Source organism: Mercenaria mercenaria, chromosome 12 (assembly GCF_021730395.1).
Source record: "Mercenaria mercenaria strain notata chromosome 12, MADL_Memer_1, whole genome shotgun sequence".
Taxonomy (NCBI): Eukaryota; Metazoa; Mollusca; class Bivalvia; order Venerida; family Veneridae; genus Mercenaria; species Mercenaria mercenaria.
The window spans coordinates 15,879,517-15,951,605 of record NC_069372.1 but is presented as its reverse complement, the minus strand read 5'-3'; the positions used below and the strand labels follow the sequence as shown (position 1 = coordinate 15,951,605).

General features: G+C 34.9%; 1 protein-coding gene across 1 annotated transcript; it reads right to left on the bottom strand.

The window, feature by feature from the left end:
- Positions 1-60,001: 60,001 nt before the first annotated feature.
- Positions 60,002-64,853, bottom strand: LOC123534146 (stromelysin-3-like). Its single transcript, XM_053518825.1, has 4 exons — positions 64,819-64,853; positions 61,352-61,494; positions 60,667-60,815; positions 60,002-60,380 (listed from the first exon to the last, which is right to left on the bottom strand). Exons 2-4 carry the CDS (start codon positions 61,436-61,438, stop codon positions 60,296-60,298), a joined length of 321 nt encoding a protein of 106 aa, XP_053374800.1. The 5' UTR covers positions 61,439-61,494; positions 64,819-64,853; the 3' UTR covers positions 60,002-60,295.
- Positions 64,854-72,089: the final 7,236 nt, after the last annotated feature.

Genomic DNA, 72,089 nt, shown 5'->3' with positions numbered 1-72,089 from the left:
ATAAAAATAGAAGTGCAATAAAAATACTTCAGTGCTTGTAGATACAGTTCAAACGATAACGAGTTGCGGAATTTGCGACAATGTTAACAAGGTTACCTAGTAGTACTACGTAGTACTCGTAGTATCTACGAGATATAGTTTGCTTGTCTCGCAAGTTCAAATTTCATATTTTTTAGTTTCAGAATGTAGATTTAGAAAAAATATTTTCATTCGTCATTGTTACATTTTGATAAAGACTATGATTATACGAAAAGAAAAACAAAATGAGAATCCTTTGCTTGCTAACCTTAAGTTTCAACATACACAAGTGTTATGACCGAGAAATTATTACAACAGGGCTACCGTTATCATAAGCTACGGAAAGCTTTCAGTAAATTTTACTTCAGATCGTCGGAACTGTCAGAAAAATACAAACTAACCAAAAAACACTTTTAAAACTTGGACTTACACACCAAGAATACTATGGAGATGTAGTGTATGAAATTCGGAAAATTAAACATAGTCCTTATTTTAATCAAATACTTGTAAAATGGGTTAAAAGTTTGTCAAAAGAGGATACGATGCGAAAATCGTGAATCACAGTGTATGTTTAGTGACTGACCCTCTACAGTTAATCGCTACGCTTTCCTGTTTGATGGTGCGATGACTAATAAAGTCTAATAGCAAAAGTGGAACTCCACAGGTCGCTCAACACGACAAAAACGAAAATGTTGCAGTACTAATAACACGACCTAAAAGTCGTGCTGAACGATCTGAGAAGATCGTAATTAACAGCCCTGATTGAATGGGGAGACTCCATGATGCTTTTCTCCTAAATCCTACATACAACGGACGGAGGGAGTTAAATTTTGTGTTGCAGCTTTCTTAGTCGTGCCCTTAAAAGTTAGGCTCTTGGTGCTCTGACTTCAGACAAGTTGTTGAGTACATTGGTGTAATTATACCTTAGATTTACCTTAATTTTATGTTTTACTTAATTAATCTGGTATTTTTGCGCTAATGTTAGAGCCCTTCTCAGCGGGGATTTTATTTACATTGTATTGTCTAACTTGTTAAAAATAGGACAAATACGAGGCTTGCATGCCCTAAACGCGTTTAACCCCCCCCCCCCACCAGTTTCCTTTATATAGGTTACTGACCGTTCCAAGGTGGTGCCCCTATTTTCAACTGTTTTTCTGCCTGTCTTGTATTGTCTGTTGCGTATGTTTTCATGTTTGTTTGTTTTTTCCTCTTCATCACTCCCCCTATCGGCCCTTCCTTTCCCCTTGCATTTGCTCTCCTTTTTGCATCCCCTCCCCATTTACTTTGAGTTAGTTTCCGTGGTTCCCCTTTATTTAGGCAGCCGGAGTCCTAAGGCGGTTCACGATTGTTTTTCCTGCTTATAGGGGCGCGTTTGTGTGCTTGTGAGTCTAAAGCGGTGCCCTACTGTGTTCTTTTATCTTACTTGTCTGTTTTCTATGTTAGTTGGGTGTGGTTGTGTGTTTATCTTTGGTACATGAATGTCTGCGCTATTGCGGTTTACGTTGTACTGTAACTGTGATAAATGAACGTAGCATTCCCTTTGAATATTCATCCTTGTTCTACTTTCCCCTTCATCTTCCTCCCAATCCCCAACGCTTTTTTACCCCTTACCACTTCCACCCCATCTAACTATATTTGGCATAAATTTATATGTACTTGATAGATTTTTGAAGTAAATCGTCTATGATATTTTCCATTACAGCTTCTTTTTGTTGTGGGCCTACTATGCAAATGCGTGGCTCTGAGGCTGTGTTTTTGGTCCTCCAGCTTCCGAGAAATCTACCCTTACCTTTTGTCTTTCATTATAAACTTTACATGTAGAAGCACACTCTAAAATTAATTATTTCGTATAAATAATGAAGAAGTTTAAGACGTTTACCTCACTTGTTGAGACCAGCAAATGAAAGGCAGTTGCCTGGAGGCTCGGAAATGGTAAAATGATTTCGGTTTTATGTTGAATAAAATGTTAATCCTAAGCGAAAAAGATATTAAATTCTATAATCGTGACACTGGCGTTTCAATCCTGTAGAGTATCACCCACACATTTTACAAGTAGCTTTAAATCAAGCCAAAGCATTATCAATGCGTCTGAAATTAGCATTCATGTAAAAAAAACACTTGACTACACAAGTCCCTTATCTATAAGATTTAGGGTAATAACATTCTTCAAGTTTACTTTCCGGTTTTAATTACGCCACAGGATGTAAGCTAACTGTTATATTCTTCTTGTCGATTAGACTCGCATTAATTAACCATTTCCGTGTTTTAATTAAGTCACATGATTTGAGACCTCAGAACGGATGCTACCTGTGTTTTTTTCCTATTGGTTTAGTTCATTTTCATTAATTTTATTATTCATCGCTTTGTTCATTTGAATATCATTTTCTAAACAAGGCTATGTCCATTTAAAATGAAGACATCAGGTTGCATTTAAATTATTATCTCCTTTTATCATAACTGTTATTTGTCACAACAGCAGGTATATGCAAATTAGAGTTAAATACAAAGATAAATACCGTTTACAAATGACTTTCAATTTTTATTTAACTTTTCTCTTTACTAATTATAAATTATAAGCTTCCGAAGTTAAAGATATAAAATTCACATTTTTGGATGATGGTATATTATGACAATTTGAATCGACAGATAAATTTGTATGTTAAACATAAAAACAAAGATTCGAAAAATTGCAAGAAAATATTGCGATCTCTAGAACAAGATCATTCAAACAGGTTTGGAGATTTTATGTTCGTTACCTAATTTTACAGATAATTTATAATAAAGTCAAGTTACTGTTATACAAATTAAACTCATATTTAAAAAATCACTGTTTTAAAGTTAGCAAAAATTAATATTACGACGTTTTTCTTATTATCATTTAATTAAATATTCTTCAATTCTACGCCACTCCTATATTTCTGTAAAGTAGAGCTAAAACTGTGAAAATCTTTTATTTGAATGTGAAATGTTTGTTTTAAATTTGTTCCAGAAGAAAGATGCTTTTACAAAGAGTATTAATTGTGGCTGCATTTTGCTCAGTAGCAAAGGCGTTTATGTTTCAAACCAGAGACGAAATGGAACGGCGAATTCATTCAGATGGAGCAAAGCACATAAACAGTAGTGAAATAAATTCTACAGAAAATGCAGTTAAAGAACATGATAATAATGAAATAAAACAAATACAACTTACGCATGCAGATCATGAAAATCAGACGGCAGCTGACAAAATACTTAAAAGAAATTTAACTGGAATGTCATCTTCAGCAGTACACCTCTTCCGCTGAAGAACGCTTTTTGAAAAGACGAGTAATGCAACAAAGAACATAACCACTGAGATGGGAAATAAAAATATGGAGAATAAAAGTCAAGCGCAAGTTGATCAAGACATGATTTCTTTGAAAAGCTCAGAATTTGATATACAACAATTAACTAAAATAGGTGCAAGTTCCGACAGGCAAACAAGTGAAATGAATATCTCAGAAGTATTACAGAACATTTCCAAACGATCTACAACAGCTTGTTTCTTAAGCGAACGTTCTACCTGTCCTTGGTATTATGATGACAACAATGACGCTGTTTGTGTTCACAATACTCCTGATGGATGTGACCCACTTCACTGTCTATTACGATGTGATCTTCTTCATTATGGTAATCGTCCAGTCGCCTGTGTATCTGTCAGGCCATGCAGCATACAAGCTGGAGTTCAAACAAGCTCTTTGTGTCATTGAACAGATTCAACTAATACCATCTATCATAAAACTTGATAAGGACGTTAAGGCAAGCAGCAGATACAGAAATAATATTTACTCGGAAACCTTAAACAACTTAGCTTCCATCTTAATTCGTGCAGCTAATTGTACTAATTTTCTGTAATATAATTATACACTAAGAAATGTCATATCATTCTGAATATGTTTCTGAATATGTTATTTTTCAGATTAATCAAACCTGCTTATTACTTTGGTATTAACCAACATATAAAAGGGTGATAGATATTTTCATCTGTGATATTTGGGTTGAGATTTGCAGAATTTGATTAAATTATTTCTATAGAACATCTGTTTTTCTGTGTATTAATGTTCATCTAGCCGCCATATTTCAGTCCGTTTGTCTTAAACATTATTAATTGATCGTACGTATATAGCTTTTCCCTGTAGACTCTTTGTAGCCTTTTAATTTTGCCACTTTAATGATATTAAAACACAAGGATATATAACTAGTATGAAAGGCCAGTTCAAAGATCACAACCCCTTTTAAACACGAACCGTGAGTAGTGGATATATGAACGGTTACATGTTTGACTTAAACACGAAAATACATATAAAAAGTAACAGACTAAAAGGTTAAAATGAACATTTCTCTTAGTCAAGATTTTTATTATTTTGCTTGGTTGTATATTTTGTATCAAAAGGATTTTCCTATATATTTTCTTTAAATCTGTCTATACTGTTTAAATACATACATAGATTACGCCATATCACTTAACGAGGCTCTGTGGAATTTGTGACTATATGAATTAGCAATATAAAGAAAAATAGTAGAAGCTGATCACGGAAGTTCATTTTTATTTCAATGGCATATTTTCAAGGAATAGATTTAGATCTAGATTCTTAATAGTCAATCGTCATTAACTCGAATGTGAAGGTCTTTTATCATGCAGAAACCTTTTGCGTCGCTAACAAGTCACCTTAACCCGTCAACATCTAATAGGTTCATAACCTTATATTTCGCATGTAAAGCACATTTTAAAGTTACAAATGTCATAAATAATGCATAATTCATAATACAGAAAAATTCGACGAATGCAACATCTGGAATGTGGTTTATTCCCTGCTATAGTTAGATGAAATAGACCCACCTGAGTGTTCGTGTGCAGCAACATAGACACGGAAGTGGTTGGTAATTATGGTGTGATGTTTGATAACCATTTATCATTTAGCAGAAAAGTAAATGGGGGATTTTTGTTGTTTTTTGTGAATGTTGAATATATCTCTACTGGAAGTGAGCCAATCTCTGTATTTTAAAATGGATACTTGGAGTTGAGAAATATTTCATATTCACGAAAGGCTAACAACTGTCTTTTAATTTTATGCTCATATATATAAAAAAAAAAGTAAAGAACTAAACGAAAACTATGTCAGTCAGTGTGTGTGAATTGGATAACAGATCACTGATGAAATACCATATTATCATTTTGCACAAACTTCACATGGGGTTATTGCAAATAACGTGATAGATTTTTTAAATAAAATTTATTTATTGGACTTTTTTGCAATATGTGGCATACAATGTAAAGGTAAAATATCTACCTTTGCAGATGCGCAAAAATAACTGTTGTTATTATTTAATCTATATTTGTAATTTCTCTAAACAAAGTCAAGTGAATAATTATAAAACGCCAGTTGTCCTCCGGTGACGTCATGACATTTGGACAACATTACAACGTGACGTCATACATAATTTAAAACACTGAACAAAAAGATGAACTGCTACAAATGTTTGGAATCGATAACTTTTTCCTCAATCAACTTTACAGAAATTGAACACCCATCTATCCCATGATATGTATGATGTTGTAACAGAAAAAATTTGTTTATTCTGTTTACAAATTCGCAATTTAGCTATAAAATGACATATTCATCTGTAAACTTTAGGGTAATTACTTTCTTCAAACCTACTTTCTAGTTCTTTTTTGTTTTTATTTGACTTCAATGTTTCTATCTGTAGATTACATTAATTGTTTATCCCTATGTCTATATCAAATATCATTCTGCAGACAAATTTGTGTCCAGTTTTAACGAAAAGATCAGGCTTTATTTGTATCCTTATCTCCTGATATCTCAACCGATGTTTGTTACAACAGCAGGGTATATGCAGATTATGGTTTAATATGAAGATGATTATTGTTTACAAACGGTTTAAAATTCTACTAAATGTTTCTCATTTCTAATTATACTTCATACAGCTTCCGATTTTGTTTTGTTTGTTTGTTTTGGGTTTAACGCCGTTTTTCAACAGTATTTCAGTCATGTAACGGCGGGCAGTTAACCTAACCAGTAAGATTTCATCTGTCTATGATATTTTGCAAGTTCGTGGTTCCAAAAGGGTTTCAGAAATGGCTTGAAGCGTTTACGCGGAAGAGATTGTCTAACACTACTCAACACTTTCTCTGTGAACTTAGAGTATATAGTGTCCAGATCGTCTCTCTCTGGGCAGCACACTTCAAGATTTACAACCTCACTATCAGATAGCAATAAAGACTGGTAATACATTATATCGTCATCAGTTACCTTTTTCCAATTTACATTGTACATATCACATGTAGGTTCAACAGAAAAGTCTACATATTTATGGAATGACGCTATAATAGGTCTATGTCTTGAGACATTCAAACTGTCATCATCTACAATTTCACAATATCTCATCAAATCTAGTATTTCTACCGGTGCACAAATATAATCAATTAAAGACCTATACTTATTGTCGTAAGATACAAATGTGTGATCAGCACTAATACACGACGATAACGTGTTGACTGCCTTTAAGTTACAATCTGACAGAAAATTAATGAAATATAAATCACGTCAATTTAACGCATTATGCTGAAACCTAGCATTAAAATCGCCCATGAAAAGAGTTATCCCGCTTCCAGAATACATATTATATAAATCATACAATTTGTCAACATATTCTGTAAAAACACTAGTTGAATAGTTTATACAAGGGAAATATACTTGAAATATAAATATGTATTGCGCTGGAGAAATTTGTAGCTGTATACCAATAATCCGGTCATCATCAATACATAGAGGTAAAACATAATTATCATATTTTTAAGCCACATTATAGCAACGCCCCCTTTACCTATTTTTCTCTTGCTGAAAACCGTTAAGTCTGTATCGCATACAACATGGTAATTATTGCACGGCCCATCAGGGTCGGGCATATAGAGGTGGTTTTAGAATGTGCAATGGGTTCGGATTTGACAATTTTTTCCCTTCGAGTAATATTTCTGTTAAATTTTCGTTTGACACTCAGAAAGTGAATATTCTAACGTGTAATCGCAACAATAATGGAATTAATATTATTTAATTTTGTTCCTTCTGGTTTATATTTTGCAATATTTGCAGAATTTGCAATATATTGAATCGGATTTGATCAATTTCAGCCTTTCAAGTTATCCGCTCGCGCATGCGCAGTAAAATTATGTCATTCTTGCTGTACAGTCAGTGTAACGTCTTTTTTTAATAAAATATATTGTAGTGGATTTTGTCAAGAACAAGGTAAGTTGGTACCAAAATATTGTTTTTGATAACAATGCATTTTGAGTGCCAATTCACATGCGTTGATCTAAATTTTAGAATACTGACAGTAAACCAAACTCTTAACGAGTCACCCGAAGTGATGACCTACTTACACTATCAATAGAAAACATAAATAAATAGCATGCTTTAGAAGACTTTTTGCTTAGTTACGCATTTTAATAGGTTTATAGAGGTGAGTTGCAGTCTAAGTATCATTTTTTAATGTGTATAAATGTGAAGTTTTTGAAGACGGAATAGTGTAAACAATAGGCCACGTGATTTTTGGCGCGATTTTTACTACACATACATGTACATATGCTACTTTTGGCAGGTGGCGCTGTGTAAGGTTTTTCCGATTATTAAATGAAGGTATTTATAAACATATCCCAATGTCTGAAACAGTTATACTGAAAAATTAGGCATTTTAATTTATCAATTTGAGACCGCGTCAGAACTTTTGACTCGGTTTCTTGGAGAGAATTTTCTTGTACCCCTATATATCCTTAGTTTTTAACAACTGCCCTGACCTCCCAGTTATGATCAGAAATTAATTGTTGAATGTTGGGAGTATTTCCATACATGTAGATACGGATTTATAGGGAGATTACGCACCCACTCGATGAAAAATGAAAATGTAATTTTAGTCCCTTTCAAATACACTTGGGCGCTTTCACTTTGAAAAACAACTTGGGTGCTTTAAATTGAAAAACAGTGTAGGTATCATTTCCAATCTGCACACTTTCCTGTCTTAAAAATCATATAGCATTTAAGATACCCTGTATGACTACAATTTAGGTATACATGTACTGTAAGTTTCCAGTAACATGCTAAAGAAAAATAGGTAGGTAGCTGGTCAGTAATTTAAAAAAAAAAAAATTCTGGATTTTATAATTTATTATCAAGTGGGACCTTTCAGAAACTATTTTTGTGTACAAAAGTATGAATAAGGGAGTTATTCCTTTAGAGCTTCAGTAACAGGGATATAAACTAGCTATTTTTATTTAGGGGCCCAGACTGTCCAAAATAAATGTTTAACATTAGGTATATGGGCATTTTCTCCAACAATTTAGGGTCCCAGCCCAAAATCTAGGAACCATGTGCTACTGGGCCCCTGCTAGGGGTATAACAATATGCGAGTCTCACGATACAATATGTATCGTGATACAGATGCAACGATAGGGTACATATCGCGATATGAATTGAGTATCGTAAGCATTTATGTGACAAAATAAAAATTAATCAATGTCTCTACTCTTGGAATGATACATTTCTTTAGTTACTATCTTTAACACTGATTGAATGTAAGATATCATGCAATATTTCTAGTTTTCACTTATCGTTTCTGTATTGTGAAACAGACCTATGATTCGACACGCGTATCGCCAAACTGACGTATCATGATAAAATGAATTTCGAAATAACAGGCCTATGATACGATATGATACGATATGCGTATCGCCAAACTGATGTATCATGATAAAATGAATTCTGATGTATTGTTACACCCTTAGCCCCTGCTGATTTTTCCTTGAGTAAGTTGATTTTTACATCACTGACTATGTTTAAAAAATATAACAAGAGCTGTCTCCATAGGATGACACATGCCCCCGATGGCACTTTGAATGAATAGTTATGGCCGATGTTAGAGTTAAGGACCTTTGACCTACGGACCTGGGTCTTGCACGCAACACATCGTCTTACTGTGGTACACATTCATGCCAAGTTATTTAAAAATCCATCCATCGATGACGAAGATATGGACTGGACACGCCCATCAATGCACTATCCTTTAACGTCTTAGTGTGACCTTGACCTTTGAGCTACGGACCTGGGTCTTGCGCATGACACGTCGTCTTACTGTGGTACACATTCATGCCAAGTTATTTGAAAATCCATCCATAGATGACAAAGATATGGACCAGACACGCCCATCAATGCACTATCCTTTAACGTCTAAGTGTGACCTTGACCTTTGAGCTATTGCGCGCGACACGTCGTCTTACTGTGGTACACATTCATGCCAAGTTATTTGAAAATCCATCCATCGATGACGAAGATATGGACCGGACACGCCCATCAATGCACTGTCCTTTAACGTCTAAGTGTGACCTTGACCTTTGAGCTACGGACCTGGGTCTTGCGCATGACACGTCCTCTTACTCTGGTACACATTCATGCCAAGTTATTTGAAAATCCATCCATCGATGACAAAGATATGGACCGGACACGAAAATTGCGGACAGACTGACAGACCGACAGACGGTTCAAAAACTATATGCCTCCCTTCGGGGGCATACAAAGTGCAGTTTTTCAACTTTCTGTTAAAACATTAAATTAAAAAAGAACTTCTCCGAGGCAATGAAAAAGAATTAGGGTCCGGAATTAAGGGTATGTCAGGATACCGGAAACAAATTTTTTTCTAACCTAATTTGTATTTATTTGTGACAAAGCTTGTTTTAAATACATGTATTAAAAGAGGATTTTAATTAATATTTTTGAGAGAATTTCAGCAGGCTCAATAGAAAAAAGGTGGTAAATCAGCTTATTCATACAGAGTTGACTTGGTAGAAAACTTGAATGATTACCATTACCATTTTTTCACATTTTCATGCTCTCTTTCAGCTTTAAAAACCGCAAATCAAACATTTATCAAGTGATATTGCTAGGATATTGTAGTTCCACTGGCCAGATAGCTCAATTGGCAGAGCAACCCAAAATTGAGGAAATTACGTATGGTAATTTGTGTTTTGGGGAGGTTCCAGGTTCGAATCCTGGTCTGGCTGTGCAAACTGTCGCGTTGTGAAGTTATTATAGAAGATCTACAGGTAAAATATAAAAATGCATTTTATTTACTTATACTGCTGTAATACTGTATTTATTTATTCCCCACTAATTTGTTTACTACTACTCTTGGGGTTTTGTTTAGCTCTTGTGATCACTCGATGTCTGGCGTCTGTCGTCGGTCAACATTTAGCTTGTGTATGCAATAGAGGCTTTATTTTTCAACTGATCTTCATGAAATTTTGTCAGAATGATAATCTTGATGAAATCTAGGCCGAGTTCGAAAATGGTTTTTCTGGGGTCAAAAACTAGGACACTATGTCAAATCAAAGAAAAGCCTTGTGTATGCGATAGAGGCTGTATTTTTCAATTGATCTTCATAAAATTATGTCAGAATGATTGCATTGATGAAATCTAGGTCGAGTTTGAATATGGGTCATCTGGGGCCAAAATGTAGGTCATAGGTCAAATCAAAGAAAAACCTTGTGTATGCGATAGAGACAGTATTTTTCAATTGATCTTCATGAAATTTGGTCAGAATTATTGCCTTGATAAAATCTAGGTCAAGTTTGAATATGGGTCAAACACTTTGTTTTTAGCTCGACTATACGAAGTATAAGGAGAGCTATCCTAATCGCCCCGGTGTCGGCCTTGGCGTCTTTTTGCGTCCCCACCTTGGTTAAAGTTTTTTACACTTTCTCTTTTTATGCCCCCCTTCAAAGGAGGGCTATATTGTTTTGCAGATGTCTGTCAGTCAGTAGGTCAGTCGGTCGGTCAGAATGTAGACCAATCCGTTTCCAGATGATTACTCAACTAGGATCATGAAAGTTGATTATAGGGAGGTTGGTCATCACCAGCAGATGACCCCTATTAATTTTGAGGTCTGTATGTCAAAGGTCAAGGACATAGTGACCCTGAACAGTTAAAAGGTTTCCGGATGATAACTCGATAACACTTGGGCTAAGGATCATGGAAGTTGATAGAGGTTGGTCATGACCAGCAGTTGACCCCTATTGATTTTGAGGTCAGTATGTTAAAGGTCAAAGTCACAGTGACCCTGCACAGTTAAACAGTTTCCGGATGATAACTCAAGAACACTTAAGCCTAGGGTCATGAAAGTTTATAGGGAGGTTGGTCATGACCAGCAGATGACCCCTATTGATTTTGAGGTCAGTATGTCAACTTTAGGTCAAGGACACTGTGACCAGGAACAGTAAAATGGTTTCCGGGCAATAACTCAAGAACGCTTGGCCTAAATTAATGTCAGGAAAATTAATAGTGAGGTTGGTTATGACCAGCAGATGACCTCTATTGATTTTGAAGTCATTAGGTCAAAGTTCAAGGTCACATTGGCCAGGAACAGTTAAACGGTTTCTGATCTTTTTGTCCAAAACCACAGGGCCTAGGGCTTTGATATTTGGTATGTAGCAAAATCTAGTGGTCCTCTACCCAGATTGTAAAGATTATTTCCCTGTGGTCAAATATGGCCCCACCCCGGGGGTCGCATGATTTATATAGAATTATATAGGAAAAAACTTTGAAAAACCTCTTGTCCAAAACCACAGGGCCTAGGGCTTTGATATTTTGTATATGACATCATCTAGTGGTCCTCTACTAAGATTGTCTAAATTATTCCCCTAGGGTGAAATATGGCCCCACCCTGGGGGTCACATGGTTTATATAGATTTACATTTGTATATAGGGAAAAACTTTGAAAAACTTCTTGACCAAACCACAAAGACTAGGGCTTTGATATTTGTAATGTAGCATTCTAACATGGCTCTATTTGATTTTCAGTTAAACAAAGAAGAAAATCAAGCTCTATATATTCTGTGATAAACAACAGTTGACGCGTGGACCGGTAAGGGAGCATTATGACGTCAATTATGATGTCATATTGCCGCATGACGTCCGATATATTACTCCTCGCGTAAACGACGTCCAGTATAATATCTATTAAAATATATCAGTGAGCCTGTCAAAATGTAAACAATCAAGACCTTCTTGTTATTTATCGTCTAATTAACCATGGTTCATCGTTCAGATGCTTCAGTATTTAACCACTAGGGCTAACGCCCTCGTGGTTCAATTCCTACGCATCTGAACTCTGAACTGTGGTAAATCAGACGATAAACAACTCGAAGGCCTTGATTATTTGTTAATTATCTTGTGGTTTTCTACCAAGTTTGTTCAAATTATCCCTCTAGGGTCAAATATGGCCCCGCCCTGGGGGTCACATGGTTCATAAAGACTTGTATAGGCAAAATCTTAGAATCTTCATGTCCATAACCTACATCATTCAAATTTGGACCACATGTATAGTTTTGAGTGGCAAGATGAAGGTTGACCTTGATCTTGACCTAGTGACCTACTTTCACATTTCTGTAGCTACAGCCTTCAAATTTGGACCACTTGTGTACCGAAACAAACTTTGACCTTGTTATTGCCCTAGTGACCTACTTTCACATTTTTAAAGCTACACACTTCAAATTTGGACCTTATGCTTAGTTTTGTGTTCTGAAATAAAATATGACCTTGGTTTAGACCTAGTGACCTTTTTTTCATATTTCACAAGCTAAAGCCTTCAAATTTGAACCACAAGCATAGTTTTGTGTACCGAAATAAACTTTGATCTTGAGATTGACCTAGTTACCTACTTTTACATTTTCTGAAGGTACAGGCTTCAAATTTGGACCACGCGCATAGTTTTGTGTTTCGAAATAAAATTTGACCTTGATTTTGACCTAGTGACCTACTTTCACATTTCTTCAGCCTTCAAAGAACTTTCGTTTACAGTGAGCATATAATTTCTGTTCCTTGTGCAATTACTGAATGCATCAAGGGGGTGCATTTCGTGTTCGACAAGCTCTTGTTTCAACTTATCTCTGTAATTACTTGATGGATTGGATTCAAACTTGAAATACTTATTCCTCATCATCATCCACATCATCTGACATAAGGGCCATAACTCTGGTACCAATATTTCATGAATTATCCCCCCTTTTCACTTAGATTTTCAGGTTAAAGTTTTGATGCACTTTCACTCTATCTCTGTTATTACTGAATGGATTTGATTCAAACTTAAAATAGTTGTTCAACATCATCACCCACATCATATGACACAAGATGCATAACTCTGGCACAATTTTTCATGAATTATTCCCCTTTTTACTTAGAATTTCAAGTTAAAGTTTTATGCACTTTCACTCTGTCTCAGTTATTACTGAATGGATCTGATTCAAACTTAAACAATGTTCAACATCATTACCCTTATCATATGATACAAGTGCATAACTCTGGGACCAATTTTTCCTGAATTATTTCCCCTTTTTACTTAGAATTTAAGGTTAAAGTTTTGATGCACTTTCACTCTGTCTCTGTTATTACTGAATGGATTTGATTCAAACTTAAAATAGTTGTTCAACATCATCACCCACACCATATGACGCAAGGTGCATAACTCTGGCACCAATTTTTCATTAATTATTCCCCCTTTTTACTTAGAATTTTAGGTTAAAGTTTTGATGCACTTTCACTCTGTCTCTGTTATTACTGAATGGATTTGATTCAAACTTAAAATAGTTGTTCAACATCATCACCCACACCATATGACACAAGGTGCATATATATGCACCAGTATTTAATGAATTATGCCCCTTTTTGCTTAGGATATACTTATAGAGTGTTTTGATACATTTTATCTTAACCTCTCTAATTACTTTAAGTTGATATTTTTGACATAGACTCGTGCTATTGTGCAATATCTTCATCCAAAGTTGGAGTCATTAAACACTCAAGTGACAGCTCTAGTTTCCTCAGATGTGCCCAGTTTCACTATCCAGCATCGAAATAGTCGAGCGCGCTGTCTCCTGTGACAGCTCTTGTTTTGGGCCGTGCGACCATCTATTTGCTGCATCTTGCAGCAATTTTTTACTTGTAATCACTTGTAATACTGTTAAAGAAATATACATGGTGTGGGAAAAGCCAATGTTCAGATAAACCACAAATATCAATTTGTTTTGATTTAAGTATGTCCCCTAGGTATGATGCACTGGACATAATACCAGTAACATTCCAAGTCATTATATTTAACAGATCCATTTTAAGTATTTTGACACTTGAATATTGAATAGAACATACAATTTCAGACTAATCTACTTGTTCTATAAGAAAGTTAAACCGATTTTCATGCACAAAAGTGTCTGTTTGATTAAGTCTGTCTGCCCCATTTTCACGCGACCAAGCATGGACGTCTGGGATATGGGCACGCGTCCGCCTAATCTCTAACCTTCGACGAGCATCACGTGACATCCATGGTGCACATTTAATATGTTTAGGCCAGAAGCCTTCTCTCATCACAAGGTTTGCGATTTCGTCGGCAGCGAGGTTAAGACGCACAATTACTTTATTCGGTGATGATCTCAGGGGGAATTTACGTATCGTGAACACTTTGGGTCCACATTCAGATTCTATATTGCGCCAATGAAAGCCTCCTCTTGAAATAAATGTATGTAGTCTATCTACATCTAGAGACTTTTTGAAATCAATACAGTGCTTTAGGGTATAGCGGATTTTAGGGTATAGAGGATAGGTTGATAAATTTTATATTTAGACTTGAATTATTGTATAAATTTTCATATCATTCTTTTACTGGCATGCAAACAGACATTCTGACATACATTTTAAATTTTTGCTCGTTGTGTTATTTTTCATATGTCATCAAATGTAAAATAAAGCTGTCCCCTATAGACTAAATCAGTGTATATGTAAAAAACATCAGTGAATGAAAAGTATTTGATAGAAATTTAAAAAGCTGAATGTTTTCGAAAAGATAATACATTATTATTCTGATTTATAGTAAAGAAGTCTTGGAAAGTTTGTTAAGATGTGGATTTTAAACTAATAATGTAAAAAATGACCAAAGCTATCCTGTACACCCTAAATAAGCTCATATGTAAACAATGGCGTGGAGAGAAAAAACACATGAATTTCTATGAAAAGCTGACTGTTTTAAGAAGAATAGATGTTTTCTGTCTGATATACTAAAAAAAAACTATTATTGTCATTTCTTTGAATTGGAATGCAGGAAAAATTAGTTAGCTATCCGCTATACCCTAAAGCACTGTAACACAGAAGTGTTTTGTATGTCTACGTATCAGTTGGTGAAAAGCACTATCTACACTGCTTTTGTCACTATTTCTAACCGTAACACGAACTGCAATAGGATTTGACGCTAACGTATCGTTGTTCGTGTGATTAAGGTCCGAGAGCGCGTGAGTTGGAGTATCACCATCCTTAGTGAGATCGATACATTCCGTTGTGGGATCGGTATATTCCGTCACCGACGGGACGTCAGCACCCTGCGTGAGATCGTTTGAATCAGCAACAGGCCGGACATCGCCAGAAAGTGTATGGTGTACAGGGCGGGACACTTGTGTCATTGTGACTGGTGTCAACGACAAGAACTCAGCAATTTCGTCAATAGTCGTACAGGTAGTAATAGAATCATACACACTAGGTATTATCACATTACCAAACTCAAAACATGATTCCGGAACTTTATTCTCATAAGCAGATGGAAAATCTGGAGTTGATGTATGGTGTACAGACGCGGACTCTTTAGGTAACGCTGTGTCTGAATTCACAGGGGCGGACACATCTGCACCGGTGTATTTGGATATATACACGATATCATTAGAGTCAATGAAACTTTCTATCCCATATACACGATCATCAAGGACCTGCAGACGACTCTCTAGCTCCTTCGTGTGGTAGGATTGTTCCGTTTTAGAATCCAACTCTAAAATACATCTCCGTATGCTCAGTCCGCATTCGAGAATATCACATTTAATGCCCTTCATCTCAGCTTTAACAAGATTAAAAGATTAAAACGTTGAATGAGGAACATTAGCCTGTTACTTCCCTTAAAAGGTGTAAGATAATTGCTTATGAAAATTACAAAGAAGTCAATGATAAAAACAGAGGAAGGACCAATTTACTTCTCGGACATAATCAAGGGAAGTAACTGACGTATGTTCCCCATTGCTAGGATGGTTTCTTACGATCTAATCATCTTCATATTAAACCATAATCTGCATATACCCTGCTGTTGTAACAAACATCGGTTGAGATATCAGGAGATAAGGATACAAATAAAGCCTGATCTTTTCGTTAAAACTGGACACAAATTTGTTTGCAGAATGATATTTGATATGGACATAAGGATAAACAAGTAATGTAATCTACAGATAGAAACTTTGAGGTCAAATAAAAACAAAAAACTAGAATGTAGGTTTGAAGAAAGTAAATACCCTAAAGTTTACAGATGAATATGTCATTTTATAATCAAATTAATAGCTTATGTTTCTCTTGAAACATCATACAGATCATGTGATAGATGGCTATTCAACTTCTGTAAAGTTTATTAATGAAAGAGTAATCGATTCCAAACATTTGCAGCAGTTCATCTTTTTGTTCAATGTTTAAAATTGCGTACGACGTCACGTTGTAATGTCGTCCAATTAGCATGACGTCACCGGAGGACAATCGGCGTTTTATTATTATTCACATGACTTTGTTTAGACCAATTACAAATATAGATTAAATAATAACAACAGTTATTTTTGCGCATCTGCAAAGGTAGATATTTTACCTTTTATACATTGTATGCCACATATGGCACAGAATCACAATAAATAAATCTTATTCATTAAGTTATTTGCAATAACCCCGTGCGAAGTTTATGCAAATTGATGATATGGTGTTTTATCAGTGAACCATTATCCAATTCACACACACTGTGACTGACATAGTTTTCGTTTATTTCTTTACTCGTATTTTATATATGAGGATAAAATTAAAAGACAGTTGTTAACCTTTCGTGAATATGAAATATTTCTCAACTCCAAGTATCCATTTTAAAATACAGAGATTGGCTCACTTCCAGTAGAGATATATTTAACATTCACGAAAAACAACAAAAATCCCCCATTTATTTTTCTGCTAAATGATAAATGGTTATCTAACATCACACCAAAATTATCAACCACTTCCGTGTCTCTGTTGCTGCACACAAACACTCAGGTGGGTCTATTTCATTTAACTATAGCAGGGAATAAACCACATTCCAGATGCTGCATTCGTCGATTTTTTCTGTATTATGAATTATTCATTATTTATGATATTTGTAACTTTAAAATGTACTTTACATGCGAACTATAAGGTTATGAACCTATTAGATGTTGACGGGTTAAGGTGACTTGTTAGCGACGCAAAAGGTTTCTGCATGATAAAAGTCCTTCACATTCGAGTTAATGACGATTGACTATAAAGAATCTAAATCTATACTTTGAAAATATGCCATTGAAATAAAAATGAACTTCCGTGATAAGCTTCTATTATTTTTCTTTAGATTGGTAATTCATATAGTCACAAATTCCACAGAGCCTCGTTAAGTGATATGGCGTAATTTATGTATGTATTTAAACAGTTTAGACAGATGTAAAGAAAATATATAGGAAAATCCTTTTGATAAAAATATACAACCAAGCAAAATAATAAAAATCTTGATTAAGAGAAATGTGTGATATCCTCACGTCCCCTGGCACAAAATGACAATACTGAGTCCAGGTATCGGGCACGGCACTTAAGAACAGCTGTCGTGATAATTAATCAAATCCATAAGAAGATCCTGTGGAAGCATATTACAAATCCAAGCTAAATAATAGCAGACTCGATCTGAGCCTGTTTATGAGAGGTAAAGAAATTACCAACACCCCTAGCGACCTCTAGCGCCGGCTTAACAGGGATTCGGTTCAATAGAAGTTCTTTAAATTTACTGCTTTCCAGAGGAGTTTATATATCTTGGAAATATCAAAGCACCATCTAAAAATATGTTCTATTCTGTCATTTTAGCTACATCTCAATCAACAAGTAGAGCGTTTCTACAGAAGCCTACCAAACATTAAAAGAATAACTTGACCACAAAACAAAAACAAAAACTTGACAAGAAACGCGGCAATGCCACGAAACCAGGTTTTCAACACTTTTCATAAGAATCAACAAGAGTGCCAGAATGTCACAATATACGCCCGTCATAGCAAATTTCTTTACTCTAGCACCTGTATTTGCAGATGTAATTTTAATTTTGTGGTTGTTTAGTAATCATTGTAATTCTTTTGTTTTTCTAAGTCCAAAAAAAAAAAACTCCTTACCAGGTAGAGATACCTTAAAATACACCTAAAATTAGAAAGTAACAACTATGTTGTACCACAGAAAAGTCTTCTTGGTTTTTCCCTACGGTCAATTATAAAAAAGTTACAATATAAGTTATTTATAGTAACAACTAAGGGAAGTTAATCTTAAAAAAAAAAAAAAAAAAAAAATACAAAAAAAAATTGTAAGTCCACACAGAAATCCTTACCAGGTAGAGATTGGTCAAAATACACCTCAAAATTGGATGTAACACGCATGTTGTACTACAGAAAAGTGGTCTCGATTTTTCCCTACGTCTAGTAATGAAAAGTTACAATATAAGCTATTTAAAGTAACAACAAAGGGAAGTAATTCTAAAGAAGGGAACTGCGCAAGACACTTCGTCACATGATGGTGTATAATTGTGCCAAGTTACATCAAAATCCCTCCATGCATGTAGAAGATATGCTAACCTTAACCCTAACCTAACCCTAACCCTATTTTTAGTAACAATAACCTTGACCTTGATCCCAGAAACCCCAAAATCAATCCCAAGCTACAACTTTATATAAGTTTTCTATACACCAAGTTTCATCATGATAGCTCATTCCTAAGTTAAGTTATTGACCGGAAACCCTTTTTCTATTTTAAGTAACAGTGACCTTGACCTTGACCCCAGAAACCCCAAAATCAATCCCAGCCTTTGTCTTGATATAAGCTACATACATACCAAGTTTTATTCAAATATCTTTATCGAAACAAAAGTTATTGACCGGAAACCCTTTTTCTATTTTAAGTAACAGTGATCTTGACCTTGACCCCAGAAACCCCAAAATCAATCCCAGCCTTTGTCTTGATATAAGCTACAAACACACCAAGTTTTATTCAAATATCTTTACCGAAACAAAAGTTATTGACCGGAAACACCAGTTTGACACCGCCGACGCCGCCGCCGCCGCCCGACCGACATCTACCCCAATCTAATAACTCAGGTTTTCGTTGAAAACCTGGTTAATAAAGGCAACGAATGGTTTTCTATTCCAAGATTTATTTATATACAGTTGCTGTTTTACAAAATGAACGTCATATTTTTCAATGGAAAAGAATAGGACGAATGTAAATATTTCTCAATGAATTCGGTTTGCCAGTGCGAGTAGACAATGAATATTACAAAAAGGCTATAGTTGTAATAAAAGAACAGATTTTACTAAACTTTACTATTGTAATTTCGATTTCGAGTAATTTTAAGACACTTCTACGACAAGTTACAAGAAAGTCTGATTTTTATCATTGGGACTTAGTAAGATTATTGGTCATGACAATGTTCAAGCTGTATTTGGTAAAATTATAAATTAAAAGAGGTTATAATATATCAATGACCTATTTTGAGACTCCCTACATGTTTGGTGTCCATCCCTTTTTACAGATGGATGCTGCATTTTCCTCTTTGACCTGGCCTTTAATGGTGTTCTTCCTGTTAATGGCATTGAATAAGTAAGTATCTGGTTCGTTGTTAGATTTTGTTTTTATAACTTTTTACACGAGCAGTCTTGTGTTTTACATAATATTATTTGCCTTTGTTAATATTGTGTTTTTTTAAAGATAACTTTTATTTTCACTGTCTCGTAACATTAGAACATGGCGGAGTTAAAAAAGTAAGGTTTGGTGCATAAATAACCTGCGTAAACTTCCCAGTTGTGTTTTTGTCACTGACTGTCACAAGGTGGTGCCCACTTTTTATACGTTCATTTTAACCTTTTTGTCTGTTACTTTTTATATGTATTTTTGTGTTTAAGTCAAACTTGTAACCTTTCATACATACACTACCCACGGTTCGTGTTTTAAAGGGGTTGCGGTCTTTGAACTGGCCTTTCATGCTAGATATATATCCTTGTGTTTTAATAGCATTAAAGTGGTAAAAATTAAAAGGCTACAAAGAGTCTACAGGGAAAAGCTATTTGCATACGATCAATTAATTTCAGTCGGACTGAAATATGGCGGCTAGATGAACACTTTAAAGGGTTAATACACAGAAAAACAGATGTTCTATAGAAATAATTTAATCAAATTCTGCAAATCTCAACCCAAATATCACAGATGAAAATATCTATCACTCTTTTATATGTTGGTTAATACCAAAATAATTAGCTGGTTTGATTAATCTGAAAAATAACATATTCAGAATAATATGACATTTCTTAGTGCATATTTATATAACAGAAAATTAGTACAATTAGCTGCACGAATTAAGATGGAAGCTAAGTTGTTTCCAGTTTCCGTGTAAATATCATTTCTGTATCTGCTGCTTGCCTTAACGTCCTTATCAAGTTTTATGATAGATGGTATTAGTTGAATCTGTTCAATGACACAAAGAGCTTGTTTGAACTCCAGCTTGTATGATGCATGGCCTGACAGATACACAGGCGACTGGACGATTACCATAATGAAGGAGATCACATCGTAATAGACAGTGAAGTGGATCACATCCAACAGGAGTATTGTGGACACATACAGCGTCATTGTTGTCATCATAATACCAAGGACAAGTAGAACGTTCGCTGAAGAAACAAGCCGTTGTAGATCGTTTGGAAATGTTCTGTAATACTTCTGAGATATTCATTTTACTTGTTTGCCTCTCTGAACTTGCACCTATTTTAGTTGAGTGTTGTATATCAAATCCGGAGCTTTTCAAAGAAATCATGTCTTGATCCACTTGCGCATGACTTTTATTCTCAATCTCTTTATTTCCCACTCCAGTGGTTATGTTCTTTGTTGCATTACCCGTCTTTTCAAAAAGTGTTCTTCCGCGGAAGAGGTGTACTGCTGAAGATGAGATTCCAGTTATATTTCTTTTAAGTGTTTTTTCCGCTGCAGTCTCATTTTCATTATCTGCATGCGTAGGTTGCATTTGTTTTATTTCATTATTATCATGCTCTTTCTCTGTAATTTTTGTAGAATTTATTGCACTACTGTTTGTATACTTTGCTCCATCTGAATGAATTCGCCGTTCCATTTCGTCTCTGGTTTGAATCATAAACGCTTTTGATATTGTGCAAATGGCAGCCACCATTAATACTCTTTGTAAAAGCATCTTTCTTCTGGAACAAATTTAAAATAAACGTTTCACATTCAAATAAAAGGTTTTCACAGTTTTTAGCTCTACTTTACATAAATATCGGTGGAAGAAAGAGTAGAATTGAAGAGTATATAGTTAAATGATAATAAGAAAAACGTCGTAATGATCATTTTTCTGAACTTTAAAGCCCTGTTTTTTTTCTAATATAAGTTTAATTTATATAACAGTAACGTGATAAATAATCTGTAAAATTAGGTAACGGACATAAAATCTCCAAACCTATTTGAATGATCTTGTTCTAAAGATCGCAAGATGTTCTTGTAATTTTTCTAATTTTTGTTGCTACTTTGATTGCGATATTAAAAGCTTTTTATGTTTTACAATACAAACTTCTCTGTCGGTTCAAATTGTCATAATAAACCATCATCCAAAAGTGTGAATTATATATGTTTATTTTCGGAAGCTGTATGATTTATAATTAGAAATGAGAATCGTTTAATAAAAATTGAAAGCCGTTTGTAAACAGTAATTATCTTCGTATTTAATTGTATTTTGCATATACCTGCTATTGTAACAAACATCAGTTGTGATAAAAGGAGATAAGAATATAAGTGCAACCTGATGTCTTCATTTTGACTGGATATAGCCTTGTTTGGAAAATGATATTCAAATGAACATAGCGATAAATAATAAAATCAATGAAAATGAAATAAACCAATAGGAAAAACAAATCTCAAATTATGTGGCTTAATTAAGAAATGGAAATGATTAAATAATGCAAGGCTAATCGGCAAATAGAATAAAACAGTTAGTTTACATCATGTGGCATAATTAAAACCGGAAAGTAAATTTGAAGAAAGTTATTACCCTAAATCTTACAGATCAGGAACTTGTGTAGTCTTGAGTGTATGTTCTTTTTACATTAATACTAATTTCAGAAGCATTGATATAGCTTGGGTTTGATTTAAAGCTACTTGTAAAACGTATAGGAGATACTCTTCAGTGTCACGATTAAAGGATTATAGAATAGAATTTTTTCTCTCGCTTTATTCAGTATAAGACCGAAATCATTTTACCATTTCCGAGCCTCTCGTGTTGTACATCAACATTCAAAATCAGGATTTGTTTAGCTAAATCTGAAACGAAACCATATCCTGGAAGCTACCTTTCGCTTGCTGGTCTCAACAAGTGACGTTAACGTCTCAAAGTTCTTCGTTATTTATACGAAATAATTAATTTTACAGTATGCTTCTACATGTAAAGTTTATAATAAAGTCATAAGACTTGTGTATGTTGAAACTTTAAGGTTAGCGAAGCAAAAGGTTCTCGTTTTTTTCGTATAATTATAGTCTTTATCAAAATTTCATCTGTATTTTTCGAAAATAAACATCTTTTCATGACGATTGAAAATATTTTTTCTAAATCTACACTTTGAAACTAAAAAATATGAAATATGAACTTGCGAGACAAGCCAACTATATCTCGTAGGTCAAACAAAATATATCAAAATGAGTAAGTAATATATCTACTAGGTAACCTTGTTAACCTTGTACTCGTTATCGCTTGAACTGTATCTACAAGCACTGAAGTATTTTTGTTATGTACTTCCCCTTGATATGATTAGCTACAACCTCATTTATAACTATATTTTTCACAGGAGTTTAATTTTCTTGGAAATATCGATGCATCATCTCTATTTATGTTACACGTTGTCTTTTGAAATACATTCAGCCAATACGGACCGTCCATTTCACAAAACCATTTTGTTTTAAAAATGCCTCTGTTGAGAACTGAACCCAGATCTTTCGGGTGTGAAGGAGGCAAGTATTCAATAAATCGTAGAACGCCAGATTCGAACGCATATGTTGGATTTATCACCATACGTATAAAAACATAATTATGACCTAACATGGGAAATAACTAATGTTTGTTGTATCACAAAGTGCTAGCCTCCGACAAAACAAGATTCTCTCTTTGCTGTATAATGTAATAAAGATGTCACAAAACGACTAAGTCGGAAAACAATAAAAACTCTCAGACCGAATGTAGCCACGTAACAGTATTTACTATGAAAAATGCAAAATGTCACCAATGTTTTTATTATTACTTACACAAATGACAAAACAATTATCTGGAGAAAGGAGTATGAATAAATTCATGTAGCACAAATACAGTTATGGGAAGCTAGGTGATCTAAATGTATATATCTGTAGTATGCATGTTCTTTTTATAACAGCAGGTATATGAACTGTCCAATCTCCGGCTTCTTAATAATATACTCTAGATTTTCCGTTGACTTTGTGAACAACAGCATGTTTCTTGTTATAATTTTATGTATTATTTTACAAGCCCTGCCCACCTCCCCATTTCTTTTACTTCTAGGTATGGCCGGTATATGTCGTAAGGTCACTGATAAAAATTGCATATTTGTTAAAATATTATTATTTTAATGAAAGAATTCATTGAACCAGATGTACTGAGAAAGTTTAGATTTTTACCGGATGTGCTGCGAAACAAATTTGTATTGGAGTACTATTTTATTCAGCTTACTTTCTCGTGCACACACGATATTATACATTTTGCTTGTTATTAGAGTCAAGTATTTATGATATGAGCAGACTCAATCAAACCGAGCCTGCTATTACTGTGCTTGGTTGCATTCTATACTTTCAAAGGGTTTTCTCACAGATTTTATGGTACGAGTATTACTGTGGTTACCGTTATCTAACGTATGTTCCTGCTATTTCAGTATTTATGTACATGTATTATGTTCTGGTATTGTTGTATCCTTGTGGCATGTCAGTGCAGCATATCTTTTTACACGGTCATACTCTGTTCTCAATATGAATACGAGTGACTTATATATCGATGTTTAGATAATGATCTTTTTCTATTTTATACAATTATGATCACTTCATTCCCCATGTCTCTTGTAAGAAAGTTTTTAACTTTTATTTCAATGTTAAATAAATAAGACATTTGCAAGTGATTATTTAAGAAATAATATATCTCATCCAGTGATTTGTCGTTGAATAAATCATTGTTTGGAGTTCAGATGCGAAGGAATTATATCACGAGGACGCAGCCCGAGTGATACAATAATACGCATCTGAACGACAAACAATGATTTTTCAAGAGCAAATCACTAAATGAGATATATTATTTCGATTCTAACACGATACCAAGGAATTTTAAGTACATCCTTGACGACATTCATTAAATATTTGCCCGTTTTCAATCGGTTTCTTTTCCAGCGCGCCACTATGCCGTTTGACGCCATGATGTAATAATTGTGACGTCAGAACAATGATTTGTTGTATAATAATTCACTGTTTTCTGCCTTCTTTGTTTAATAGGAAAATGAATCGGATCGTGTTAGAATATTCGATTTCTCCCAGTAACTGATACTGTAAGATATTTTTAGAATAGACTTTATTAGTTGGGTTCCTTTTTATATGCTTATTATATCCTTCTGCGTTGTATTGTTTAAGAAATAATATATCTCATCCAGTGATTTGTCGTTGAATAAATCATTGTTTGGAGTTCAGATGCGAAGGAATTATATCACGGGGGCGCAGCCCGAGTGATATAATAATACGCATCTGAACGACAAACAATGATTTATTCAAGAGCAAATCACTAAATGAGATATATTATTTCGATTCTAACACGTTACCAAGGATTTTTAAGTGCATCACTGACGACATTCATTAAAAATTTGCCCGTTTTCAATCGGTTTCTTTCCCAGCGCGCCGCTATGCCGTTTGACGCCATGACGTAATAATGTGAGGTCAGAACAGTGATTTGTTGTATAATAATTCACTGTTTTCTGCCTTCTTTGTTTAATAGTAAAATGAATCGGATCGTGTTAGAATGTTACATATGATGTGCTGGTCCTTATAGCATAAACCTTTTGAGTGCAATAAAACTGAGAAAAACATCTAATTTATATAGGTTTAAACTTCAAACAAATGACACTAGTATGTTGGCGATATATCTTTAGTTGTTATTATAGTGTTTATTTACAAAAACGCGTATCGGAGAAGGTCAGGAAATGCTGTAGGAAATACCTTTTACTGTTTGCAACATTGGTCTCCCTTTAACTCATCCTCGCTCTAAAAAGAGTATGAGGGTGAAAATGATGTTAATGATTGGTTTGGATTGGAATCTTTTTATATAAATAATTGTACCGACCATGAATACATGAAACGGCACAAGGCGGTCGTTGTATTATTGTTCTGTTCGTGTTAACTATTTTGCATGTAAAAGTGCAACTTAACTGGGTTGCTATTTATCTGTTTTTCATCAATGCCTATCGATTATGTAGTATTTATACTGTTAATTGTTCTCTTGCAGTTAAAATGCTTATTGCAGTGTGGCGGATAAATGCCCAACTGTAAGTAGATTTGTGTGATTCATTAGAAACGTAGTTACTAACAGATAGGCCGTGAGTTGGACAAAACACTTGGTACCCTTTTTCTGGCTAATTTTCCCTGTCATTACGGTGTACTTCAAACTCATATTGGTTTATTTTCTTTTGTTCAAAACGAATTTCTTATTAAAACCTGAAATCTCAATACAACAGGCTGGACATGAGTATCTTGGTCTGTCCACTCAATATAAACTTGCTATCACTAATAATGTATAACTTATCTGGCAAATAGAAATCTCACAATTGAACCAGTAACAGGTTAAGTTTGGTTTTTCAAAAATTGTTAAATCGTTCGACAGAATTAATATTGTAATACTCATTGATCTTTTAAACCCATAAAAAATCAAAATTGAAGACGTTACTGTAAGATAAAAGGACAGGCACCTGGGTATAAAAAGTGATATTCCACAATACTGCTGAATATTGTCCTCATCTAAAACCACCTTTGTATAAATACGATTAGGGTAATTGGCAGTAAGTAAGTAATATGAGGTCATCGGTCGAGAAAACGGTCGCAGAAATAATGTTTAAATGTATGTAATGAGAACAATTATTTGTGTTATTCTGAAAGAAATTTGGATACTTTGAACGCTTAATCCATATTTTAGCTTAAATGTTTGAGAAAATGACGCAAACATCTATCCTAAAAGAGCTAGAATTAAATGAATATGTGTCCATACACTAGCATGAATATGTGTGCAGCAATTTTCGTACAGTTTTTTTTTTATTTGAAGTGCGAGTTCAGCACTCATACCTTGACTTGACATTGACATGAGGTGATGAACACTCACAAAAACGAGCATTGACAGTTAGTGATATCGGTCGGTCATTGTAAACATCATGCCATACATTTTATACATTAAACAATAAAATATGTGAAAAGATCCTTTGGAAGCATAGAACGCAACTAAGAAACATAATAGCAGACTCTGTTAGATTTAGTCTGTTCATGAGAGGTAAGCCCCCCCCCCCCCCACATCCCATCCCTCCCCAAGCACCGGCTTAAGCGGAATTCTGTTACAATAAAAATGAATGTATTCCATGATCCCAAAAAGACCAGCAAATATAACAACAAAGAGTATAAGATACATAATACTTTACCAGGAAAATTCAGGAACGACTCTACTTTCCTTACTTGCTTGTCCTTTTTATACAAAAAGTTAAGTTAAAATAAAAGTATGCTTTGGCCACTGGCATCAGACTAGAAAGAAAATGTCACTGTATTTGTTATACCCTACCCCTAGCTATACTTTACACATGGTAGGGTTTACATATACTGTGGCATTTTATGTAATACCCTACCCCAAAGTATACTTTACCTAGGGGTAGGGTATAACATATACAGCGGCATTTTCCTTTTAGTAGGTCCCTGGACATTCTACAAGGTAATTGTAATATGCGCAATCCCTGGACATTCTATCGGATAACAGAATCCCTGGACATTCTTACCCATCATTTCATAAATAGAAAACATGGACTTGCTAATAGAATTCCTGTATATTCTACTAGATCATTGTTAAAAATAGAATCTTTGTACATTATATTTGGTCATTGCTACAAATAGTCTCCCTCCACATTCTACCAGATCATAGTTTGTAATAAAAACAGCAATAGTCATATTGTTTTTAATTTTAATATCAAATATTCATGTGCAACAATTCAATATATACATGCTTGTAACGGTTTGATATATTTGGCATTTCTATAGGACCCTTGCCCCATCACCACTCATGCATGTAGACATATAACAACCATACACATGTATGTGATTTTACAAATGTATAACATAATATTATTGTCAATGCATCTGAAAATAAGTATAAAAAGTGTGAGAGACCCATGCCACATCACACAATAGCTGCATGATCAACCGTAGACAATGAAGTATTATAACCCTGGTATATCTCAGGTTGAACATTCAAATATTTCGACAAATGACAGAATTCAACTGTTGAAGTGAGACCCCAAAACAAGGGCCCTGGGTGTTGTCCACGCAAAATGCAATATGTGTACAATGCATGTACTGGACACATGTCCTGATCATGATGGCAACATGAGATTTGCAGTGTTTGCATTTTACCGCGATTGTGTTTATATTTTGTTAGAGGGACATCACAACTATGCAGATGTCCTCCTTGCCATGATGTATTTCTGGATGTTGTTGGGGAAATGAGAGTAGAAATACTGGAAACACTGAACTGATTTTATCTTTGTTTTACTTACATTTCTGGCACGTTCGAATAGCAAACATTTACACCAACAAAAGGGGGGGGGGGGATTTCAGATGCATATATACTATAGCTGGTATTGACCATAAGAACGATCTTCCTAATGACAATTGTCCATCACTAGTAAAACTTAGAAGGATAAGCAACCGTGTCTGTAACAACTATCAATTCCCAAGCATTATTTCCTAGACAAAAATAAGTTATCTATCCCATAATCAAAGAGAATCAACGAGAGCAAAAAGAACAGATTCATAAAATAACATTTAGACTTTGTTATCCTCATTGCCTAGTATAACACTCAATTTCAGTCATATTTTAACTATCAATTCATTAATTTCTACTTGGAAAACATACCGTTATGACTATATATTTCAGGGTCATTATACTACAAAGCACCTACTCAGCCCTACATCACTCCGTCGAGGGAGGGGGTAGTATAAAGAAACCAAATTTCAATTCCAGCCGCCTTCTTCTTATGCCCTTACACTCATCTCCCAAAATTTATTGCAGAAAAAATACATCAATCAAAATTATTTAACACACGAAATAATTATACATCCTACACCTTAATACGTTTAAAATACGGTAATACCTCGATTTCTTTAAAACAAAAAAGTGGAAAACCACAGGTCGCCAAACACGACATAAACGAAAATGTTGCAGGTTCGGTTTGATTGACGGTAGTGGAAGTGCAAGCCCTCTAGCCCAAAGTTGAGCAGAACTAAACATTTACACATGTTATAAGTACCAGTTAATAATTTAGAAACCTAGCATATACAAGTGTGCATATTGCCTTTTGTTTGAATAAACTATCTATCTGTCTATCTATCTATCAATGTAATAAATACTCAGAACCAGCAAATATTTAATTACTAATATCGTCTGGACAATTCCTTTATTATTGTTTCGTGATATAGATTTTATATTTCAGCCTAAACACCTGTCACAAGACTTTTGTCTCTGTATCATTATTTACTTGATGGTTTCCAATTATGTAGCGATACATTTCACGGAAATTGTAAATTTTGAATGGAAGACGATTGTGATATTAAAAAAATGCAGCAGATGGCAATAACAATAACTTGGTCTAGAAATCAATATAATGCTTACAACATTTTCCTATAAATGCAATATTTAAAAGAGAATTTAGCGTAAATTTAGTTGAAGAATGAAATAAGAATCTGTTGAAATAGCTTCATCATTTTGTCTGTTTTGAAATTCGAAGTTTGTCCTCGGCAGTCTGATCAGTTCATAGGCATTTTAGAGTATTTACTGCAAGGTAATTTGCATATATTCTGTTGTAACACGTATGAACACATGTGTACTTTATTTAAAATTGAATGCTATTTTCTGTGCGTTTATACGGGTATAAAGCACATTGGGACTTCCTGCAAATTCATGATCTTGGCCTTCCAGTGTGGTTCATGCCCATATGAACGCACAAAAAAAAAGCATTCAATTCTTATATTTACATTTTACGATAGCTTGCTACAAAAATAACTGATTTGCTTTCTAGGAGTATATATCAGAAAATCAAAATAAAGATATTGATCTTTCCTTCATCCTATAACAGAACAGTCAAAAAGGCCCGCCCACGTTCAACTACGGGACTGACAAGCTTAGTGGAATTTATGGAACTTTTACAAAAAGGTAAAGGACTCTACCCAAACAAAGAATAACAGGCGTTGTAACCTCTGAAATTATTGCTGATAAAAAGGTTACAAACTTACAATTACTGATACAAGACACAAACAATTGTTGTACAAAGAAGCACTACAAAACCTGAATGAACACAGTCTTCAGGCCTTTGTCAAGAAAACTCACAGGATAAACTGATCAAACTACAACATCAAAACAACAAACAAAGCGATGAAACTGCCTTAAAGATCCCAAAATAAAACAAAGTCAAATTCAAATATAAGTTTAAGCTCTAATACAGTTAAATTTAAAGGAGAATCCAAAAAATACGTCTCACTTTCAGAACTTACAAAATTTTGAAAGTAAAGAAAGCACAAAAATTATGAAAGAAAGGAAATCATCATATTTCAAAAGAAAGAAACACTGCCACATCACAGATTTAAGACATAATTAATTATTTTGACCATTTCCACGGGATCAATGGATATAGCTAGACTTAAATAGAGAAGACACAGCCCTAGCATTTTATTGACTGAATTTTTGTTCCTTCTCGTGAGGAATAAATTATCTATCCCATAATCAAAGAGAGTCAACGGGAGCCAAAAGAACAAATTCATAAATTAACATTTAGGCTTTGCTATCCGCATTGCCATAGTATAACACTCAACATCAGTCATATAAACTATCAGTCCATTAATTTCTACATTATGAATATACTTTCCGGGTCATTATGCTGCGAGGCACCTACTCAACCCTACTTCACTCCGTCGTAGGAAGGGGGAGTATAGAGAAACCAAGTTTCAACACCAGTCACCTTCTTCTTATGCCCTGACACCCATTTCCCAAAATTTATTGCCGAAAAAATAAATCAATCAAAATTATTTAACGCATGAAATAATTATACATTCTACACCTCAGTACCTTTGAAATACGGTAAAACCCCGATTTCTTTAAACCTAGGGTACACATATCGAGGGTTCAACGCAATAAGGGCGTATCTACTTATAGTTATTATATGCAGATACGCCCTTATTGCGTTGGACCCTCGATATGTAATATTAAAATGCTCATAACCAGCATTTACGGTAAATTCTCTTTTAAATATTGCAGTTAAAGAAAAATGTTGTAAGCATTATATTGATGTATAGACCAAGGTTATTTTAGCCATCTGTTGCATGTTTACAAGTTGCATGTTGCATGTTGCACTTCAATATAACAATTGTCCTTGCAATGAACATTGATTTTCGAAACGTACAATTTCCGTGGAATGTATCTCTACATTCTTGGAAATCAAGTAAATAAAGATACAGAGAAAAAAGTCTTGTGACAGATTGCAGATGTTTAGGCTGAAATATAAAATCTAAGTTCACGAAACGATGATAAAAGAAATGTGTGAATATTGTGTTCAAAACTGAGGAAGCATAATTTTGCTGACAAAAGTCACCAGAAGCCACCCTTTCTCTTGGTTTGCTCTAAAATTTCCACGGGGGAGGCTCCCCCGGACCCCGCCGGAGGAGGGGATTCCTCTCCCCCACACTCTTCCCATGAGTAACATCTAAACTGATCACGCTACGCCCCTGTCTTTGGTTTATATAATTACAAAAGTGAAGAAGTTTATAAAATAAAATGGAGGGAAATTTATAAAAACTTGACAGCCTTGACAAATAAGCATGGACAACAAGATCTTTAGTTTCAACAGGGACACAAGGAACAATATGTTCTATGAATTGCAGCATGGTTTCCGAGAAAAGAGGTCTTGTCAAACTCAGTTACTAATGTTAGTAGATGATATCCTTCAATTCTTGAACTTGAAAAGTCAAGTTGACCTCATACTCCTTGACTTTTCAAAGGCGTTTGATATGGTCAACCATGAAAAATTACTCTGCAAGCTGCATTTCTATGGTGTAAGGGGCCAAACTCTTAAATGGATTAAAGCTTTCCTTGATAACAGGTCACAGTCAGTTGTAGTTAATGGGTCCACATCAGGCACCATACCAGTCTCCTCAGGTGTTCCCCAGGGTTCGGTCCTCGGGCCCCTCTTATTTCTTATCTATATCATTGATCTACCTGACTTTGTTAAACACTCTAAAGTTCGACTCTTTGACGATGACACGGCTATCTATCTTTCTGTCTCTTCTCATTCAAGCCTACTACAACAAGACTTACAACAACTGAAAATCAGGGAAACAAAATGGGACATGAAATTCAATCCATCCAAATGCTATTACAGATCACTAAGCGCAAAACACCAATACCAACACAGTACCTTTTACACAATACCATCTTACAAACAGTACCATCTGCAAAATACCTTGGCATAACAATATCACCGGTAGGGATAGAGTGCGAAATGGACTCCATTTCGCGAAATGGACTTTACGTCTACGAAATGGACTTTTATTATTTAAATGACGGCTTTGATTTCAATGATATCTGTATTTTCTTAAATGAATATGATAGATGAGAGTTAAACCTACATGCTGTTTATCTTTTATAATATATTTGTCAGGTTTATAAAAGAAATTTTACAATTTATCAAGACCGCGCCCTACGAAATGGACATTTTCATGCAAAAACATATACAAAATGGACTTTTATTTTTGAATTGCGGCATTAATTTCAAAGATATATGTAATATCTTGAAAATATGTATTAAATAATAGATAAACCTTCATGCTGGTTATTTTAAATGATATATTTATCTTATTTATAACTGAAATATTACAGTTTTGTAAGACCGCGTCTTACGAAATGAACATTTTCGTGCCAAACTTGTACGAAATGGACTTTTATTTTCTTTATTGTTACTTTAATTATATTGGTATTTTCTTTGACAGATTTGATAGATGGGAGTTTAACCTACATGTTTGACTCTTCTAATAACATGTCGATCTAATTTATAAATGGAATAATACAATTTATTGCGACCAAGCCTCACGAAATTGACGTTTTCTTGCCAAACTTCTACGAAACGGACTTATATGTTTTTAATTGTTTCTTTAATTGCAATGATTCTGATAATTTCTTAAATAGATGTAAAACATAAGAAATAAACCTATATGTTGATTATTTTTTATTCACGCAATTTGTATCAAAACTATATTTTATATGTAAAGTTTGGTTTTAATTTCAATTATATCGGTTTTACCGTAATTAAAAACAGATTATCATCTCATATGGTAAAGTCCACATATTTCAATGAATTAAGGCCACGCCATACGAAATGGACATTTATTTTACAAAATTTTGTACGAATTATGGTGTTCTTGTGGTTTTAATTTCAAATATTCGTATTTTATACGGAACATATTTAGATAAGAAATATTAGACAGCTTAGATAGTTTAAATAATGACTTTATTTTTTATGCCATCGAAATGTCCATTAAAAGTTACAAATAGATACTTCCAAAATTTATCGAAATTGTTTATCCAAGTCAGAAAGAATTTATTTAATTGTAATTTTAAAAAATGCAATCAATTGAACTTGCCGCAGTTATTTGATTTTTAGCGGTAATTGTCCGATAATTGGATTAGCACACCTAACTAATCAATGCATGCAGGTGTATATTATTAGTGCCTCTTGCATGACACGTGTGTATGACTACATGTGTATCATTACCATTGTCACCTTACTAATTATCGTAGATTAGAGCGGCGTGTATGTCTTTTCACTCCGAGATCAAATACAGTCAAAGGTAAGTTTAATAATAACAATTATAGAATTGAGAAATACCAATTAAATAAAAACATATATATAAGTAACTTACCACAAAAGTGCATACTAGTATCGGTTATGTTTGTTATTTATAATACTGCCCAAATTAATGAATGACATTCCTCTGAGTTGTAAACATTTCTATGCATGAAATACTCGATATTCACATGCAGTACCAATTAATTTTCCTAACACATTTATGATAAAAACCCATTTCCTTTTTTAAACTGGATATAAATATAAATATTTTCAAAACTGTTCTATGTTTAAAATGAGTTTTTATTATTATTGATAATACATTTCACTTGTTGTATTGAAAAATGCCTGGGTGAAATAAAAGATATGTTCTGTTCTATTAGGTAATATTTTTTACTTCTGGGAATACGGATATATATATAATAATATATTCAACAATTTTAAATGGTATTCTAATGAAACACATTATTTTTACAATTATTATATTAAAAGATATGACGGCTTTATTAAATTCCGCCCACTAATAAATTAAAATGACCACTGTTTAATAAGCGCCTCCCTCGTATTTTTTTATCCAATGGCAAGCGAGCGCCACTTATAAACTTCGCTAAACATATCTATATATGTAATTTAACAGGAGTGTATTTGCCAAAAAACGTTTTACTCCATGTTTTTAAATTGCTGCCGTTTATTCATTATTTATGATTTTTCTATTCTGTCTTTTGTATTTTCCGTTCCAAAGTCGGAATGTTATGCCCATAGTATGTTATGTCTATTTTCTTTTAAAACGAAAGTAAAATTTAAGATCGCGCTGTATGAAATTTTACAGGTAATTTTATGAAAAATCGACCGTTTTTATACAATTTTGCCTACATTTTCCCGTTATGGAATTCAAGCTTTATTGTTTCTCAAGCGATGTTGAAAATTCGAAACGATAATATTAATAAATGATGGTACAACGCGCGTTTATTGTGTACGTGTATCAAGATTGATGGTAATATTTAATTAAAGGCACTGATCTCCAGAAAGTTTATAAACAAAACTCATGTTCTAATATTATATTTCGAGATTGAAGTAGAATATATCTTGAAACAAAAATATTATATTTTTACAAAAATTACAAATATCACCGAAATTAAAGCCAAAATGAAGAAAATAAAAGTCCATTTCGTAGAAGTTTGGAACGAAAATGTCCATTTCGGAGGACGCGGTCTTAATAAATTATAATATTTTGGTTATAAATTAGAAAAATATATTATCAAAAGTGACCAACATTTAGTATTACCTCTTAATCTATCATATCTATTGATGAAAATACAAATATCATCGTAATTAAAGCCACAATGAAGAAAATAAAAGTCCATTTCGTAGAAGTTTGGCACGAAAATGTCCATTTAGGAGGACGCGGTCTTAATAAATTGTAATATTTTGGTTATAAATTAGAAAAATATTTTATCAAAAGTGACCAACATTTAGTATTACCTCTAATCTATCATATCTAATTATGAAAATACAAATTTCGTAGAAATAAAGCCACAATTAAAAAAAATAAAAGTCCATTTCGTAGAAGTTTGGCGCGAAAATGTCCATTTCGGAGGACGCAGTCTTAATAAATTATAATATTTTGGTTATAAATTAGAAAAATATTTTATCAAAAGTGACCAACATTTAGTATTACCTCTTATCTACTATATCTATTGATGAAAATACAGTTAACTTTTAAATTAAAGTCACAATTAAGAAAATAAAAGTCGATTTCGTAGACGTAAAGTCCATTTCGCGAAATGGGGTCCATTTCGCATTCTATCCCTACCCCAATATCACACAACCTTACATGGAATGACCACATTGACAACATCACCAAAAAAAAAACCAAATCAAACATTGGTTTTCTAAGACGTAACATCAAAGTGCACTCAGAAGGGTTAAAATCACAAGCATACAAAACACTTGTACGGCCCCAGCTGGAGAACAGTTCCACACTGTGTGGTCCCCTCTCCCCCTTCCCCCCCCACCCCCGACACACACTGATACTCTCATTGATCGCCTTGAATCTGTGCAGCGCATGCAGGGCAAGCGTGATTACGGCCGTACTTCCAGTGTAGTCAACATGTTGACCTCCCTAAATTGGCGACGCCTTGCACTCCGTCGCATTGACCAGCGCCTGGTTATGTTCTATAACATCTTGCTGTCAGAATAATTTGTATATCTGATATATTGATAACGTAACACATAAGCACAGATAGTGATTGACTCCCTTTTCATGTTGTCGTTGCTATAATTATTGTTGAATTGCTGTAATTAATAGAATTTGGGTCATTTGTGGCTGATTTGGGTTCATTATGTGAATGACTGGGTCCCAGCTTCGCACATTATGCCATATACAAAAATTAAAGAGAACCAGATATTTGATAGAGCAGGTACTCGTTGTAAGACACAATGTATAAATTTGGACCAATCAGAAACAAGTTCTAAAAATAGCACGTCTGCTGGGGTATAAATAGGTAGATGAATGATAGAGAGCTCATTCGGTATCCAGCAGTCGAAGAAGACACATCGAGGATTCAACTAATAATTTATCCCAGTACCTTGAGAAGGAGACTATTGCAGTTACCCTGTCAGGGCGGATAAATTATTAAAAAGAAGACTTTGGAAGTTCTTAGACTAAAGAAGATTAGCAGAATTTCGATAAGGTTTCGAGCTATAGGGCCAGCGAATAGGAGTTTTACCTTAAAGGTAATTGAATGCTATAGACGATAGCATATATAGGCTGAGCATCGGGAAGCTGAGACAGAGACCCAGAGTTTGGTAATCTACTGAGATAGTAGGAGAGTTCAGCTTATAGACGGTTCAGCATTATTGGCGAAGTACAGCCAAGGCATCGGGGATAATACCTATATGGTAGTTGAATGCTATATATGATAGCATATAGGCGCTGAGCATCCAGGAATCAGGGCATTCATATAGAGTTGAGAGGACAGAGGCCGAGCATCTATGCGATAGGACTCGTATGTTGTTGATTCAAAGACATTGTCTGACGGGAACTTCAACAAAAAGACCAGTCAAGTATAGAGTCTCCAGCCTATAGGAGTTTGAGCTAATTGAAAATTGTTAGTTTGAAACATTTAGTGATTTGCCTGATCCCTGAAATTGTCTAGCTCATAATTAAAATCATTTACGAATCATTGGTACACGAATCATTTAGGCAAGGTAGCCAGAGGAAAATTCTATATCTGAGATATTTGGTCTCACCAGCTTTACGTTTTAACAAAGGACATTCTACATCGTTTGTCAGCTAGTCTAAGACATAGTCACCTTAGCGATTGGACCCAAACCATTGTTCAAGATACTAAAGGCGTAGGCACTTCCCTGGGTCATATAACCAGTATCCTGACAATTTGGGGGCTCGTCCGGGATCTATATCCAAGGAGGTACAGAGACTAGTGGTTTTAACGTTTTTTTTGGTGTACCAGAAGGCGCTGTGACTGAAGGTAGTCTGGGTCACATATAGTTGAATTTTAGAGTTAGTTCCAGCCTAAAGCTTAAAGATGAACTACGATAAATGGGTTGAGATGGGTGAACGTATGGGTCTCTCAGGTTCAGAGCTCATAGAGTTTGTGGATAGGAAAGAGAAGGAGTACACGGAACGCGAGGAACGTATGCTTAGACGAGATGAAGAAAGGCGACGTCATGATGATGAACAACGTAGGTTTGAGGCTCAAGAAGCTAAGGAGAAACGACTTTTTGAGCTTGAACAGGCCGAGAAGTTACGGCATTATGAGGAACAACAGGCAGAAAAGAAAAGATTGTTTGAGATGGAACGTTTAGAGAAAGAACGGATTGTGAAAGAGCATGAGTTGGAAATACTACGGATAAAGGCTGATGCCGGAGCTTTGGGATCTGATAAAAGCACAGAGCACCTGAGTAGTAAGACACTACGACCAAGACTCCCAAGTTCGAGGAAAGTAAGGATGATATGGATGCATACCTCGAGCGATTTGAGCGGTTTGCAAAAAGCCAGGGATGGAAAGAAGAGACATGGGCTGTGAGCCTCAGCTCATTACTTACAGGAAAAGGCCTGGACGTATACACAAGCATGCCTCCAGACCAAGCCAATGACTATACGGCATTGAAGAAAGCAGTTCTGAAGCGTTATCAGTTAACAGAAGAAGGTTTTAGATTGAAGTTCAGGGAATGCAAGCCAGAGCGTGGTGAAACTGTTTTTCAGTTTATGGCAAGGCTGGACAGGTATTTCAGTCGATGGACAGAAATGGCAGAAGTTGACAATACGTTTGAAATGCTGAAAGACCTTATGATCAGAGAACAGTTCATCCAAACATGTTCCACAGACCTTGCTTTGTTCTTAAAGGAAAGAGTTGCAAAATCGAGAGCTGAGATCACGCAGTTAGCAGAACAGTACATTGAAGCGCATGGTGGTACTATAACCTCGAACAGGGTTTTGAAAAATAATTCCTCATCCAATAGGCCACCACAACGTCTAAGTATGACACCTTCATCTCAGCCCCAACAAAGAGAAAGGCCAGGTTTTAAAAAGCCTATATGTTTTATATGCAACAAGGAAGGTCATATAGCTAGAGAATGCAGAGACCTATCCAAGAGGAAAATTAGCGGTGCTGCTTTAGCTAGTAGGGGATCCTATGAGGAAAGACAGAGAAATAGGCATGGCATGCAAGATTCTACACCTACAGACTGGAGAAAGGAAGGCCAAGCGCAGAAAGACAGACAGTCGGATGACAGAAAAGTTGCAGCCTCAGTTATAGCAATATCATTAGATGACGAACGGTTAAAAGACTGCATAGAAGATGGACGACTTATGTTAGCACATGGAAAATCTATTTCGGTCATAGCAAGCACCTGTACCATTGATTCAACAAACGGTGAAAGGAACTTGATATTGAAGAAAGGATATATAGGTGATAAAGAAGTTCAGGTTTTGAGAGATACAGGGTGTGAGCTGGCGGCTGTCAGGAAAGATTTCGTATCAGAGAATCAAATGTTAGATAAGAAGTATCTTATGGTTGCAATTGATGGGCGTACAAGGATAGTTCCTTCAGCAAGGATACAGGTTGATACACCATATTTTACAGGAGAAGTTGAAGCCATGGTGTTGACAACTTTGATCTGCGATTTAGTTATAGGAAATATAAAAGGGGCTTCTGATAGACCAGACATTAACTGGAGTTGTAGGGATGGAGGACAGTCTCCATCAAAAGAAAACATTGTTGCAGCTGTGGTAACAAGAGCACAGGCTGAGAAAGAAAAACAGTCAATAAAACCTTTGAAGGTCACAGAACCTAAACATGATGAACTTAATGTCGAACGTTTAAAAAAAGCTCAGAAGGAGGACAATACCTTAGGAAAGCTGTGGACGTATGCCTCTGATAAAAAGAAAATGAAGACAAAGAGTGGGTTTACATTTATGTACGAAGTCAAGATGGATGTATTGTATAGAACCTTCGAAGAAAAGAGAGGCTGTATTATCAAAGAGATAAAGCAGATTGTAGTTCCAACTCAATTCAGAAAAAGGGTTATGTCTTTAGCTCATGAATCAATAGTTGGAGGACACCTATCAATAAGAAAGACAGTTGATAGGATACAAACAAGTTTTTACTGGCCTGGGTTAACTAGTGATGTCACAAGGTTTTGTAGGTCGTGTGATATATGTCAGAAAATGATCCCAAAAGGAAAAGTTAGAAAGGTTCCATTGGGAGATATGCCAATAATGGAGACACCATTTCATCGGGTGGCTGTGGATTTAATAGGACCTATTGCTCCTATTTCAGAAAAAGGAAATCGGTATATTCTTACCGTGGTCGACTATGCCACAAGATATCCTGAGGCAGTTGCATTACCTAGGATTGAGACAGAACGGGTGGCTGAAGCTCTGCTAGATATATTTTCTAGAGTAGGATTTCCATCCGAAATTTTGAGTGACAGAGGAAGTCAGTTTACCTCACAGTTGATGGAAGAAGTTTGTAGGCTGATCAGTCTGAAACAAATGTTCACAACTCCGTATAACCCAAAGTGCAATGGATTTTGTGAGCGTATGAATGGTATTTTAAAGAGTATGTTGAAAAAGATGTGTCAAGAAAAACCAAAAGACTGGGATAGATATTTGTCAGCCGTATTGTTTGCATATCGAGAGGTTCCACAGGCAAGTACAGGATTCTCACCATTTGAACTACTCTATGGCAGGACAGTCAGAGGACCTATGCAAGTACTTAAAGAACTTGAATATGTATTAGACTTACGGAATAGGCTGGAGGAAACATGTAAAATAGCTAGAGAAAATCTTCATTCAGCACAAGAAACGTACAAACACCATTACGACAAGAGTGCCAGAAACAGAAATTTAAAGGTCGGGGATAAAGTGCTGTTACTTTTACCAACTAACCACAATAAGTTAATGCTTCAGTGGAAAGGACCTTATGAAGTAGTTGATGTGGTCAACAAAATGGATTTTAAAGTAAAAGTCGGTGATAAGATAGGGCTTTACCATATCAATTTACTCAAAAAGTACGAAGAAAGACAAGATATTTTTGCAGGAAGTGTCGCCGTGATCGAGGCCGATGTTAGCACAGAGACTGGGGTAGTTGATGACGAAAATTTGCTCGACCTGGTCAGAATAGGAGGGTCAGAAACATATGAAAATGTACAAATTAATCCTCATTTGTCTGAAAGCCAAATTACTGAAATTAAGTCGCTTATAAAACAATATCAAGACATTTTTACAGAAAGTCCTGGAACGACGAATCTTGTAGAACATAAGGTCGAACTCACAACCACAGAACCTGTTAGAGTCAAACAATACCCCATACCATATGCGAAACGTAATGAGGTTATCCAAGAGGTTCAACACATGTTAAATGCTGGAATTATTGAACCTGCCACCTCTGCATACAACTCCCTATCGTTATGGTGAAAAAGAAAGATAATACAAACAGATTTGTATTGATTTTAGGCGGTTGAATTCTATAACTAAATTTGATACGGAGCCTATGGGAAATGATGAAGATATTCGGTCAAAACTTCATGGAGATAAATTCTTCACAAAATTAGACCTTAGCAAAGGTTACTGGCAGATTCCTGTAGAGAAGCAATCTAGGCACTTGACAGCCTTCACAACATCTGAGGGAAGTTTCCAGTTCCGAAAAATGCCATTTGGTATGATAAATTCTGGTGCTACATTTAATAAAATGATGCGAAAATTATTGATAGGATGCAAACATGCTGACAATTATGTGGACGATATTTTAGGTCACACCATAACGTGGGACACACATGTCTCAATGTTACAAAATATTTTTAAGAGGGTTAGAGATGCAAAGCTTACACTAAAACCATCAAAATGTCTCATAGGATATGATAATATTTCATTCACTGGGCATAAGGTCGGAAATGATCAGCTGGAGATGGAAGAAGATAAATTAGAGCGTATAAAGAATGCAGAAGAACCTAAGACTAAGAGACAAGTACGGAGTTTCCTTGGCCTAACTGGTTATTATAGAAAATTTATAGCATCATACTCCGAAGTTGCAGCACCACTGACCGACTTAATCAAGAAAGGGAAACCTAATACTGTAGTATGGGAGGAACAACATGCCAAAGCTTTTCATACTTTGAAAACCTTGCTTACACAAGCACCTATTTTACGGTTACCAGACTTTCACGACCTTTTATATTACAGTGTGATGCTTCAGATACTGGGGTTGGAGCAGCACTTCTTCAGAGGTATGAAGATGGACAATTTCCCATAGCATATGCCAGTAAGAAATTGCTCCAAAGAGAGAGGAACTATTCGGTAATTGAAAGAGAATGTTTGTCAATAGTTTTTGGTGTTAAGAAATTTCAGAAGTATTTGTACGGCAGTGAGTTCATCCTGCAGACTGATCATGCCCCATTGAGTTACATACAGAAATGTAAAGTAGAAAGCTCAAGAATTATGAGATGGGCATTGTTTTTGCAGTGTTACAGATTCAAAATTGAATCTATTAAAGGTACAGAAAACGTATGCGCTGATTATTTAAGTAGACAATAACTGATTACTTGAAACAGAATATGATGTAACTGATTTTAACACAAAAAATCAAGAAATAGTAAAAACAAAAAAAAAAAAAAAAAAAAACAAAAAAAAAAAAAAAAAAAAAGATTTGTTTACAAATTATTCTTCATGTTTATGAAAAACTTAGAGTATTTTCTTGAGAAGGGGGCTATTGTCAGAATAATTTGTATATCTGATATATTGATAACGTAACACATAAGCACAGATAGTGATTGACTCCCTTTTCATGTTGTCGTTGCTATAATTATTGTTGAATTGCTGTAATTAATAGAATTTGGGTCATTTGTGGCTGATTTGGGTTCATTATGTGAATGACTGGGTCCCAGCTTCGCACATAATGCCATATACAAAAATTAAAGAGAACCAGATATTTGATAGAGCAGGTACTCGTTGTAAGACACAATGTATAAATTTGGACCAATCAGAAACAAGTTCTAAAAATAGCACGTCTGCTGGGGTATAAATAGGTAGATGAATGATAGAGAGCTCATTCGGTATCCAGCAGTCGAAGAAGACACATCGAGGATTCAACTAATAATTTATCCCAGTACCTTGAGAAGGAGACTATTGCAGTTACCCTGTCAGGGCGGATAAATTATTAAAAAGAAGACTTTGGAAGTTCTTAGACTAAAGAAGATTAGCAGAATTTCGATAAGGTTTCGAGCTATAGGGCCAGCGAATAGGAGTTTTACCTTAAAGGTAATTGAATGCTATAGACGATAGCATATATAGGCTGAGCATCGGGAAGCTGAGACAGAGACCCAGAGTTTGGTAATCTACTGAGATAGTAGGAGAGTTCCAGCTTATAGACGGTTCAGCATTATTGGCGAAGTACAGCCAAGGCATCGGGGATAATACCTATATGGTAGTTGAATGCTATATATGATAGCATATAGGCGCTGAGCATCCAGGAATCAGGGCATTCATATAGAGTTGAGAGGACAGAGGCCGAGCATCTATGCGATAGGACTCGTATGTTGTTGATTCAAAGACATTGTCTGACGGGAACTTCAACAAAAAGACCAGTCAAGTATAGAGTCTCCAGCCTATAGGAGTTTGAGCTAATTGAAAATTGTTAGTTTGAAACATTTAGTGATTTGCCTGATCCCTGAAATTGTCTAGCTCATAATTAAAATCATTTACGAATCATTGGTACACGAATCATTTAGGCAAGGTAGCCAGAGGAAAATTCTATATCTGAGATATTTGGTCTCACCAGCTTTACGTTTTAACAAAGGACATTCTACATCGTTTGTCAGCTAGTCTAAGACATAGTCACCTTAGCGATTGGACCCAAACCATTGTTCAAGATACTAAAGGCGTAGGCACTTCCCTGGGTCATATAACCAGTATCCTGACACTTGCATAACCAGGTCGCCATCCCACTACCGGACTTCCTAACACCCAATACTAGATTTTCCAGATCCAGAACCACTCATTCCCAGGCATTCGTTCAAGTACCACCCTCATCAAACTATCACAAATTTTCATTCTTCCCTCGTACAGTACATCATTGGAACGCCTTGCCTTCAGATGTTGTCAAGTCGTCTGGGCCAGTGTTCAGTCAGGCTGTAAGACAGATTGAGCACATCTCACCTTAAATACACCTGTCCTGTTTTTAACCTGTTTTTAACCCTTCTTTTTCTTGCTTTTTACCTTTACTTTTACTCTTTTAACATTCTCGCTAGTTGACGCGCAAAGTCTAGGTCCCCAGCAGGGGTTTGACTAAATAGCAGATAGATAGAGAGATAGATAGGGACATACATAGATATCTATTTACGTCCCTGGTTTCAATACGTTCACCTGAAAAACAGCAAAAGCAAGCACTTGTCTATATGGGTGTGGAATCGGATAACAATGAAAACGTTCCAACAGGGGCAGCCAAGTTTGAAAAAAACGCAGCTTCTCTAAACGCAACCCTGCAGTAACCCGTTAAATATATGTAGATAAACGATTGAATGTATGGACGTAGTAGACAACAATAAAGGAACACATTTTCTTTGTGGCGAACCTGTTCCGGTATTATACCGTGTACAGTACGTACTTTATCCTTGTTTTTTTAATGAGAAAAAGCGAGCGAAACCAACCACATGCAACCTCTTTTAATAATTTAAATAATGGCAGATTCCAGTGAGCGAGATAGGGGAAGAGGAGGTCCACGCCGGCGCCGTCCACGAGGAGGAGGACCACCTGTGCGAAAGGTAAATTCTACTGAGTCAAAATGATTACATTCGTACCATAGCCAGTTCGTACCCAAATTTTATGATTAATGTGTGTTTGTATGGAATATAAACTGAAACTTTGGAGCAGATTGAATGCTTCATATGAAGTACCTGAATCTTGAAAAATTATAAGCGAAAGTAGACTTAAAATATAGTCCAACTGAAGGTATTTCAGTGACTTTTTAAGATAAAGACTTTTCATTTCAAAAAGGCAGTGGCTACGATTACGGTACCGTAATCCTAGCCTCCGATTCTAATAAAATAGCGTTTTTTTTCATGCCTGCCCTATTATCTCATGTTATCGATCAGCCATTTTACTAAATATTTTTTTTTGAAAATTGGCAGACAAATGAAGAATTATATTCTTAATAATAGCTCAAAAGGATTATAAGAAGTTTCTATATTTTAAATGATTTGTTTTTGCCTGTCACTTAAATTTAGATTTCCGCGCAGACATTTGATGCCTCTTAAATACTTCCGTAATCCTAGCCTATCCTCATAGGGTTGTCTAGGAATACGGAACTTCCGTAAGAATCGGAGGCTAGGATTACGGTACCGTAATCGTAGCCACTGCCTTTCAAAAATGATGCAGATGTGTTCATTAACATTATATCTTTCATAATAATACAGTATTTTACCATATAAGTTGTTTTACAAAAAATTACAGCACTTTCAACTTTCGCCTCCTATATTTTGTAGGTCACTATTTTTCATAAAAAATGGTGTAACTGTTACGCGCATATAGCCAATCTGCGCATTTGGTAAATCGCGCAGCGCAAATAACAAATTTGTTATTTGCGCAACAATTTGTAAATCGGGCAACCTTATTTACATTTGTTATATGCGCAGGGTAACTGTCTTGGACGTTTGGTAAATGAGTCTGCACTTTTAACATACGGACAGGCCTCCTAGTGAAACCTTTAAAACCTTTAAAAACCTTTAATTTCAGAGCAAACCTTTAAAACCTTTAAATCTTCTGAAAAAACCTTTAAAACGACCAAATAGCCTGTAATTTTCACTCAAAACCTATATTTTTGTTCAGACTGCTTGCCGTGCCAGTTTAAAGCAAGTAATGGTTATACTACTGTATTTCTTCTCCCCTTTTAAGTGTTGTTATTAGGATACTGCTTGTGTATCTTTCATCTTGAGTTTTTCAGAATGCTGTTGTGTTCACCAGACCACATACATGTAGATGTTTGCAGTAGTGTTTACCAGACCATGGGTGTTCCATGTATTCAGCATAAGGTACCATGGAGCTGAATGCTTGAAATGGTAAGTCAGTGACCTTGCTACACTGAAGGCCCAGTGAAGGTATCTGAGGGCCCATAGACCAAATAATGTACTGTGTGTGGCTTAGGTGACAGATTTAAAAGGAAGACATACAATAGGTTGGTCCCCTGAACCACACATAATATTTTTATTTGGCCTTAAATATGCTCCTGGTTATCCAGTTGTAGCATAGTACTGCATGTTTGTATGGTTTGCATGGAAACCATACAAACATGCAATGCTTTTGCTTTGCTAGTTTGCATGCTTTTTTCTGTATTTTCAGATTACTAACAAAGTGACCATCAGTTAATAACAGTCTTACAATGTCACACTCAAAGACAAAGTTTCAGTCAAAATGGCTGGATGAAAAAGATGGAAATGGAGTATTCTGTAGACTATGGTGCCGGCCATCGATTGACTCTGTATATGATGCAAAATGTGTTCTTTGTGCTTGCACTATCAATATTGCTAATAATGGACTTTCTGCTTTAAGACAACATTCTATTGGGAAAGAAACACAAGCAGAAGGCTGCATGTTTGAATGGTGGCAAATGTGGGGAACAAAAACCATTGACATCATTTGTAACAAAGGTTGAACAGAAACCATCTGTTTGTTTCTGCCAAAAGTGAAACAGTGTCAGCTTCTTCCAGTGCAGTTGTCTTTGACAATAATAAAGCAGATGTGAATGATGTGTCAAAACTAACCATACCACCACCACCACCACCACCAAGTGAAAATTCTGGAATTTCCAAATGGATATCTGTTAATGAAGCTGTTGCTAAGGCAGAAGCGCTGTGGACGATAAAGACCGCTTCATCTAATTACAGCTTCAGTTCTTGTGATGGATTGCCAGCCTTGTTCCAGGAGATGTTTCCAGACTCCATTATTGCAAAGCAATTCAGTCTTAGTCATCAGAAGGCATCTTATATGATATCTTACGGTCTTAGACGATACTTCCAGAATAACACTGTAAAGGATGTACTTGCATCAGGAGCTTACTACACAATCCACTTTGATGAAACCGTTACTAGTCAGTCGAAGAAACAAATGGACATTCTAATTCGCTATTGGTCAGAACAGTCTGCCTGTGTTCAGGTACGATACTTGTGTTCTCTCTTCTTTGGTCATGCCTTTGCTAAGGTAGTTTGTAAAGGTTTGCTCGAGTGTTTCCAGGACTTGACATTACCAATGAGCAAACTTTTAAGTTTATCTGCAGATGGGCCTAATGTGAACAAGAGTATCAAAACAATAGTTGACACAGCTGTAAAAGATGCTGGTGCTGAAGGGTTAGTGGATGTTGGATTCTGCTTCATACATAAGATACACAATGCTTTTAAAGCCGGGAATGCAGCGTTTGGAATTCATGCTCTTGATTTTGCAATGAATATATTCACATGGTTTCATTTGTACCCAGCCAGAGAAGAAGATTTCAAGTTTGTACAAGATGATGAAAATTTGGAAAATTTGAAGTTTCTCAGACATGTTGACTCTAGGTGGTTGTCGTTGTTGCCAGCAGTTGAGAGAATACACGGACAGATGTCTGCCATAAAGAAGTATTTTACGGTGTTCATCCCAAAGAATGAGAAAAGATCTCAGAAGCTAAAAAAGTTTAAGGACATCCATGAATCTCTGACAAAGAATGAAGGTATCATCTAGTAGGAAATGGCGTTCCTGGAATCAGTCAAGCCACTCTTTGATGGGTTTCTGACTGCCTTTCAGGTTGAAGGTCACTTATACACCTGCTTTACCCATCACTTGTGGACATGCTACGCCAGATCATGTACAGATTCATCAAACCGGAATTGGTTCAGGGTAAAACTGGGACTGAGTTAGCACAGACTGATGTGACAAAAGTAGATAATCAGTTGCCTGATGACAAATTAAACATAGGGGTTAAGGCCAGGGGCTATCTGAAGAACCTCAGTCCATTACAAAAGAAAGAATGTATAGTTGGAATGAAACTGTTCTTTTCAAAGTCCACAGCATATATACAGGAGCGACTGCCATACAAGAACACTTTACTGAAAGCATTACCATGCCTACACCCAGATATGAGACAACAGCCTTCATCAGACGCTAAGGTGGCAACAGTGGCTGCTAACTTGCCGTGTTGTGAGGAGAATGAATTGCCTCTGGTAACTGATGAGTGGAAAATCTATAGGGAACTTGAAATTCCAAAGAGCTGGACTACTGAAAATGATAAAAAAGGAAATGAACAGCCAGTTAGAGTTGACAAATATTGGGCAAATATATTTGGACTTACCACTGCAGCTGGAAAACCACGATTTAGTGTACTGCCCAAAGTTGTGAAGTGTGCATTGACACTGTCACATGGTAATGCTGATACAGAAAGAAGTTTATCTCAGAACAAAAAGATTTTGACAAACGAGAGGTCATCAATGCAGAAAGGCACTTTGATTGGGGTCCGTTTAACTAAAGATGCGTTGGAGCTTCAGGTGGTCAGGCAGTTGATGTAAAGATAACAAAAGAGTTGCTTTCTCATTGTAAATCAGCCCATCAGGAGTACAAGAAATATATTAGTGAACAACAAAGGCAAGAAAGGGAAGAAAAACAGAAAAAGGAAAAGGAGCGTGAGAACAGCGTAAGGCAGAAGAAGAAGAAAAGGTAAGATTAGAAAAAGTGAAAAAGCTGAAAGATGAAAATAAGGACATTGATACTAAGATTGAAGAAGCTGAAGGACAGCTTATAGGTTGGATGGTCTAAATGTTGAGGCTAATAAAAGAATGACAGAAGCCATCAAAGAAAAGAACATGATGGGTATTGAAATTGCACATGAGTTGCAGGAAGTTGCAGCCAATAAACAAAAAACAGCACATGCAGATTTGCAACAGTTGAACAAAAAGAAAAAGGGAGATCACAGACCAACTTGAAAAATATGCCAAGAAAAGAAGACTGGTGTGAAGAATGATTTTGTATATTGTCACTCAACTACTAACACTTGAGCTTATATATAGATTGCTAAGCTTCTAGTTGCTTATTTGGTGTAGGGTGTACATATATGTAGGTGTAAAGTTCTATGGTTACTTGTAAGAGTTAGTATTAACCATGTATTATTAACACAGCCTGTTTGTAAGCGTGAAACTTGTGCCTGAATATTCTTTGAATTAACAAGTTTGCTGTTGTACCTAACTTTATCTGCTCTGTTTGTTCTGATATTAATCATGCTATGGTGTTTAGTACTATTAGTTTTTAATACTTGAACAAATATCCATGCAAGTTTTTCATGTTTTTAACTAACTGCTTGCTTTATCAAATCATACTAACTTGCTTTAACCATTTTGCATGTATATGTACATAATTATGTGTTTGAACTCAGCATTTGTCAAAATGCCCAGTCATTTACCACAATTGAGTACTGCTTGCTTTTATGAATGTCTGAATTTTAGGTTGGAAAATGATTGGGTGGTTGTAACAAATGCTGAGTTTTACTGATTGTGACTAGTTGAATAAAAAAAAATAAAAAAATTTCAGGTCTGGTGACATGATGTTTACACTATGGTAACAGTGGACAAGGTCTGGTGAAGATACAGCATTCTGAGCAAAGTTGATGTAGACACTACAATGTATAAAACAGGAACCATATACAAAAATAGGTGATATAAATGTGCAGTGAAAGTAGGTATAGCCATTAAGTTAGGTATGTATATCAATCATAATGTATAATTCAAACAGTATGAGATAATATCAAACATGCCTATTTCTGATATCTGTGGTTTTAGAGTGTGGGTTTCCATATATAAATTAACTTTTTTTTTTAGTAAATACCTATATATATTATGTGTTTTCAATGAGAATTGCGACAAAAATAGCCTTTATTTACTCTTTATTTTTTAATATTTTACACTAAAAGGCCTTTATTTCCATAGATTGGAGCCTTTATAAAAACCTTTATATTTGTTCAGGCCTGCTAGGAGGCCTGTACGGATGATATCTCCCGATAAAATTGAATAGTAAGAGGGCTAGACTTGTTGGCCTACATAAAATTGTTTAATTTTAAAACTGACGGTGATCAGGTGTGAATTGACTTGGTCCCTGGGCTTAATTTGTAAAGAACAAGAAATACATAGATCTACTTTTTTTAAATAAATCAGCTTATTTATGCGGTTATTTCAATATTTCAATGAGATGTTTCATGTCCCTGGTAGCTTTCGGACTATAAATTTCTGTTGAAGACGGTATTAAGAGTCATTTGTCATAGGTGCTAGAAAACTTTAAAATAACACCAAATATCCAAAGTATATTTTATAACAAAAGTTTTTTGTTTTTTTAATTAACGCCGTAGCCTGTGCGGAATGTCGATCCAGCGCTAATAGCAAATCCTGAAATGACACCGATATTTCAAATATATATCATTTCTTACAGATCAGATCGTATTGATTTTTTTTAATGTTTTATAGTTCAAAAGAGTAATTTTCGCCAGAACGTGAACGCATTTTTGTTGCTGCGCAAGATGTGCGTCCTGCGTAGGGTTGGATATCGTTAAGGACGAAGCGGTCCGATACCGATATCGATACCAACGAAACGATACGGTATTTTTAACGATACCGATACCGATACCAAGCTTTGAAGTACATCACATAAGCAATGATTTGGTTAGTATTAAATACACCGTTTTAAGTAGTTATACAGGAAAATTTGCTTTGATATATAAACATTTTAAGTCTGTTAATTTGATGTTGTACTAAAATTATGAAAGAGTAAATAAAATAAACATATTTTACAAACTAGAGTTTTCTAAAATAAAAAAAGAGTAGATACGTCGCTCACTGTGCAATTTAAATCTAGGACTCACTGACTGTGTTAATGCTTGCTCTGCACTGACGAGAACTGTGAAATTCAATACTTACTAGCTTTCAAATTAACCCATTTAACAAGTCAGACTCGTTGGCACTCATGATAAATCTTCAACCAGGTTAACTAGTAATGTATTCAATTGCAACATTTTTTCCAACACAATTTTCATTGAAAAATAACCCTCAAAACGCTTGAAACAACCAGCAATAACGTATTTCTATTAGTTCGCGAAAAACGATGACTTGTTTACGTAGGTTACAGCTTAGTTTCGTAACTTTTTATTAAAATAATTTTTTTTTCATTTGTTTTGATAGAATATGACAAAGAGCAAAAAATGTCGTATATTTTGCAATTAAGTATGATTCACGTAGTTTAAAACGACGGGAAAAGAAGTTTTTTATAATAATATTTAGCATACGAAATTATTCGCAAGGCCAGCTCTCCATGTTACTCGGAGCGGTGTCACAGTAAACAATGTTGATCGCGTTATAACTGTGTTTCAAATACTATTTGCTTATTTTCTGCTTTCTTTTGCCGCGGATTTGGTAATTATTTTGTTTATTTACTTTTATGGAAATACCGGAATCGGAACCGGTTCTTTACGAAACGGTATTTACCGGTACTTTACTAAGTGATTATTCGGTACGGTACCGATACCGGGAACCGGTATCCAACCCTAGTCCTGTGCTAATAGAAAAGCTGGAAATTACTCTGATAACTTGAATATCTGCCATTAACTTTCACATTGTTTAACAATTACAGACTAAAATTGTAAATCTTGGTTTTAAAAATATGTGTCATAAATTTGTTTCAACATCAGTAAATTCATAGCAGTCGGTCACCAGGTTTCAATATCTACAATATGATACAACATGCAATAAAACTCAAACATGCGTGAAGGTGTGATTTCCTTCGGATAGCACACATTGTCCTCTTTCTTTTTTATATCTAAAGTATTTTTACTTCATTTGATCACACACAGTCATTTTATACTGGATATTTAACATAAAGAAGACGTACTTTAAAGATTGAATTGCAACACACTTAGCACATTTCACCATATCGCTATTATTACATTGAAAAAGCACAATTCTTTTACCAACGTGAGCATATCTCTTGACATGGCTAAGATTAAAAATAAAGTAAAAAATAAGCAGAATTTAAAAAACGATTCTTACAGATCTTTCATACTTATATCCTCTTTTAATGTTGTATAGTGAGATAGATAGAATAACTAGTAATTTTTGTCAAAATGTGAACGAAATTTTACATTTTGTAGCAGCGCAAGATATGTGTCCTGCGCTAATAGAAAATCTGAAAATTACTCCAATAACTTAAATATCTTTTATAAATCATGTTACCTTTTACTGTGTTTTCCGATTACAGTCTAAAATTTAGGCTTTGCAAATCTGAATATAATGCAGCCCTTTTTTTTATGGTTTTGGGGAAGGGTGGCGGGTCCTTCCAGAAGGGGAAATTTGCGTCGTAAAATACCAAATTGGGGAATTTTTTTTATATATAAAACCCCCCCAAAAAACACAGATTGAGTAAGATCAAGGCCTCCCCTGGCTCTTTCACACTTTTAGCCATGACTTAAGCCAATTGCAAAATCTTGGGACCATTTCATACCCTAAAGTGCCAGAATTAGAAGCCATTATTTTTTTTTAAAATATCTATTTCATTTTATACTTTAACCAAGCAATTTGCCCGTGAACCATTTCATCCTAATATCACACTGAATCAAAAATAGTTTTTAATCTTCTCATTAAAATGTTTAAATCATTTTTCAAGAACACTTTCATTTCAAAGCTAAAGTAATTGCTCAATGTATGAAATTATTCCTTTAATAGTTTGCAATTTTTGAATTATCTCCCTTTAATGGGCATTTTTCACTATTTAGATGTTTATAAAGCATTAATATTTAGTTCTTTATTTTTGACCTTTGTATTTCAAACTTAATATAAGGTCATTTATCAAAAAATAGAGTTGTCCTTTTTTATTTTATGACTTTTAAAAAGCTTTTTAAATGCTTTTAATTGCATTATATATAAATCTCAATTTACAATCTATTTCATACATATTACTGTATAGCGAAAATACCACCTAAAGGTATGATTAGCACTTTGTTTTGAAGCTCTTGGGAGGTGCTTTAAAAAATCCATCCCCGTGTATCAATGCTTTACATTGGGCACGTGAAAGAACCAAACGAACTGCTTTAGTTCATTTGTATCTCAAACTTTCTTCACTGAAATTTAACGAACGCGAGCGGAATTGGGCGGACCGAAATGTTTACGCGTAGACTGAAATGAACGCGATTGAAATCTTCGCGTCGACTGAAATGAACGCGACTGAAATCATTTCACGATCGCGCAAATTGTTTGTGAGTCGTTCGACTTAACAATATTTCCAGATTTTTTCGTTCATTACTTCCGCGAATCGGCTTGTTATTAGATAAATATATCCGCGAATCGGATTGTTGTAGATAAATATATCCGCGAATCAGAAATTCTGGAAAGGGAAATTCCCGATGACCGACGCTAACGGTAATATCTGAGATGTTCCGATTGCGGCGTTTCTTGAAGCGGTGTTTAGAACGCATATACATTCAGACCTATTAATCCATCGGCGGTGGAAATTTTCGCTGATAAAAACGACTTGCATTTGGGGAATTTTTTAGTGCAGTTGGGGATAAAAGTATATTATTTTGCCTGGGGAATGGGGCCGAATTTCGGCCCCAAAATCGGCGTAAAAAAAGGGCTGTAATGTTTAATTGTTACATCTGTAGTCTGCGCGGGATGTTGTTCCTGCGCTAATAGCAAATCCTGAACTGACGCCGATATTTCAAACATATTTCAATTGCAAAAGATACTTTTATGTAACTTCTTAAAAAGTGTTTTCAGAGTAGAAAATAATTAGAAAGAAAAGTGATTTTCGTCATAACGAGAACGAAATATTACATTTGTTATCTGCGCAAGATGTGTGTCCTGCGCTACCGTACATAACCGCTTATAAGACACATTTTAGTAGTCATACTTCCAGTCCAAAGAGTGGGACGCGTCTTATAATCGCGTTCTACAAGAAAATAAAAAGAAAATCTTAAAAAATCTTCAAATTACAGCTCAGTACATCTTTATTTCTGTCACTGCAAACCGATACTTACGTTTCTCGGCAGGCATTTGTATAGCAGTTATAATGGCTTATCTGGAGAAGAAAAAGTGAGGAACGCAAGGTATTTCCAAGATAAATATATTTGCAAGATAAATATAAAAATATCATAAAAATATTTTTAGTTAGTGCTTTAAACTGCCACAGCAATACGTATGTTTTCATGATATCAACTAACTTTTTATGAAATTATAAAAAAAAATGATCATTATCAATGATCTTCTTTTTTTGCGTTGTTATTTACTTTACCTCATTATGAAACTTTCATAATTGATTGTACCTGTTCAATTTAAAATGATTTCACATGAATGTTATTTCTATACTGTAATCTTAATGAATGAAAGCTGATAGAAATTGTATATCCATCACGCGTTTATATCCGTTCGATTGGCCCCCAATTAAGGAGTGTTAAAACAACACAGACATATACAACACTGATAAGGCTATAAATGCGGTTTTGTTTTGAATATAATTATAATGCCATTTTCAGCTCGACTATTCGAAGAATAGGGGAGCTATCCTACTCGCGTCGGTGTGAGCGTCACACAAACTACTGCCCCAAATATTTTCAAAGTCCATTGAGATATTGCTTTGATATGTTGCATATTTGTTTACCATCATGACCCCAGTCTGTAGAAAGGAGGAGGCAACTCTATCAAGCATTTTGACTGAATTATGGCCCCTTTTTGACTTAGAATAAATGTTAAAGTTTGCATACCATCCCAAATATTTCCAAAGTCCATTGAGATATTGCTTTGATATGTTGCATACTTGTTTACCATCATGACCCCAGTCTGTAGAAAGGAGGAGGCAACTCTATCAAGCATTTTGACTGAATTATGGCCCCTTTTTGACTTAAAATAAATGTTAAAGTTTGCGTACCACCCCAAATATTTTCAAAGGCCATTGAGATATTGCTTTGATATTTTGCATACTTGTTTACCATCATGACCCCAGTCTGTAAAAAGGAGGAGGCAACTCTTTCAAGCATTTTGACTGAATTATGGCCCCTTTTTGACTTAGAATAAATGTTAAAGTTTGCGTACCACCCTAAATATTTTCAAAGGCCATTGAGATATTGCTTTGATATTTTGCATACTGTCTTGTTTACCATCATGACCCCAGTCTGTAAAAAGGAGGAGGCAACTCTATCAAGCATTTTGACTGAATTATGGCCCCTTTTCGACTTAGAATATGCTTATTGTAATGTTAAAGTTTTACTCATTGCTTATATTATATGTGCCCCCCCATGAGTGGTGGGGGCATATAGATTTGCTCTGTGCATCCGTCCGTCCATCCGAAGTTCGTGATGCACCTAGCTCAAAAAGTATTTTATATAAATTGATGAAACCTTGCATGAGTCTTTATCATTATATGAACTTGCGCACCTTCTATTTTTCGTCTGGCTCCGCCCCCTATTTTTAGAGTTATGGCCCCTGAAATAGTCAAAAATGCACATTTTCACCTTGTGACACGCCTAGCTCAAAAAGTATTTGATATAAATTGATGAAATCTTGCATGAGTCTTTATCATGATATGAACTTATGCACCTTCTATTTTTCATCTGGCTCCACCCCCTATTTTTAGAGTTACGGCCCCTGAAATAGTCAAAAATGCACATTTTCACCTTGTGACACGCCTAGCTCAAAAAGTATTGATGGGGGGTCCATTTTAAGTGACAGAAAACAGAAATTTTATATAAAAAAGAAGTTTATATCCTTTAATCCTGAGAAAAACTTCATCGCGAATTTCAGTGTTTTATATTTATTGGTCCTTTGGGATCATTCATGAGTCTATTCAATAGATGTGTAATAGAGTTCCACTTAAGCCGGTGCTAGGGGGCGTGAAAGGTGTTGCACATTTTATTACTTCTCATGAACAGACTCAATCAAACCAAGTCTTGTATTATTCTTTTTTGGTTGCATATTATGCTTCCAAGGGATCTGTTTACAGATTTTCAGCTCGACTTTTCAAAGAAAATGCTATTGCACTCTCATCCCACCCCAGCGTTTTTGATAAAGTCAAATATCTCTGTTACTATCAAAGTTGTTGACTTGAAACTTGAAATAGTTATTTACTGTCATAGTCTACACCAGGAGAAACAATCCCCATAACTCTGTTTGAATTTTGACAGAGTTATGCCCTATTTTTAACTTAGAATATTTTGGTTAAAGTTTTATATAACGTACAATATCTCTGTTCCTATCAACTTAAGATAACTTGAACTTAAAATTATTATTTACTATCAAAGACTACCCATAAGTAACAATCCCCATAAATCTGATTAGAATTTTGAAATACTTACGCCCCTTTTACTTGCAAAGCTCTAATTCAGAGCAGGCACTGAGAAAAGTCAAGCGTGCTGTCTTACGGACAGTTCTTGTATTGATGAATTATTAATTGTAATCAGCACTTCGTTTGCCATAATGGAAGTTTTAATCAAATTTATGTTTTTCTCATGATTGAAAGATTAAAATAGTAAAGTAGACAACTTAACTTCTCAATATGTTAAGTATTTTAAAGGTCTAATGTTATTTACTGTGACAGGCCTGAGGCATATATTATGACAGTTTACCTTGACATTGACAATGGTTTTTGAATTACAGAACAATGCTTGGTCTTACAGTCTTCAAACTTCAAACAAGATTTTCACCTGTAATTAGTAGATGAACCATGTTGTTTTTTAGGTCAAAGGTCAAGGTTACAATACTTAGTTGCCCCTGGCAGTGCACCTTAAGGGGCATATGTGTTTTACAAACAGCTCTTGTGTTGTCAGCCAACAGCCATTCAGGCCAGCCATCTGTTAGACCCAAATGGTGTATCCTGCAATGACTTTAAAAATACTGGTGAGAGATGATAATATACTTTTATCAACTTACTTGTTCATTTCAGGAGAGAGATTACGATGGTGATACTAGTAATAGTCAGCCAACATCTAGGCCCATTATACTGGCAAAACACCCGGAAAATGAGTCTTCACAGGTACTGCTTCAATCATAGAAATCTTAAGTAAATATACTGCAATATATTGTTTGCTGCAAAGTTCTGAAGCTGTCCCCACTTGAAACAGAGTTCAACATGTAGCTCCAAGTTCTCAAACTGTCCCAACAAGTGTCCCCCAAAACAGCAATTCGCAGCTTCCTGTCCCCCAAAACAATAGCATACTGCTCCCAGTCCTCAAGCTTTTCCAGGGATGATGTTTAATGTGCATCTCCAAGCCCTGTCCTAGCAACAGTATGCAGCTTCCAGTTCACAGGAAGCTGCTGAAAACAAAAGCATGCAGAGCTCTCCAAGTCTTGAAACTGTCACTAAAAACAATGGAATACAGCTCCTAATATACACACTTTCCCACAGAAACATACAGTATGCAGCTCCCAGTCTTCAAGCTGTACCAACTACCAAGTAGTTAAGTATGCCGCTCCTAATTCTTAGTCTGTCCCCGCAGAAGGAACAGCGTGCAGATCCCAGTCCGCAAGATGTCTACAAAAACAACATGCAGTTCTGAGTCCTTGAGCTCTTTCCCATAAACAATGTTGAGTTTGCATCACCCAATCCTTAGTCTGTCCTGGAACAACCATACGTAGCTCCCAGTCCTTACGTTGTCTCCAGAAAAAACAGAATATTGCTCCCAGTCCTCAAGCTGTCTGGCAAAAATATGTATGCGAATTCCAGGCCTCACACTGTCACCACAAAACAGCAGCATACCTTTAAACTGTATCATGCAGCTCAAAGTCCTCACATACCTTCAAAACAGCATACAAGTCCATAGCCCTCAAGCTGTTTATCAAAACAACAGAATGCAGCTCCCAGTTCTTAAATTGTCACCCTAAAACAAGAGAATGTAGCTTCCAATTTACAGGCCATCCTAAAGGATCATGGTCCTCAAGCTGACCCCAAAAGAACATCAGGCAACTCCAGATACTTAGCTGCCACCCTTAAACAACATAATCTTTCAGTCCAAAAGCTGTCTCTAAGAAACGATAATTCTGCCATAACTTTGCTCTCAATGAAATGCTCAAATTAATGTATGATTATAGGGGTGTCAAGATACGCCTCAAGCGTACCACGATATATATCAATACATTATCGTCGTATTGCAATACGTACTGCAGTATACTGCTTCATCAACTAGTGTTGTGACTTTAGATTCTTTTACTACTGTAAAACCTTTATACACGTCCATACTCTTCAAATAAGTTGTAGAAAGTAAACAGAAGCTAAAACAAATGTCACTTCAAGGTTTTGAATAGAAATATTAGTGTTTCATGACTAGAAATAGAAATTAGAATTATTTAGAAAATAATTAACATAAGGAATGTAGATGTGTGCAAGTCAGTTACATTCTGGAAGTTATTGCATGTACTATACTGCACTGTTTCAGCATGATTAATTCTTCTTAAAAAGCTTATAATTACTTTCGACAACTTATTTTTAGAGTCAAACTTTCAGTTTCACTCTTGGATGATGCCGGTCGATAAGCGTTTTCAAATTAAATGTCCCGCCGCTGTATTTTACGGTACCATTGCACAACCGACAAATTGCCATACCATTGACAATTTATTTTCTTTGTCTGCAGGTCGTATTTCAACCCAAAATGAGATCTGAGATTTTCTCTCTTTACCTTTTTGTTCACAACAGTTTTAAAGCTTCCATGTTGTTCATATTTAATCGTTGTCGTAGAAAGATGGATTCGTGCGGTAATCAAGTGCTGTAAGCGCCAGCATGACCAGGAACACTTATTTATTCCATTGAATTTATGGAACTAATATTTTGAACAAACCATGAAAAAATTGCAGTTCACGAAACACATTTGATAAAGAAAAAATGCGAGGAAATAACGTAGAAAACCGGTATGTTGGTTGCGTATCGCGGTGCAATACAGTTTTGGCAACATATTGCGATATACCAGTATACCAGTTTATCGTGACACCCCTATATGATTATATCAAAAGCTTTTTACTTAACACTTTATTTGAACTTCAAGTAAGTTTCTGTTGACCAATTTTAGTTTTGCTTTATTTAGGTATCCTCGTCAGGCCGTGGTTCGACATCGACTTCTCCCACACCATCAAATCGCCAGACAACATTACAACGCGACGTCGTACACAATTTAAAACACTGAACAAAATGATGAACTGCTGCAAATATTTGGAAACGATTACTTTTTCCTCAATAAACTTTACAGAAATTGAATGGCCATGTATTACATGATATGTAGGATGTTGTAATAGAAACATTTATTTTTCATTCTGTTTTCAAATTCGCAATTCAGTTATAAACTGACATACTCATCTGTAAACTTTAGGGTAATTACTTTCTTCAAAGGTACTTTCTAGTTTTTTTTTGTTTTTATTTTACCTCAAAGTTTCTATCTGTAGATTACATTACTTGTTTATCCCTATGTCCATATCAAATATCATTCTGCAAACAAATTTGTGTTCAGTTTTAACGAAAAAAATCAGGTTTTATTTGTCTCCTTATCTCCTGATATCACAACCGATGTTTGTTACAACAGCAGGGAATATGCAGATTATGGTTAAATACGAAGATAATTATCGTTTACACATGTTTTTCAAAATTTATTAAATATTTCTCGTTTCTAAATATAACACATACAGCTTATACAGCTTCCGAAGTAAGACATATATAATACAAATTTGGTGAATGGTTTATTAAGACAACTTGATCAGACGGCGAAGAAAACAACACAATAGATCGTAAGAAACATCTAATATCCTAGCATCCTAGCAATTCAACGTTTTAACCTTTACCCTGCTAAATTTCTTAAACGGACTGGTCTATCGTTCAATTTGTGCAGTACCATTTATCATGCAAGGGGTGTTCATTGAAAATTTACAGAGTGCAGATCATGATCACCCTGTACTAATGGCAAAGGCAAAACCACTTGCCGCCAGCAGGTTAAAGGTTAAGAATGTACTTCAAAGTACAATATTCTAAATGAGCCACGCCATGAGAAAACCAACATAGTGGGTATGCAACCAGCAAGGATCCAGACCAGCCTGCGCATCCGCGCAGTCTGGTCAGGACCCATGCTGTTCGCTAACGGTTTCTCTAATTGTAATAGGCTTTGAAAGCGAACAGCATGGATCCTGACCAGACTGCGCGGATGCGCAGGCTGGTCTGGATCCATGCTGGTCGCAAAGCCACTATGTTGGTTTTCTCATGGCACGGCTCAAATGGTTCAGGTTAGTACGTTTGTTTAATCATTTTAATCATTTTACAGATTCTGCAACATTACTTGCTGAACAAACTAAACTCATGTTTCCAAAGAACCTGCTTTTCATGCTAAACAAACAAAACTCTTGTTTAAAAAGAATCCGGTTTTTAAAGTTCAGAAATTAAGATTTATTGTCTATATATGTCACAGAATCCCATCTTCATAAGTGAATATCCTGTTTGTTTAAAATTTTCGTACAATTTGATGAATTTGCATTCTGTAAAGTCACTCTTCCTCTTAGTATAGCTTTTTTCTTGTAATAGTATGGACAGAATAACTTTCATAACGTTGCCTAGTAATAAACAGCACCAGTGTATAACAAATCCCTTTTAAATCACATCAAAAATGAAATATGTACTATACGTCGCAAACAATGTCTAAAATTTTATATAAATAGATAAGCAAGGGAGGCCGTGGGCTTTAACAGTAATATACTGTACAGACATATGGAGCAAATGTTTATATATGACTTAACATTAATCCAAAATCCAGGTGGTGTATAACTCTTTATGATATTGTATTCCCTAAAATCACACAATCAAATTGGATCACACGTATAATTATGATCGTGCAGGAGTAGGAGCACGTGTATGATCGTGATGGTATACAAGTGTGATCGTGTTGATACATAAGTATGATCGTGTTGATACACAAGTATCATCTTGTTGGTACACAAGTATGATCATGTTTGGAGCACGAATGTTGGCGCTCAAGTATGACCGTGTTGATAAATAAATACCATTGAGGTACAGCACGAGTATAGCACAGTACACATGTATTATCATTTTGTAGTAAGAGTACGCTTATGTTGGTACACAGATAAGATCGTGTTGGTTCATGAATACGATCATGTTGGCACACAGGTATGATCGTGTTGGAGAACGAGTACGATCAAGTTAATACACAGGTATGATCGTGTTTGATCTCTAATATGCTCATGTCGGTACACAACATCGTGTTTGTGTATGATGATAATTATGCTGCAGCACGAGTATGATCATGTTGGTACATACTCGTGTTGGTACACAACTATGACACGTTTACCAAGAATACATGAAAGTTACATTTTGAAGTCATAACTTATAGTTTCACCATCTTATCACTATTTCATCAAGCACGGAAATCTGTGGCTATGTTCTATTTATAGACATTCTGCTCCAAGAAGATCACGTGCTATCAGTCTCTTCTTTTCTAGAAGTACCCGTCTATGATCGTATTTGTTGTAACTGAAAAAGATAAAGAACAGATATTATGAAAGGTAAATAGAATATCGCTCTCTGTATTTTGTATACAATTTGACACGTCATATATTCACCCATTTTTTTTGTAATTCTCAACTTCTTAAAATTATTTAACAATCCAAAAATAAATAGCCAGTGACAACTCTGATCCATGTGTAACCTGTATACCGCACATTTATTCTGTGTAGACAATCCGTATTATCCTTCAAATATCCATGCAGTAGCTCACATGTGTCATTAAAAGAATATATAATACTTGTATTTTACTCACTATTTGCCTTTGAAAACGTAAATAAGACCGTCCTTAGTTTGTAGCATGGCATCTGGCTTTGTTGGTACATAATCCCAGTATGTCTTAATCTTCATGACACCATTGGTAATTCCGTCTGTATACAGATTTAACTCCCAGAAATACTTGCCCTATATAAATGTACAGAAATGTATTAGTCATGAGCTTTGTTGAATAATACAAGTTCAGTTTTTTTCTAAAACTCAGGTTTAGAGTCTTTTGTTTCTTTATATCTATAATACAAACCTGAATCGATGGGTCAGGGGTTCAATCCCACGAAAGGTCGCATGTTATTACTGAAGATTTGGCTCATGACAATTTTTCTGAAGCCTTTCGTCCTCCACTTCAACAAAATACATGAAAGCTCATTAACTAAACTTAAATCATGTTGCAAAACGGCATTAAGTTATTCAAACAAAGAAACAACCTATACTATATATGATCACTACATGTGTCATTATGAGCCTAGCCTTACTCGTTTGGCTTGGCTTATCGGAATGACTTCTTTCATGATCTGCTATTTAATAGCTGTCATCCCTCTAATGACGGGATAGCGACAGTCAATAGTTATCACGCTGTCCCAAAACGTCCTATCATTTGGACATTATCAGCCATGCTCAACATGCTTCTGACACAATGCTCAACTATGTATAATTCTACATCTTACCCCGAACATATACAACTGATAGTCTGCAAACTGGTTCTTGTGGATATATGCTGCATTCGGCTTGTAGGGAAGGTCTTTTTTGCTCATCTGTTTTGGAAACCCTCTGTCTAGTTTTTTACCCGTGTAACGCCAGACTTTCCGCCCTATCAAAATAAATTCATTAAATAAAACGTGCACAAAAAGAACCATAAGTCATATTAATCTAGTGAATCATTTATACCCTTGTAATTTTACAATTTTTCATTCTATCATTACTATAACTACAGTTGATTCGTTGTAAATAATAGAATTTGGGTCATTTATGGCTGATTTGGGTTAATTTTTTTATGGTGATAGCTGGATCCCAGCATCATATATTATTTTATATACAATAGTTAAAGGGAACCAACTATTTGTTAAAGCAAGTACCCGTTGTAAAATACTATATACTAATTTGGACCAATCAGAAACAAGTTCTATAAACAGCACCAATCAAAGGTCACTTCAGCAAAGGTATAAATAGGTACTATATAGATGACAGAGAATTCATTCTTCTCCTTCCCTCCAGAATGTGCACGTCGCGGAAAAGGCATGTAGACCATAATTATATTGGGGTGCATCCGTCGATGTCCCGACGAAGACCGGAGAGAGTGGCCCTGCAAAGGACTTTGGACGACGAGGATGGGCCATACGGACTCTCGTCGATTCTGCACGGGGGAGCCATCAACATTTCCGTGTATTGGTGCAAATAGGCTTCGACCATCCGGCTCCAGCAACCCGTGTGGTACTGACACTGACGAGACCCCCGTATGGCTTTAGACGGCACAAGTAACGATGAACGCTTTGGTGGATATCTTCGCGGGTAAAAAGCAATACATTAACTTGTTGAAATCTCTCCGACAATAAATAAATTTTGATTTGATCTGATTTGACACCCTGCGTGGCACATATATGTTGACCGAATAGAAGACCTACCAGTACATCGGCGTACCAACAGATGGCATGCAGAGAAGACCCCGAGCTGCTTAAGCCCTACGCTCAACATGGGGGCGAGTGGAGAGGGGCATCATCACGACGAGGGACCAGCCTGCACCATGTGGTGACCAACCGCCCTTTTAAGGGCGAACTTGCCACACCTTACCTTCTGTATTGTCATGCAACCACGTCTCGGGGATCTGTCGTTTAATGTCTCATTGGCCGTGATAGTGACCCGCTTTTGGCTTCAAAATTATTTGGACTTTTTGGTTTATAAATTGCGTAGTGGTAAATTTTCTTCACCACTTTGGCTTCATAAATTATCTTTAACGGCATGCCTGGTGCCATGCCGGGGATCTATACTCTTACAAAGCGTAATGCTATACTGTGCCTGAAATGGCGGATGGACACTAATTAAACTTAAACACTGACTGAAAGAGAATTCATTCTGTATACAGCGACTGCTATAGACACATTGAGGATTCAACACATAATTTATCCCAGTACTATGATGACAAAGTTATTGCAACTACGCTGTCAGGGCGGATAAATTATTAAAAAAAACAACGTTTGACGTTCATAGACTAAAGAAGAGTTGCAGAATTGTAACAACGTTTTGAGCTATAAGGCCAGTGCATAGGAATTTTACATTAACGGTAGTTGAATGCTTTAGCCGATAGCAAATACAGGCTGAGCATCGGAAAGTTGAGGCAGAGACACAGTGTTTGGTAATTTACTGAGACTGTAAGAGAGTTCCGACTTACAGACGAGGTTCAGCATTATTAGCGAAGTACAGCCAAAACATCGGAGTTATACCTATATGATAGTTGAATACTATATGTGATAGCATAAAGGCGTTGAGCATCCAGGAGTCAGGGCAAACATATTGCGTTACAGCTTCAATTAAGAGGACATTGGCTATGCGAAATGACTCGTATGTTATTGATTCAAAGACATTGTCTGACGGGAACTTCAACAAAAGGACCAGTCAAGTATAGTATTTCCAGCCTATAGGAGGTTTAACTGATTATTAATAGCTGAAGGTTGTTAGTTTGAAACATTGAGTGATTTGCCTGATCCCTGAAATTATCTAGCCATAACTGAAATCATTTACGAATCACTGGTACACGAATCACTTAGACAAGGTAGTCAGAGAAAAAAATGATATATATTAGATATATGGTCTCACCAGCTCTACGTTTTAGCAAAGGACATTCTACATCGCTCGTCAGCTATTCTAAGACAAAGTCACCTTAGCAATTGGACCCATTTCATTGTTCAATATACTGTTCAAAGGCGAAGGCACACGCCTAGGTCATATAACTCGTATCCTGGCAGCATTCAGATCCTTGATATCTTATGTAAACGTGTTGTATTAAGAACATGTCACTGATGAGATATGTTAGCATTGTTGTTATACACAATAGGTATCAAACTTTTATTACAAATATACGTGCTCATTTGAAAAATCCTCAATATATATGTGAAAATAAGGGATCTACTTTGACTAATCACAATGTTGTGAATGATTCTAACTAGTATCAGATGATTGAAACAGTAGGAATTCTTACAGGACTTGGATGGAGAAAACGTTAACAGTCAGTTCCTTTAATTGTTTTAATTTGTAAGTTGTAAACTACAGTATAGAAGAGCCTTTTTTAAGAAAATCGAACTGGAAGGTAGAAATAACAGCAAACTTTTAATCAGATCGTAAGTCATTTTATGCCTTTCAAATTTGTCATTAGTTTTCAAGATCTGTCAAAAGTAGTTTTATCTGTCAATGCTTTGCAAGTATCTTGGCTGTATTGTGTTGTGTGCAACATAACAATAGATTCCACAACAATAGTTGTGGTAGAAGTGGTTTTGTTGAGCTAACTTAAGTCACGTAATAATTTATATTTTCCTTCAAGAGATTTTCCAAAACATGGTAGAGAAAATACGACTTCAAATTTCTATACAATGCCCCTGATAAGAAGAATAAGTTAATATTTTCAATTGACATTCCAGACGACCCTTATGAAGAAACCAAGAGTTGTTATCACCTATCTTCATTCAGTAAAACAACTAAAGCCACGAACAGAAGCTAAACCTTATTAACCTTTCAAGCAATAGATCCATTTTTATCTGAGCCTCCTGACAGGGAAACAAGTTAGTTGTCGGCGGATTGTCACACCGCCCTACGGACGGCGTGACAAGTACCAACCGACAACTTATACTTGTTTTAGTTTATTGTTGGTAATAAGTGTGCCAAAACTTGATCTTAAGGCATAAGAATGGTTCTTTACTGATGGGAAAAGAAAAATATTAGTGTGATTCTAAACGTTATAATTTTTGTAAACAAATGACTGATTTTAGGGCGTTCGTCATTTTACAGAAATTCAATAACTGGTACCGCCTGAACTGGTATGCTATCACGTTACTCGCTATCTTCATACGCACTAAGTTAGCCTTGAGAATTCTTTCGGACATGTTAAACAAAAATCAGCATGCATTTATGTAATTTTTACACCTACCTTTAAATAGATACGTTCGCTTTCTGTGGTCTGGAAAGGGTTTAAGGGGGCCGTTTTTCACACTTTTTTGGGGTCCTTTTTGAATACTTTCTTTATTTTTTTTGGACCCCCCACGAAAAACACATACCTTTTTTTTCCATTAAAATTTTCTCGAAACAATTTGTAAATTTTATGGACCTATAAAATCTGCATAGTCCCACTTTCCCCTTTTAAAGGAAAAGACGGGGCATATTTTTAAAAACTTTTTTAAAACCTTGTACCGAAGCGGACACATTTTTTAAAAACCCATATAGCACGTTTTAAAAAACGCATTTGACTTGCGCCCCGGGAATGTCTATACTAAAATTTTTTAAGGACGACTATCAATTGAATTGCGGGTCCTAGAAAATTTGGTATTTACAAAAGGCCCTTTTTCGTACAGATATTTTTATTTTTGGACTTCAATGAAGTTTGCAAAATCAAAAAAAATGTCAGGTATAAAAATTTCCCTTTTTCCTTTTCAAACCCAAGGGAATGCCCAATGGCGGCAAATTTTCCCAAGAATATGCCCCAAAAAGTAAAGTTAACATACATACAAGAAAAAACTGTAAACGGTACATATTTTTGCCCCAGAGCCAAAAGCTCGGGTTTAATCCCATGATTTTCGAACTTTTTATGAAATAATTTTTATGTGAAAAAATCACCTAAAAATTGCAGCATCGATTTTCGAGGAACAAAATTTTTTCATCTTTTAACCGGGGGTTGGACGGGTTGGGCGGGGAAAAAATGGGGGCGGTTCCCCAGGTGGGGTTGCGACTCCCATTTTTGAATCTTTATTTGTGATATTTTTTTTCAGGTTTCTGTGGCGGCTGTTGTCACATTCCCCGGAATTTAAAGTCATGTTTTTTTTTAAACGATCTCCGGTTTTGGAGAAATTAGCTTTTGTTGCGACGTAAACCAACAACTTGAGTTGTATTATTTGATATAATTTCTGGCTTTGAGCGACAGTTGCCCCGAACTCCCGGTGGGCCTTTAAAAAAAAATTTTTTAAAAATATACATCTTAAATTTATCGTTTTTCAATAGGAAATTAAACAAGTTCAGTTTGCAATGCACAAAAAGCATTGTAGCAAACAAAGTGTTTAAAAATTATGTTTGCATAGGATGTTAAAAACTCTTACCGTACAGATAACTGGATCCCGGGCAATATCATCCCAATGAAACGTAAAATTTTTCCTTGAAACTTTTTGGGTTAAAAAAGGTGCCTTAAACCCGCCCCTGGACATTTAAAAAGAAAAAAGTCCCCAAGAATGCCCCAAATTTCTTGAGTACCCTTACATTTCAAATTCCCAGCGCCGCCCTGATTGAGGGAAGCCCCAGAATTCGCCTTGTAAAAATTTTTGCTCTTTTCCCATCTTCGGGTAAAAGCATAAACCCAAACCCCAAACCTAAATTGAAAAATTTAAACATACTAGCGCAAGTTTCATAAATTAGAAAAAAACTAATTTTTAAATGCTGAAAAATTAAAAATTTTTCCCGCAAACCAAAAAAAAACGACCACATCAATAGTACGAAATCTTTGGGCTTTAAAGGTGATCACCGTCAGCACCGGTAAATCCTTCAAAAAAAAAACTGAAAAACCTTATGTTTATAATAAAATTTTAAATTTGGAATTTTTCCAAATTGTCAATTTGTGTATTTAGAAAGATTTAATAAAAGATATAGTTTTTGCGAAAATAAAAACGGACTAAAAAAACATTTGAAACCCAAAGGGTTTTTTTAATTGTTGACTGGAATATAAAAATAATTTTAAAGGGCTCTAGTTTTTTAAAAGGGTTAAAAAGAAAACTTTTACTCGGGGTTTTGAAATACACCGCTTTTTTTTTAATATAACTTCTTTTCTTCCATCTTTGTAAAAATCTACTTTTGTTTTAAATTTTGAACGTATTTTATAAACAATACTGAGAAGTAAAAGAGAAGTGTTATAAACCGTACTTAACACCATTGCTGTCACCCAAAATTCCCCACTTTGTGGTAAAAAAATTTTTCCCCCCCCAAGGAATATTTATTGAAAAATTTGGCCAAAGGGAGATGGGCCAAAAATCGGGGAAAATGTTTCCCTGAAGACTTTAAAACATTAGATTGCTTTTTCCCAGATTATGATCTTTCAACGGGTTTGCTTTGATACAATAAAAACCCGATTTATTCAAATGAAAATACGTTTAAAAAAGTTTAAACTTTTTGAAACTTTTCCCCTGCTTTTTAAATTCCCCCCCGGCCCTTTTTACTTAATTTGTTTGTTTAAAAAAATTCGAGAAATTTTGGGAACGATGCAATTTTTTGATAAGATTTTAGAAAATTTGTGCCAATGTTTTTAAAATTTTTCCCAAATTAAAACGCTGAGCCCTGCTCTTTGATGCCATGAAATTTAGCAACTACGCCTGTATTTTTTTTTCTCCAAATTCCCTTTGAGCCTGCCTCTTTAGGGCCGACATTTATTTTTTCCCTTTTTGGGGTATCTTGTATCAGCATGCTTGAAAAATTGTTTTAAAATGTAAACAATTCCCAAAGGGAAACAGGCCACTTACAAATTTTAAACAATAGAGCAAGTTCAATTGCTTTTTAAATGTTTTTTAAGTTTTGGGGCAAGTGTGCAACCGCCATTTTACACCCGCTGTTTTTTTAAAAAATGTGTTGCTGGTTTCTTTAAAAATTTCAAGAAATGAAAAATATAAAAATATGAATCCAAATAAAATTTTTTTTATGTTTTAAATTTAAAAATTTTTTTTTAAAAGAAAAATATTTTCTAAAGAAACACTTTAAAACACGACCCCACATGAAATTCAGGGGGAAAGGGCCTTTGTTAAAATAAAACTTCAAAATCTGAGAAAGGGTCAATATTGTAAATTTTTTTAAAATTTAACTGGACACCCCCCCGGGCCCGATGTGGAATCCTTCTTTTGGGCACAAAAATTTTTTTTAAACAGGGGGCGGGGTTGGGTCATTTACTATTGAAAACCCTCATTATCCCCTTTAAAACCCCTTTGATATTAAAATTTCCTGAGATTGAATAATTTTTTACCTCGCCTTTCAAAAAGGGGAATTTTTCCCAAAGACCGTCTCCATGGAAACCGATCCCCCAAAAAAATTTGTTGATATTACCCGTAACGTTTGCCCTCAAATGAATTTAAGACCACTTGCTTTTTTCCCAGGGAGGGAAAAACTTTTTTCAAAAATAGCCTACCCTGCAAAATAGATCATAAAGTATCAGTAACAAAAAAGGAGGAGTTTCAGTTTGTCTTTTAATATTTTAATCACCCCGGTAAAGGTAAAAAAAAAAAATCAAGGGCTTTGTTTTGTAAATGTTGCCAAATTTGCAAGGGGAAATTGTTTTTGGGGTTTTTGTAGTTTTTATTTTTTTTGGGTTTTGTTAGTGTAAATGGGGGGCCTATGTTATTTTTTTTTTAAAAAAATTTTGTAAAAGTGTAATGAAAAGGTGGTAATAAAGTAACTTTTGTTTTTATAATGTTATTTATTTTTTTGGGGTTTTTCGGCGCGCCAACAAGTATATGTTATTTGGCCCCAAAAACGGGACTTAAAAATTTTGGGTTTTAAAAATTTTTCTCTTTTACATCAAAATTTAAAAATTGGGGTTTTAGGGGAAAACAAAATTTGCATACCTGCTGGAATCAATTTTAGGGCCCAAAACCAAATTTTTAAAGACCCTTTTTTAGTCGCCTTTACGATCTTTGGCAAGGGTAAGGCATGGTTCCAATTTTTTTTTCATAATAAAACCCCCCAAAAATGTTTTAAAATTTTTTTTTTGATGTACCACAGGAATATATAAAACAATTTTTTGAGACTTTATTTTTTATTAAAATCAGAAATAGATTAAGGTCGTGGGGGAAAAATTTTTTTGTCAATGAATTTGGGCACGTTTTTAAAACTTTAAAACTTTTCCCTCAGGCCTATACTTTGAAAAAAAATGAAACCTTGGTGGGCTAAATTTTTAAACACCCCTTGGCAAAGCCCCCTTGCATTCAGCCTTTTTAAAAAAAAAAATTTTAAACATGACTTTCGCTGGCGCTTTTTTGGGTATAAAACTAACTAAATTAAACAGGGGCACAATCTTGGTTATCCCTCTTTTTCACCCTACTTTTTGTTTTTTGTTTTGGATAAAAATTCTCCTTTCACCGTCTTGTTTTTTCCATTTAGGTCCAAAAATGAAAAAAATCTTTAGAAACATTTGGTTTTTTACTGTGTTTAAAGGATACAACGGGCCCAATTTTAAAAAGAGGGTAAAAAATTCTGCTGAAAGACTGGCTATAATTCGTCCAATCTCATTGTGGAAGCCGCAGATAATAGATCCGATAAAAAAAACAAATTTATCTTTTTTTTGTTTTTTTGGGTTTTCCTTTTAAAAAAAAATTAAAATAAAATTTTTAAATTTAAACGAAAAAATAACAAAAAAAAAATTTTTCCCATTGACTACTGAAAAACCCCTTGCTGTATATTTGAGAGGATCGGCCGGGTTATGATCAGTGTGTATGATATCTGGAAACCCGCAACGTGGCTGCTCCCATTTTACGTTTTGTTTTCTTTGTTTATTTTTCCCCGTTGTTTCCCAGGTGACCAAACTTTTGAAAAAAACCTAAAATACAGCCAATGAGAGTTCCGTTACTTTTCTATAGCTTGAAATGTTTTAAAAAAAATTTTTACCTTAAAAGCCCCCCTTTCTTGAAACAGAAACCATGAACAATTTTTTTCGTGGCAAAAATCAAAAAAAAACGAGCAAAAACAGAAATTCTATTCATATGATTTAAAAAAAATTGGAAAACCCCCTTTTGAAGTTTAAATTGAATAACATTAAATTTTCCAAAAGGAAACAGAAGAAATTAAACCAACCTCCAGTCCAAGCCCCCGGCGGCCCAGGGTATTTTACGGCCTTTCCGTTCGAGGATTGACCAAATCTTAAAAAGGCCCGCTTGAAAAAAAACAAAAAAAACAAGCTTTAAATGCAAGAAAAATAAAAAAAAGGGCTTTGTTTGGTTGGGGTCGTTAAAGAAAGGAAATAAAAAGGAAAAAAAAAGATACCTTTCATTTCAATCTAGGAAGGGTTTTTAAGAACTTAAAAAAAACTTTTCCTTTATAAATTCAATTGAAATACATGTAAAAGGTAAAGGCAAAAGCAAAACGCATGAATAATATCCGTTTACGATGTGTGGCAATTTTGGAAACTGTGTATACTATTTTCCCTCATAAAAACCGGCGCCCCTGGTGTTATATTATTTTTTTTGTCAAAAAAAAAAACGTATAACCCCACCACCCCCCCCCCTCCCTGAAAAAAGGATGTTTTTAATGAAACAAAATTCCTTTAATCCAAAAAACCCCAGAAAAACATACCTTATACATTTTGACCTGCTGTGTTCGGAGTGGTCAAAAAAAGGGCCCCCTTTTTCTTTGAAAATTGGGGGGTAAAAATCCATTTTTCTCAAAATACCCCCTGCAAAAAAAAGTCACCAAAATTTTTAAATTTTTCCCAAAATTTTTGGGGCGACGGCGGGCTACCTGACCTAAGCCTCAGGAAAAGGGTTTTGATAACAAAAACCCAAAGGGTTTTTTTTGGGAAATTTTTTAACAAAGGTTTTTTAAAAAAAAATTTTTTTAAAAACGAAAAAAAAAAAAAGAAAGGGACAACCGAACCATTAAAAACGTTCGGTTTTTTTACTGGGTTTGTTGTTTTTGTCGCTTATTTTTTGTAGAATTTATTTTTAATTTTTTGATTAACGAAAAATTTGATTTTATTTTGTTTTATGAAAATTTGGAAAAATAAAAACTAAACTAAACAAAAAAACCGCCAGTGTTCAAAGTGATATTTTCATTTAAAAAAATACTTTCTTTTTTAAAAATTTAGGGGCCCGAAATTTTTTTTTTCCCGGCTTTGGGTGAATATAAAATTTAATTTTTTTTTTTCCCTTTGTTTTTTTTTTAACCAAAAAAGGGAAGGTTTTAAAATTTAAGAAGCATTGAAAGTATGTAAATTATGAAAAAACCCGCAGTGGAAATTTTCGCTCTTTATTTGAAAATTTTTTGTACAAATATTTTCGAGGGGTTTGTTTAAAAATGTTTTAAAAACAAAACGAACAAAAAAAGATCGTACTGTTTAAAAAAACCCCTTTTAAATTATAGAAATTTTTTTAAAAGAAAAATTTCATATTTATAAAAAAACCAAAGGGCAAGAAAACCCTTTTTCATGCCCTTTTTTTTTGTGCCCCCTATAAAATTTAATGACCCTTCACTTTTTTAAATCGCTTTTTACCCTTGAAATGTCCCCTTGACTTATAAACCGAAAGCATCGGACTCCTTAACTCATTTTAGAGGATAGATAATCTATTTACTCCTCAAAAAAAAACTTTTTTCCCTTTATTGTGAGTTCAAGCCTCCCACTCTATTGATCATCTTGTTTATTCACACCCAAATGAACTAAAAATTAACAAAAAAGGGTTTTAAAATTTTTGTTTTCAAACTTTGGTAAAACGAAAAAATTTCTTTAAAAAAATTTAAATTCTTGTTTAAAGGGGAAAACCCTTTGCATCATTTAGAAAAATTTTAAAACAGGATCATTTTTATTGAAAACAAAAACAACAACAAAAAACACTTACAAAAATGGTCTTTTTTTTTAATAAAATTTAAAAAAAATTGTACTTTTTAAAATAATTTATTAAGGGGTTTCATTTTTAACGTATTAACGATATTTTCTTTAATTACATTTTTTATTAAAAATTTATATTTTTTTTTAATTGATATTAATATACTTTTAACTTCTGCTACAAATATTAATAATAAAAAAACCCCAAAAAATGTTAATACAAAAGCTAAAAATAATGATGATAATGTTGTTTATGAAAAAAACCCTTTTTTCATTAGCCGACAAAACTTTAAAAAAAATTTAAAACAAAAAAAAAGGGGGGAATATAAGGGAAGTTAAAGCAAAATTACGATACATTTTGCCCCTTTAAAAGGAAAAAAGTACTAAGCAGTTTTACATCGAAATTTTTTTTTTTTAAAAATTTTAAAAACCTCAAATAAAAACCAAATTTTTTCCTCAGTTGCATCATAAAAGTTTCAAACATTAGGAATAAAATTTTGTAATACTTTTTTAAACAATGACTTTGTTAACACAATCTTTCCCTTGAAATTTTTTAATACTGCTTTTATTTTTAAAATAAGAAATTAATCGGGTATACAAAGAAAAAAATTTGTTTGATTCGAAAAAAAAATAAAAACGATATT

What these genes read in the sequence shown, in the direction of transcription:
- LOC123534146 (XM_053518825.1), bottom strand. Translation starts at nt 61,438, where the DNA reads ATGAGCAAAAAAGACCTTCCCTACAAGCCGAATGCAGCATATATCCAC. An exon ending in ATCAGTTGTATATGTTCGGG is followed by an intron (nt 60,816 to 61,351) that starts GTAAGATGTAGA and finishes ACATTTATATAG; the next exon opens with GGCAAGTATTTCTGGGAGTT. An exon ending in TACGTTTTCAAAGGCAAATA is followed by an intron (nt 60,381 to 60,666) that starts GTGAGTAAAATA and finishes TATCTTTTTCAG; the next exon opens with TTACAACAAATACGATCATA.